This window comes from Coregonus lavaretus (assembly GCF_964263955.1).
Source record: "Coregonus lavaretus genome assembly, chromosome: 5".
NCBI lineage: Eukaryota > Metazoa > Chordata > Actinopteri > Salmoniformes > Salmonidae > Coregonus > Coregonus lavaretus.
In genome coordinates this window covers 23,783,094-23,854,076 of record NC_139992.1, presented here as the reverse complement: position 1 = coordinate 23,854,076, position 70,983 = coordinate 23,783,094, and the positions used below count along the sequence as shown (strand labels likewise).

At 44.0% G+C, this 70,983-nt stretch overlaps 4 protein-coding genes and 1 long non-coding RNA gene across 8 annotated transcripts; 3 read left to right on the top strand and 2 right to left on the bottom strand.

Annotated features, from left to right (window-relative positions):
- Positions 1–23,958: 23,958 nt before the first annotated feature.
- Positions 23,959–29,264, bottom strand: LOC311129773 (uncharacterized protein). 2 transcript variants are annotated; one of them, XM_084162213.1, is made up of 4 exons: positions 28,450–29,264; positions 27,221–27,346; positions 26,565–27,074; positions 23,959–24,908 (listed from the first exon to the last, which is right to left on the bottom strand). In XM_084162213.1, the coding sequence occupies exons 3-4, from the start codon at positions 27,009–27,011 to the stop codon at positions 24,195–24,197; spliced, it is 1,161 nt and encodes a 386-aa protein (XP_084018339.1). In that variant the 5' UTR covers positions 27,012–27,074; positions 27,221–27,346; positions 28,450–29,264; the 3' UTR covers positions 23,959–24,194. The 2 variants fall into 2 exon arrangements, with proteins under 2 accessions (XP_084018339.1, XP_084018338.1); XM_084162212.1 differs by lacking the exon at positions 28,450–29,264 and adding an exon at positions 27,456–27,545.
- LOC311129774 lies at positions 27,719–31,714 on the top strand. The gene is made up of 4 exons (XR_014613308.1): positions 27,719–27,808; positions 30,885–30,942; positions 31,069–31,228; positions 31,361–31,714. It is a non-coding gene; the product is annotated as an uncharacterized lncRNA (long non-coding RNA).
- Positions 31,715–35,532: 3,818 nt separating this feature from the next.
- sap18 (Sin3A-associated protein) lies at positions 35,533–38,962 on the bottom strand. Its single transcript, XM_084162211.1, has 4 exons — positions 38,783–38,962; positions 36,307–36,416; positions 36,056–36,178; positions 35,533–35,875 (listed from the first exon to the last, which is right to left on the bottom strand). Exons 1-4 carry the CDS (start codon positions 38,852–38,854, stop codon positions 35,719–35,721), a joined length of 462 nt encoding a protein of 153 aa, XP_084018337.1. The 5' UTR covers positions 38,855–38,962; the 3' UTR covers positions 35,533–35,718.
- Positions 38,963–39,045: 83 nt separating this feature from the next.
- Positions 39,046–42,526, top strand: LOC311129771 (uncharacterized protein). 2 transcript variants are annotated; one of them, XM_084162210.1, is made up of 3 exons: positions 39,046–39,295; positions 39,517–40,352; positions 40,486–41,650. In XM_084162210.1, the coding sequence occupies exons 1-3, from the start codon at positions 39,118–39,120 to the stop codon at positions 40,966–40,968; spliced, it is 1,497 nt and encodes a 498-aa protein (XP_084018336.1). In that variant the 5' UTR covers positions 39,046–39,117; the 3' UTR covers positions 40,969–41,650. The 2 variants fall into 2 exon arrangements, with proteins under 2 accessions (XP_084018336.1, XP_084018335.1); XM_084162209.1 differs by having other exon boundaries at positions 39,052–39,295; positions 40,483–42,526.
- A 3,720-nt stretch (positions 42,527–46,246) lies between these two features.
- On the top strand, positions 46,247–68,623 carry LOC311129128 (serine/threonine-protein kinase LATS2-like). 2 transcript variants are annotated; one of them, XM_084161419.1, is made up of 10 exons: positions 46,247–46,409; positions 46,540–46,721; positions 53,416–54,102; positions 59,897–60,029; positions 61,634–63,123; positions 63,499–63,741; positions 63,876–64,215; positions 64,315–64,497; positions 64,603–64,709; positions 64,820–68,623. In XM_084161419.1, exons 3-10 carry the CDS (start codon positions 53,746–53,748, stop codon positions 65,345–65,347), a joined length of 3,381 nt encoding a protein of 1,126 aa, XP_084017545.1. In that variant the 5' UTR covers positions 46,247–46,409; positions 46,540–46,721; positions 53,416–53,745; the 3' UTR covers positions 65,348–68,623. The 2 variants fall into 2 exon arrangements, with proteins under 2 accessions (XP_084017545.1, XP_084017546.1); XM_084161420.1 differs by having other exon boundaries at positions 46,508–46,721.
- Positions 68,624–70,983: the final 2,360 nt, after the last annotated feature.

Sequence of the window (70,983 nt, the reverse complement as noted above, 5' to 3'; positions counted from 1 at the left end):
AACTAGATCAAAGGTAGTTCAATAATAAATATTGTGTTGAACCTTTTATCAATAGCCTAACAAATGAAGAACTCTAGAAAAAATACAAAGACTTTTGATTGTCTTTATTAAGACATCCTCAATATCAAATTTCAGCCAGACCGACCAGCCAGCCCGAGTTGCCTGCACGCCCGACCCCCACCAGTCTAGTCAATAACTAAACTCTCTCCCAACACAATTTCCTTCCCAGTTCCCACCTTTAATTATTTTTAATCGCAAGGGAAAGGTCTGAAAAAAACAACATACACCTCAAATATAGATTAACACACAAACAGCAAATCATCCATATAATTAATCTCATAGGCTTAATAGTACTGTAGAGCTCTTTTTACTTGCACACAATATAGCTGGGTCGCCCCTTCCTGTCCCTAGGGGTCCACCACCCTGCAGCGCACCAACCCAACGAACCCCACTCAGCTTTAGGATCTTAGTGAAACATTCATTATTGGTTTCGGGTGTGTTAGGCCATGGCCAGAGTGACAACCCACAGGACGGCAGACACCCAGGGCCAGGACTGAGCAGCTCAACAGCTAGGGATTGCCTAAATAAGTATCTCCCCTGACGTGGGCATTTTTAGTCGTACTGTATTCCATATAAGGCATCCAGACCTTATGAAAGTTGCCCAGTATACCCTTAATCTTGTAATAAATCAAATCTAGTAATACATAACTTGACATTGTGGGAGGATAACCAACCTTCAAATTAATGGCAATGCATTTCTTAGCCGCAATAAATGCTTGGTTACACAGTTTCTTCAGATAACAGTCTCCAGTATCAACATTTACAAGCAAACAAAAACAGGGAGAAGGAAGAATCTGTAGACATACTGAGATAAAAGTACATACTCTTTGCCAGAATCCAGCCAGCCTTCACAAGACCATAACATATGCAAATATGTCCCCTTTTGTGTTTTACACCTCCAGCAGAGGAATGACATTTCTGAGTGCATGTAATTCAGTTTCACAGGCATATAGTACGTTCTATGGATGGTCTTAAACTGCAGTGATTTGAACATGACTGGGCATTCAAACATATCTGTGTCCATTCATCATCATCAATAGCTTCTACCAGATCTTCCTCACATTTTTGTTTGACATGTTTTGTGTCATCAGGAAAAGTCTCTATCAACCCCTGATACAGTTTGGAAATCAACTTTGGAGGTTTGTCAGACTGCCTTAAAATAGCATCTGGCTTGTTCAGTATTTGTTGCACAGAGAATAAAGTGTTGTTTCTGCAAAAATTAATCTCAGCTCCGTCACAGACCTTCCCTGGCTGCCTGACCCCTGTCACCATCTGATCCTCCTGCGGTCCCGACAGAGATCATTGTGGCACGGTCTGTGGGCGGGAGCGGGCGGTCAGACAGACGACTTTGGGATGAAAATATTGTATTTTTGTTGTCCCACAAATTATTAGGAAATGGTCCTCTTTCTGCTTTGCATGCGTTAGCCTACCTATTGTATTAAAAGCACATATTTTTCGCATTATTCACACACTCAGAATTGGCTGCTTCAACTTCAGTAGCCTTCCTCTCCTAGTTGGGCGTGAGAGTTCAAGTGCGCCTAGTATGTGGTCTCATTGAAATAGAGTAGGCTGCCTACATGGGCGGAGAATCACGTGGCAGTTAACTTAAATATTAAATTAACTTAAATATGATTAGACTGTAGTTTACTACAGTGTCTGTAAATAAATATTGATAATGGAAAGAAGTGGAGGGTGCTCAACCAACGTGAGTCAAAGTGCATTTAAAAAATGTAATCATCATTGAAAAGGAAAAGGCACAATGCGCACATCGGTTAGGCTACTATGGTGAGCAAGCGTTGCGCCTTTTCATTTTCAATAAGTATTGATTACCCATTTATTTGACTCTGCCTGCAAATCGTCCTCCTAAAAGGTAGGCTATATCTTATAGACCAATGCAAAATGTAGCAAGTGTCGCTGTCATCATTCATACTGCTTCAAATTCAGTAGCCATACCTGCGCGATCAGGTGCGCATGTGGTCTCAATGAAATAGAGTAGGCTATAGCCAATGCATGGGTGGAGAAGCACGGGGCAGTTATCTTTCCAAGGAAATGTACTTCCTAAATAAGCCTATGATTAGGCTATAGTTTACTACATTGCCTAGAAAGGCCTAAATATTGATCACCCATATTTCTCAATCTGAAAATCTTCCCACTTCTAAAAGGTAGGCTATAAAAATAGCTCCAGAGAAAGTGCAAGTCTTTCTAAATCTGCTCTCTTCAAACTACATCCAGCATATTGGCTGATCTAGCCCAGCAATACAGATAGTCTAATATAAGTGCCATGTGAGAATCTCTGGTGATTAAACCTATTTCTTAAGTTATTTTTGCGCATTTGATATTGCCTATAGGGAGCAAAATTGCTGGGACCATGGCTGGCAAGTGAGCTGCATCACATATGCCTAAAATAACATTGTGGGACTGCAGTTGGGTTTGGGACCAGTTCTTGCGATCGGTCCAGGGCAGAACTCTACTGTGCACCATGACAGTGAAGCCTGTAACGTTAGAGCTGTTTATTACTGTGTCAGGGTGAAAAGTAGGGAATTAGCTAGGGAAACTGACAGATCAATGTTACATTGCAATACTGACTAATAAAAACTCACATTGCTCTGAACAAATGTCACAATGTCAATCTTCAATCATTTGGCCAATGGTTCATCGTTTGATTCAGGTCTAGTGTGATTGAGGCAAAAATAATAGCTAACGTATGTCAACTTTTGGCCAGTTCGCTCTCTAACTGTACATCAACTGGCGAAAGCTAGCCAAGTTCATTTACTTTTGTTGAAACGGGACAAAACAAAGGCTACAAAACATGTCCATACAAACAACAGCTGTTAGATAGTAATAATAAACACCTCATATCGCTATTTGACAGACAGCTAAAGGCTAGAGCTGACCTGGCTGTGGTAGCTACTAGCTAACATAGCTATTCATCACCTCAGTCGAGAGGGGATGAAACATTAGCTAACGTTACACATCAGTTATAAAACTATCTCAGCACTGCGAATAAACACTAATTTAGTTAGAGTAGCCAGTTTCTGCTCTGCTTGCTTTTACAACTCGGTGAACGAGCGCAACAAATACACATTGAACTATGCTCAACTCTCCCGTGCTGGTCCAGCCAGTCTTCCAGAAGCTTTGCCTTCACACAGCCTGTCAGCCCGGTCCTAAATCCAGCCATCTGAATAGTCCAAACAGCCTACCCGACCGCTCTGAGGTGTCCGCATGATCGTAAGGCACACTGTTGCCGCTTTTTGTATCACATTGTAATGATAAACCTGGTGGGGACAAAAATGCAATTTCAGAATGTGGGGGGGACATGACCCCGCCGTCCCCAGTGAAAGTTTCACCCCTGTTCTGCCCTACTCTGACCCTGGCCACCTCATCCTGCCTCTCTCGCACCGGACACCTCTGATCCCCAGCAACATGTGCACCCCTACAGTTGACACACAAGTTTTCCCACCGAAACTACACATGTCCTCCTGCACACTTCGCACATCTTGGAATCTCCCTCCTACATACTGCTGCGACATGCCCATAAACGTGACACCTATAACACCGCAGTGTATTAGGCACAAAAGTTCTAACAGCATAACTCATATATCCTAACATTACTTTGTCAGGTAAATACTCTGAATCAAAGTTCAAAATAACAGACTGTGTCACTTCTGTTTCATCACGCTCCCCACCGGAACTGCGTCGCACCAAACGGTGGGTGTCACAAACACCAGGAATCTTTGACATCAATTGCCCCACCTCCACACTTAACACTACCCCAGAAATCACTCCCTTTAACGGTGCCCTGTACCTAAGCACAAAGCAAGATACAGGTCTTTCCCCAAGTAGCATCTCACAGAGTACCTGCTGATCTGATCTGAAGAAAAACAAACAAACATCACAAGTCCACTTCGGGTTACCTTCACCGACTCAATAGCACCCACCATCTTTTCCACCCAACCTGAAACCACCCATGAATCAGCCAGAAGACATGGTTCCACCCTCTTCATAAATCTCTGGACCAGACGTATCTTTATCATAACCATGTCCATCAATGCAAGACTCAGGCTCAAAGCTCCTCACAACACCTTCTACCCCTTCCATTTCGGCTCCAGAACTTGAACTGGCATCTGGCTCACTCTGTTTGAACTTGACATCAATCTTCCTTGACATACCCTCTCCCTTGTTATTGCTAGCTTCAACAGATTCAAACCCATCCTCTGCCTTCCTCAGTCTTTTCAACCTCCTCTCTCTTTCCTCCCTTAACCAATTACATGACTCCTTCTGAAAATATACAACTTTTCCTAGCCAACATCTATTTTTAGCCTCCTCGAGAGACATGCTAAGCCCTGTACTCCCTCCACTCCAAACTCGAGCCATCGCTAGTTCGCCCCCATGGATTGATGTTTCAGCATTGTCTCAATGAAGAGTTTGGCGTTTGACTAGCCACGTGCACGCACAGTTACAAGCCTGCTAGAGTTAGCGGCCGGCAGACAAGCAATATCCACCGTCGTAGTACGGATGAAGCCTGAGCTGGAATGTAAAGCTAACTGAAGCTGGCTAGCTTTATAAAAGCCTGAGTAGATCTAGCTTGCTTCATATTATACCACTCTGATGTTACACCCATCACTGTTGATCCACCCACTGATGTTATACCCATTGCTGTTGATCCACCCACTTCTTTTGTAACGCCCACTTTCAGACACACTCCAAGTATGCAGTTACCCATACCAAAGATTATTTATTGACAAGATAGTAGAGTGACCGCTCTAACAATGGAAATACATTTTACATTTTACATTTACGTCATTTAGCAGACGTTCTTATCCAGAGCGACTTACAAATAGGTGCATTCACCTTATGCACTCCCAGTGGGATCACCACTTTACAATGTATTTTTTTGTTTTTTTGTTTTTGGGTTGGGGTTTGGGTTGGGGTAAGGGGGGGGGGGGGGGGGTAGAATGATTACTTTATCCTATCCCAGGTATTCCTTAAAGAGGTGGGGTTTCAAATGTCTACGGAAGGTGGTGAGTGACTCTGCTGTCCTGGCGTCGTGAGGGAGCTTGTTCCACCATTGGGGTGCCAGAGCAGCGAACAGTTTTGACTGGGCTGAGCGGGAACTATGCTTCCGCAGAGGTAGGGGAGCCAGCAGGCCAGAGGTGGATGAACGCAATGCCCTCGTTTGGGTGTAGGGACTGATCAGAGCCTGAAGGTACGGAGGTGCCGTTCCCCTCACAGCTCCGTAGGCAAGCACCATGGTCTTGTAGCAGATACGAGCTTCAACTGGAAGCCAGTGGAGTGTGCGGAGGAGCGGGGTGACGTGAGAGAACTTGGGAAGGTTGAACACCAGACGGGCTGCGGCATTCTGGATGAGTTGTAGGGGTTTAATGGCACAGACAGGGAGCCCAGCCAACAGCGAGTTGCAGTAATCCAGACGGGAGATGACAAGTGCAAATTAGATTGGATTGGATTAGGACCTGTGCCGCTTCCTGTGTAAGGCAGGGTCGTACTCTCCGAATGTTGTAGAGCATGAACCTACAGGATCGGGTCACCGCCTTGATGTTAGCGGAGAACGACAGGGTGTTGTCCAGGGTCACGCCAAGGCTCTTCGCACTCTGGGAGGAGGACACAACAGAGTTGTCAACCGTGATGGCGAGATCATGGAACAGGCAGTCCTTCCCCGGGAGGAAGAGCAGCTCCGTCTTGCCAAGGTTCAGCTTGAGGTGGTGATCCGTCATCCATACTGATATGTCTGCCAGACATGCAGAGATGCGATTCGCCACCTGGTTATCAGAAGGGGGAAAGGAGAAGATTAGTTGTGTGTCGTCAGCGTAGCAATGATAGGAGAGGCCATGTGAGGATATGACAGAGCCAAGTGACTTGGTGTATAGGGAGAATAGGAGAGGGCCTAGAACTGAGCCCTGGGGGACACCAGTGGTGAGAGCACGTGGTGCGGAGACAGCTTCTCGCCACGCCACTTGGTAGGAGCGACCGGTCAGGTAGGACGCAATCCAAGAGTGAGCCGCGCCGGAGATGCCCAGCTCGGAGAGGGTGGAGAGGAGGATCTGATGGTTCACAGTATCAAAGGCAGCAGACAGGTCTAGAAGGACAAGAGCAGAGGAGAGAGAGTTAGCTTTAGCAGTGCGGAGAGCCTCCGTGACACAGAGAAGAGCAGTCTCAGTTGAATGACCAGTCTTGAAACCTGACTGGTTTGGATCAAGGAGGTCATTCTGAGAGAGATAGCAAGAGAGTTGGCTAAAGACGGCACGCCCAATAGTTTTGGAGAGAAAAGAAAGAAGGGATACTGGTCTGTAGTTGTTGACATCAGAGGGATCGAGTGTTGGTTTTTTGAGAAGGGGTGCAACTCTCGCTCTCTTGAAGACGGAAGGGACATAGCCAGCGGTCAAGGATGAGTTGATCAGCGAGGTGAGGTAAGGGAGAAGGTCACCGGAGATGGTCTGGAGAAGAGAGGAGGGGATAGGGTCAAGCGGGCAGGTTTGTTGGGCGGCCTGCCATCACAAGTCGCAAGATTTTATCTGGAGAGAGAGGGGAGAAAGAAGTCAAAGCATAGGGTAGGGTAGTGTGAGCAGGACCAGCAGTGTAATTTGACTTAACAAACGAGGATCGGATGTCGTCAACCTTCTTTTCAAAATGGTTGACGAAGTCATCCACAGAGAGGGAGGAGGGGGGGGGAGGAGGGTTCAGCAGGGAGGAGAATGTGGCAAAGAGCTTCCTAGGGTTAGAGGCAGATGCTTGGAATTTAGAGTGGTAGAAAGTGGCCTTAGCAGCAGAAACAGATGAAGAAAATGTAGAGAGGAGGGAGTGAAAAGATGCCAGGTCCGCAGGGAGTCTAGTTTTCTTCCATTTCCGCTCAGCTGCCCGGAGCTCTGTTCTGTGAGCTCGCAATGAGTCATCAAGCCACGGAGCTGGAGGGGAGGACCAAGCCGGCCGGGAGGATAGGGGACATAGAGAGTCAAAGGATGCAGAAAGGGAGGAGAGGAGGGTTGAGGAGGTAGAATCAAGAGATTGGAGGGAGAAGGATTGAGCAGAGGGAAGAGATGATAGGATGGAAGAGGAGAGAGTAGCGGGAGAGAGAGAGCGAAGGTTGCGACGGCGCATTACCATCTGTGTAGGGGCAGAGTGAGTAGTGTTGGAGGAGAGCGAGAGAGAAAAGGATACAAAGTAGTGGTCGGAGACATGGAGGGGAGTTGCAGTGAGATTAGTAGAAGAACAGCATCTAGTAAAGATGAGGTCAAGCGTATTGCCTGCCTTGTGAGTAGGGGGGGACGGTGAGAGGGTGAGGTCAAAAGAGGAGAGGAGTGGAAAGAAGGAGGCAGAGAGAAATGAGTCAAATGTAGACGTAGGGAGGTTGAAATCCCCCAGAACTGTGAGGGGTGAGCCTTCCTCAGGAAAGGAACTTATCAAGGCGTCAAGCTCATTGATGAACTCTCCAAGGGAACCTGGAGGGCGATAGATGACAAGGATATTAAGCTTAAATGGGCTAGTGACTGTGACAGCATGGAATTCAAATGAGGAGATAGACAGATGGGTCAGGGGAAAAATTTAGAATGTCCACTTGGGAGAGATGAGGATTCCTGTGCCACCACCCCGCTGACCAGATGCTCTCGGGGTATGCGAGAACACATGGTCAGACGAGGAGAGAGCAGAAGGAGTAGCAGTGTTTTCAGTGGTAATCCATGTTTCCGTCAGCGCCAAGAAGTCGAGGGACTGGAGGGTAGCATAGGCTGAGATGAACTCTGCCTTGTTGGCAGCAGAACAGCCATACATGTCCTCAAAGATGGAAGGCAGGTGGGAGAAGGCAAGATCAGGTGGGACCATTCTAGCAAATGAGAGGGCAAATACGCTTGTGAACAACAGGCACAACTCTGATATAAAGTCTTTTTTGGGGGGGCCAAAATGCCACGTGCGTCCACTTATATCAGTGCATTCGTAACAACCTAACCATTATGAAACTTCTATTAGATCAAATAAGCCTCACGTAGCAAATTAGCAATTATATTTTTCATTGACCAAATTCAACACTCTCTCACTGACCTCCATACAAAAATTCCTCACTTCGTGGTCTTATTTACGTGGACAGATTTTGGGCGGAGTAAACCCTCTTGCCTCACCTCTTCCTCTCTGCCCATACTTCAGTGGTCGTCAAATTTTCTTGTCCAGGGACCCACTCCCAGGCAAATCGGCAACCCAGGGACCCCCATCATACGTTTTTCATGTCTTGTCTTATCATAAGGTGAATGATAACGGCAAGGAGAAGTATGCCTAATCCCCCCAAAAATGTATGAATAGATTTGATAGCTAGTTTTTCATTATCTTGACCTACCCACATTATAATTAGAAAAGGAAGTGTAAACTCTAACATAGTCTATTAGCTAGAAAGGTAACTCCAAACACATTATGAAACATTCCATAACTGTAGGTGGCAGTAAATCACCAACCTTGTCTTTATATCTGTTCAAACAACACACAGTGTGCACCCTTTCAGTTTGTTTGCCAACTCATATATAAGAAGAAAATTGACTACTTCAAAATGGAGATGGCCTCAATTGCGCTGACAAACATTTGTATAACTAACCCAAGTTAGACCACAGCCTGTCGTTTCCAGTGGGAGCAAATTAATCATAGTGTGCAGAACAAGCAAAGAGGTGGGAAGAGCCAAGCACTAGCTAACAAGATCCTATTGGCATGTTCTAGCAGGTATTTGCATATTTAGCCGCACCCGGATAATAATAATATTTCCCTCAGGGAACGTCTTCTCTGTGAAGTGTGCGTGTACAATAACTCAATTTTCCCTTGCACTCCTTCTAAACAATGCCATTTTCTTTCAACTTTGCCAAAGGGTAAAGTCTACAAAACTTAGTCCACTCTGTTCGTAACAGATTATAGTTTTGGGAACTGTATTGAGATCAAATATTTCATTGATGAGAAAATTTGCAGAATGTCTCGCTCCATCTTCTCCCACTGCCGGCCACTGGCCTTCCTCTCATCACCATATTTGGTGGTGAATAGAAATGCCAACCGGATGCTTCAGGTTTATACATCCAGTGAAACATATGGCGCTGCCCTTGCTCTCACGGACGCCATAATGGGACAGATACTGATGCGATGTCTATCTAAGTCTATGGGCACAGTTGGTAAATTAGCTACCTTAGCTAGCAACAAGGTCTTAGTACCCCAATATGGGGCAAGCACTGTAGCTAACGCTAGCTACAGAGCTTGCCCCATATTGGGGTACTAAGACCTTGTTTCTTGTTGGTCTTTACATGTTGAGGTCGAGGACCCCTCTGAAATAAACATGTAATAAATCACATAATGATTAGCTAGCTACAAGCTTATTTTTGTTTGTTAAAATATACTTTTCTACCACTGGGCATGTTAACAGTTCAATAAAAAATGTCCACATGTTCATTGCAACTTTGTATGCTCTTACAAAAAAAGATTGCAGTTTTGAAAAGTACAGTAAATGCAGTCGACTGTGGTATTTTGGACGCAGTAATTGCAGAATAACTGCAGTGTACTAGATAGATAGATACTCCAATCTCCGCTGTGGAGCTTTGCAGCTCCTTCAGGGTTATCTTTGGTCTCTTTGTTGCCTCTCTGATTAATGCCCTCCTTGCCTGGTCCGTGAGTTTTGGTGGGCGGCCCTCTCTTGGCAGGTTTGGTGTGGTGCCATATTCTTTCAATTTTTTTATAATGGATTTAATGGTGCTCCGTGGGATGTTCAAAGTTTCAGATATTTTTTTATAACCCAACCCTGATCTGTACTTCTCCACAACTTTGTCCCTGACCTGTTTGGAGAGCTCCTTGGTCTTCATGGTGCCGCTTGCTTAGTGGTGCCCCTTGCTTAGTGGTGTTGCAGACTCTGGGGCCTTTCAGAACAGGTGTATTTATACTGAGATCATGTGACAGATCATGTGACACTTAGATTGCACACAGGTGGACTTTATTTAACTAATTATGTGACTTCTGAAGGTAATTGGTTGCACCAGATCTTATTTAGGGGCTTCATAGCAAAGGCGGTGAATACATATGCACGCACCAATTTTCCATGATTTATTTTTTAGAATTTATTGAAACAAATTTCTATTTTGTGTATGTCCATTACAAGAAATCCAAATAAAAACCATTTAAATTACAGGTTGTAATGCAAAAAAATAGGAAAAACGCCAAGGGGTAGGAATACAAGGCACTGTATTTTCTGTTCTTTTTGAAAGAAAAAGTAGTGTGTAGTTCCAGTAGTTAGCTACACCACTACATGGCAAAAAAAGTAATTAACTACTGAAAACACTACCAATAATTACATTTTGTTCAACTACCACCAAGCTACTGCAAAATGTAATTAAATTATTAGTTGAACTACATGTAGTTCACTACTCCCCATCACTGTATACTATATACATTTTTATTTTTATTTATAGGTGTCTAATGCCAACATTGTCTGGATGTTCTTCAGGATAATACACTATATATACAAAAGTATGTGGTCACCCTTCAAATTAGTGGATTTGGATATTTCAGCCACAACCGTTGCTGACATGTGTATAAAATCGAGCACACAGCCATGCAATATCCATAGACAAACATTGGCAGTAGAATGGCCTTACTGAAGAGCTCAGTGACTTTCAACGTGGCACCATCATAGGATGCCACCTTTCCAACAAGTCAGTTCGTAACATTTCTGCCCTGCTAGAGCTGCCCCGGTCAACTGTAAGTTCTGTTATTGTGAAGTGGAAACATCTAGGAGCAACAACGGCTCAGCCGCGAAGTGGTAGGCCACACAAGCTCACAGAACGGGGACCGCCGAGTGCTGAAGCGCGTAGCTCTTAAAAATCATCTGTCCTCGGTTGCAACACTCACTACCGAGTTCCAAACTGCCTCTGAAAGCAACATCAGCACAAGAACTGTTTGTCGGGAGCTTCATGAAATGGGATTCCATGGCTGAGCAGCCGCACACAAGCCTAAGATCACCATGCGCAATGCCAAGCATCGGCTGGAGTGGTGTAAAGCTCGCCGCCATTGGACTCTGGAGCAGTGGAAACGCTTCTCTGGAGTGATGAATCACGCTTCACCATCTGGCAGTCCGAAGGACGAATCTGGGTTTTGCGGACGCCAGGAGAATGCTACCTGCCCCAATGCATAGTGCCAACTGTAAAGTTTCAGCATGACAATGCCCCCGTGCACAAAGCGAGGTCCATACAGAAATGGTTTGTCGAGATCGGTGTGGAAGAACTTGACTGGCCTGAACAGAGCCCTGACCTCATCCCCATTGAACACCTTTGGGATAAATTGGAACATTGACTGCGAGCCAGGCCTAATCGCCCAACATCAGTGCCGACCTCACTAATGCTCTTGTGGCTGAATGGAAGCAAGTCCCCGATTCTAGTGGAAAGCCTTCCCAGAAGAGTGTAGGCTGTTATAGAAGCAAAGGGGGTACCAGCTCTATATTAATGCCCATGATTTTGGTATGAAATGTTCAATGAGCAGATGTCCATATACTCATGGTCATAGAGTGTATGTTTGTTTATGATGATGTTCCTGCTGTACCACTGGAATGGCTGTATCGATTACTTTGTCCCGATGCTGGAGGAGTTCTCTGCAGACTGCTGGGTCAGACGAGAGAACCTGATGGTGAGCCTCAGTGACATATTCAATCATATACATTTGCATATTTTGAAGAAAACACAATTTTAGGGTTGGGTCTGAAAGAGGTGCTACAAAACCGTTGTTCAGTAGTGCAGCTGTAGAAACTACAAAGACTCCTTTATTTTACAGAATGCCACCGGAGGAGAGAAGTACTCTTTTGATGTTTTCTGTGCTCTCTCCCACATTATCCACATTTCCTATGGATCCAATGATCCGCCGACAGGTTGGTGTCAAATAATTTATCCATCTTGGAATTTCCTGCAAGTTGTGCAGTATTCCTCTGACTGACATACTTATTTTGTCTCTTGATTATATAGAAATCTAGTATCTGCAGAAGTACTAATTCCAGATACAGTAGGGTTATACTGAATACTATATGCATAGACCTATGGACACCTTTTATTATTAGTTAGGTGCCAATGGTTCTTATCTGTTGATAGTGGATGTGGTGAGTTTCCTCATACAATGTAAAGCGCTTCGTGCACCAGGAGGACAAGCTCTACATCAATTCAATCAAATATTACTTTTCCTATCTGTAGACGAGGTGGAGCTGTGGATCGTCATGACCAGCATGGTGTCTGGGGCTCTAATGTACACTGTACTGGTGGCCAACGCTACTGCCATGATGACCAATGTAGATGCCCCTGCAAAGGCCTACAAGAACAAGGTGTTCACAGGAAATAGTGTAAAACAAGGCTTGGACAGAACAATGATTAATGGTTATCGAGGGTTGTTGTCATGTCCTGTCATATGTGGTATTTCACAGGTGAATCATCTGGAAGACTACATGTCCTACAGAAAGCTTCCCAAGACATTGCGGCTTAGCATCACTGACTAATACCAGGTCCACTGTGGAGGAAAATGGTTTGACGAGAAGGACATCCTCAACTTGGTGTCCAAGTGTTTGAACGAGGTAAAGTATTTTTAAAGTAAATTCTGACGCCCTCTGATGGTATTTTCTAAACAACGCATAATATTGTATACTACCCTAATAAAGTACATTTCGGTTTCAAAACTATATGTCCTACAAACGCATTTAGTACTGTTAGAAAGGTAGGAACTGTACAGTGTAGTGCCAGGACAACAACCTCTCTCTCGACGTCAGCAACACAAAGGAGCTGATCGCGGACTACAGGAAACGGAGGGCCGAGCACGCCACCATCCACATTCGACAGGGCTGTAGAGGAGCGGGTCGAGAGCTTCAAGTTCCTCGGTTGTCCACATCACTAGGGAATTAGCATGGTCCACACACACCACAACTGTAGTAAAGAAGGCACGACAATGCCTCTTCCCCCTCAGGAGGCTGAAAAGATTTGGCATGGGCCCTCAGAGCCACAAAAAGTTATACAGCTGCACCATTGAGATCATCTTGACTGGCTGCATCACTGCTTGTTATGGCAAGTGCTTGGCATACGACCGCAAGGCGCTACAGAGGGTAGTGCTACAGAGGGTAGTGCGTACGGCCCAGTACATCACTGGGGCCGAGTTCCCTGCCATCCAGGACCACCTGTTTTTCTATAACTTTGCTATTTTTCTCTCTGCATTGTAAGCATTTCTGCCTTAAGCATTTCACTGTTAGTCTACACATGTTGTTTACGAAGCATGTAACAAATTACATTCTATTTTTTGTTGTAGGATTCTGATAAAGGTGTCAGCGACAACGTGACTACTATAGAGCCTGAGATAAAGAAAGCCCCCCAAAACGTTTTTTTGTTAGTTTTTTATTCGAAGGGGGAAAGGGATGATATACATATGAGGAGAAAGCTGAAGTCTCTACCTAGCCATTGATGTAAATATATCCCCTGTCTGATTCCCAGTTCGTCCACTAGATGGCAGTAGGCAACCACATGACGTCTCCAGGCCACTTGAAACCAACTGCGTCTGGCTTGTAGTGAGTCACTGTGCCAAAATGGCTAAAGGGATTTTTAAACCTGACATCTTAAAATGACCTTAGCATTCCGGGCTTTCAATTTATGAAAAATAAAAATAAAAAAACAAGACACAGATAGGTGAGCAAACTTCTTTACCAATTCACTTTTGCTATTGAAAATGATGAGCTAGAACAACAACGCATGTGAAGGATGCATACAAGGTAATGTGGCTGGAGAAGGAAATTGCTTTACAATGACTATCAGGGTGTACCCTTACCATTAGGGATGTAACGATTCATCAATACACATCGGTCCCCAATTCAAACGTTTAAGATACAAGTGCATCGGTCCGCTGACCCCAAACCGATCCAAATGTACCATGCATCAGTCAGAAAATCGCTTCAAACCTAACAAATTGCTGGTTCACAAAAATGTTTTGCTCATTTTACATTCTACCTTCCGAATATACCTAATCTTTGTGACAACTGATGTGTCAGTGTCAAACTGCATTTAACTGTGTTGCAAGGTTATTATAGTAAACGAAAACTGAAAGTAAGTTTATATTTCCGCCTATTGTATCTGTGTGTTTACAGGTCTATATTTACAAAATGTTTTAAGATATGCTAATGTTGTTTGTTTCTTTATGTAGGGCAGACAATTGACTACTTGTATTCCAAATGTTAGCAATATCAGAGCTTGCAATACATGAGTTTACATGAGTTTATGTGGCCCCCCTCCCTCCAGCCAGCCATGCATTATTCTGCACTGTTTGAGTTAAGGGAGTGTGTCACAATATCTATAAATGTAACCACTTTTGCAGTAAAAAAAATTACACAACTATCCATTTCATATATGGAAAAACATGGTTATGTTTTATATCTCAACATTGTGGGGGCCTTGCCACTTGCCTATATGGGATTAATTTGAGTACATTGCTGGAAAGGACAAAAGCAAATGTATTGTAGTGTCAGAAGATGGCAGTGGGTGTGGAACAGAGATAAAGGGGGAAACCCAACCAACCTCAAAGTTCATCTGAACAGCACCCTCAAAGAATTTCAGGAGAAAGACAAGTTGAGACAGCTTCTATTTTATTTTTGGAATTCTGTCAGGATTTGACTACTGGTATAATATGAACACTTATAAGATGTGGAAATGTGTAGAATTGCAGAAAATGAGCTTTAAAACTGCTAATTTTTCTCTCTGCCAACAAGAACAGTTTAAATAGTTTGGGGTCGCATGGGTTGTGAGCTGGGGGTTTGTTACTACACCGATAAATGACAATATCCATCCGGACCTTTGCCACCTAGGACATTTGTGTGACCTGGCAATCTCAAATAGTGCTTGAGTACCCCTGCTATAGGCCTACAGAAAGTATTTACTTTTTCCACATTTTATTGTGTTACAGCCTGAATTTAAAATGGATCAAATTGAATTGAAATTTTTGTCACTCGCCTACAGACAATACCCCTTACAGTCGAAGTGGAATTATGTTTTTCAAAATGTTTACAAATTAATAAAAAATGAAAAGCTGAAATGTCTTGTGACAATCAGTATTGAACCCCTTTGTTATGGCAAGCCTAAATAAGTTCAGGAGTAAAAATGTGCTTAACAAGTCACATAATAAGTTGCATGGACTCACTCTGTGTGCAATAATAGTGTTTAACTTGAATGACTACCTCACCTCTGTACCCCACACATACAATGATCTGTAAGGTCCTTCAGTCTAACAGCGAATTTCAAACACAGATTCAACCACAAAGGCCAGGGAGCTTTTCCAATTCCTCGCAAAGAAGGGTACCTGTTGGTAGATGGGTAAAAATAAAAAAGCAGACATTGAATATCCCTTTAAGCATGGTGAAGTTATTAATTACACTTTGGATGGTGTATTAATACACCCAGTCACTACAAAGATACAGTCGTCCTTCATAACTCAGTTGCCGGAGAGGAAGGAAACCGCTCAAGGATTTCACTATGAGGCCAACATGCATCCTGTTTGCAACAATAGTGGTGGCTGCATAGTGGTGGCTGCATCATGTTATGGGTATGCTTGTAATTGTTAAGGACTGGAGAGTTTTTCAGGATAAAAAATTTATAGAATGGAGCTAAGCACAGGCAAAGTCGTAGATGAAAACCTGGTTCAGTCTGCTTTTCATCAGACACTGGGAGGTGAATTCACCTTTCAGAAGGACAATAACCAGAACACAAGGCCAAACCTGCACTGGAGTTGCTTACCAAGAAGACAGTGAATGTTCCTGAGTGGAGGAGTTACAGTTTTGATTTAAATCTACTTCGATATCTATGGCAAGACCTGAAAATGGTTGTCTACCAATGATCAACAACCCATTTGAGAGAGCTTGAAGGATTTTGAAAATAATAATGGGCAAATGTTTCAAAAAAATTTTTTTAGGGGGTAGATCAACTTTAATATTGCAGATAGAGTGTAGCTTCCATCAATGTAATTGTCTGCATCATTTCCAATCCCCTATATATATGTTTATATATATATATATATATATATATATATATATATATACACTACCAGTCAAGTTTGGACACACCTACTCATTCAAAGGTTTTTCTTTATTTTTACTATTTTTTACATCAAAACTTAACCAGCTATCTTCTGTATACCCCCCTACCTTGTCACAACACAACTGATTGGCTCAAACGCATTAAGAAGGAAATAAATTCCACAAATTAACTTTTAAGAAGGCACACCTGTTAATTTAAATGCATTCCAGGTGACTACCTCATGAAGCTGGTTGAGAGAATGTCAAGAGTGTGCAAAGCTTGTGCTTGTTGTGGGCCCTAAGTGAGATTTTTTTCGCTTTCTTTGGGGGGGGGTTAGGGGGGGGATTGGGGGCCATAAGCGACATAAGCGGTCGCCTGGAGCCGGGCCTGTGTATGGCAATAAAGTTCCCTTGTGTGTAACTCTGAGATTGCCTCATTCCACTCTTACTGGAGGAGATGCTGGCGGGTAACAGATCAGCCCAAAAGGAGAGTCATTCATTTTCATATTCAATGGTCAACTGTTACAATTACTAAGGAGAGAGAGAGAGAGAGAGAGAGAGAGAGAGAGAGAGAGTCTGGCAGCCACTCTCCTCCCACCACGCCGCCTCAATAAGCTGCGGCCACAGGAGCAGTGATGGAAAATTACCCTGTGACCGAAAACACAGAGTTAGACTCGACTCTTCAGCAGCCCAGGGAAGGATGGCCAGCGCGGTCGGCTGAACAGAGGAACTGTGTGCTCCTTCTGGGATGGAGAACTCCCAAACCCCTGTCGGCAGACGCACAGCCAGCACCTGTGGTTGGAGAGCTGTCTTTCTGCCTCAGCTGAACAGGCAGTCTCTATCTGTGTACGGTAGCGAGATAGCTGTGGAGAAGGAATGTATACGCCAGCTGCAGAGTGGAGTCTGGGTCATCCACCCATTCAGCCCCATAAGGTATTCTTCTCTCTAACTACTGTTCGTGCTGCCTTGGCATTTTGTCTGTCCTAGAACAACATAGCAAAGGTAGACCTTAGAGATGTCTTGGCATTTTGTTTGTCTGTCAAAGCACAACACAGCAAAGTTAGCAAAGACAGCAAAGACCTTAGGTATATGCCAAAGAAAACTCTAAAGGGTGTTTCTAACAGTGTTTCTAAGAACTGCGTGTCTGCATGTCTTCAATATGCAAACCCTTTGTTATTGTGTCTTGTAGGAGTTACTACATCATGTGTATGGTTGCCATCACATTCCTGAATTTGATTGGGATCCCCATGGAGATAGCTTTCTTAGATGGGTACAGTGGAGTGGGCTGGGAAGGTTTCAATGTCTTCTCAGACACTTTGTTTCTGATGGATGTGGCTCTGAATTTTCGCATGGGTATCATCTCTGAGGACAGTGAGGTAACGTAGCTTTGACTTTACTGTATTTTCAGACCAGTCCCAATCTGTGATAGTTTTATAATCCCCTTCCACGAGCATGCAATCCCAATCTGCCCTATCTGTATTAGTTTCAAAACACGAAAGGGGCCAGATTAACTGAACCCCTTGCGCATGTGCTAAACCTGCAGCTGTTATTTGCAAGAGGGAATTGACCAAATTTGGAAGATAAAGATTCTTAGAAGTAAATTAATTTACAGATAACTATTTATAGATTAGGTTTGCTTTTGTAATACATTCTCTCATGAAAATAACAGGCTTAAACTTTACCTAGGAGCAAGATGCTTAGAAAATATGTAGTGAAGTGTACAGATGATGAAACATAACTAAACATGGCTGTGGATCATTGTTATTTGATAAGAAGGAAATGGGCATATAAGGGGGCTGATCAAGAACCAGTTTGTGTTTTATGCTGTTTCAGTTTCAGACCAAGCTGGTGTAAAATATGAATCTTAAAGTTTGGGCAATTGACGACCCTGTCAAGTTTATATTCATGCCCTTCTCTATTAATAGCTTGTGATGTACATTCTGGATGGCATCACTGTCTCGTTTAAATTTGGCCAGAATCCCAAAACATTTAGCTTCCGTTGAATGGTTGAATTATTAATTTGTCTGAGGCATACTGCCAAGCATTAATATCAATCACCTGAACATTAACTGTCTGTTATTCAATTCCACAGGTGGCTATCCTGGATATCAAAAAGATCAGTGTGATTTACCTAAAGAGTTGGTTCATACCAGATGTGATTGCAGCATTCCCAATTGGCTACATACTATTAATTGCGGTAATGATAAATGACTCCAACTGTTCCAGCATCACGGTGTTATACAGTAGTTCCAGTCTAATGTAAGATCATGAAATTAAAATATGTATTTGTATTTGTGTATTTTTACTGTGACAGGAGTTACAATCCCACAGTGACACCTCCACCTCAGGTTCCAAAGCCAGTAGAATGGTCCGGATCCTCATGTTTGTCCGAATCATCAGCCTCGTCAGGCTCCTCAGAGTCTCCAGGCTTGTCCGCTTCTTCAATGAAGTTGAGAAGGTAAGTTTTGATATGTATGCTGCCCTCTCCCCACAAAGTCAAACCTTGTACTGCAAATACATTTGGCCAAGAAGCAATACAAACATGTACAGGGGTAGCGCTTTTGATTGACATACACATACACATCTAGAATTATCTTTGCATTCCAATCAATATTTTTAGTGGCATGTTTAATAGTGTGCCTTTGTTTCTTTCTCCATAGGTTTCAAATGCCAACTTGGAGTATGTTCAGCTGTTCTTCCGCATACTGTCTTTGTTCATGATGATGTTCCTGCTATGCCACTGGAACGGCTGTATCCAGTACTTTGTCCCAATGCTGGAGGAGTTCCCATCTGACTGCTGGGTCAGACGAGAGAAGCTGATGGTAAGCCCCACATGTATTGAGATGTAGGAGGTCTCAGCTGCATTTAAAGGGTTAGATCACCCTATATAAACAATGTGGCATTTTCCAGAATGCCACGGTCGGTGAGAAGTATTCCTTTGGAGTGTTTCGGGCTCTCTCTCATATGATCCAAATATCCTATGGATCCACGGAGTCACCAACAAGTAAGGACTGTTCATAATCTGGTGATATTCTGTTCGCACAATAGATTGTCTTTCATATGTAAACATACAGTGGGGAAAAAAAGTATTTAGTCAGCCACCAATTGTGCAAGTTCTCCCACTTAAAAAGATGAGAGAGGCCTGTAATTTTCATCATAGGTACACGTCAACTATGACAGACAAAATGAGAAAAAAAATCCAGAAAATCACATTGTTGGATTTTTTATGTATTTATTTGCAAATTATGGTGGAAAATAAGTATTTGGTCAATAACAAAAGTTTCTCAATACTTTGTTATATACCCTTTGTTGGCAATGGCACAGGTCAAACGTTTTCTGTAAGTCTTCACAAGGTTTTCACACACTGTTGCTGGTATTTTGGCCCCTTCCTCCATGCAGATCTCCTCTAGAGCAGTGATGTTTTGGAGCTGTCGCTGGGCAACACAGACTTTCAATTCCCTCCAAAGATTTTCTATGGGGTTGAGATCTGGAGACTGGCTAGGCCACTCCAGGACCTTGATATGCTTCTTACGAAGCCACTCCTTCGTTGCCCGGGCGGTGTGTTCGGGATCATTGTCATGCTGAAAGACCCAGCCACGTTTCATCTTCAATGCCCTTGCTGATGGAAGGAGGTTTTCACTCAAAATCTCACGATACATGGCCCCATTCATTCTTTCCTTTATACGGATCAGTCGTCCTGGTCCCTTTGCAGAAAAACAGCCCCAAAGCATGATGTTTCCACCTCCATGCTTCACAGTATGTATGGTGTTCTTTGGATGCAACTCAGCATTCTTTGTCCTCCAAACACGACGAGTTGAGTTTTTACCAAAAAGTTTTATTTTGGTTTCATCTGACCATATGACATTCTCCCAATCCTCTTCTGGATCATCCAAATGCACTCTAGCAAACTTCAGACGGGCCTGGACATGTACTGGCTTAAGCAGGGGGACACGTCTGGCACTGCAGGATTTGAGCCTGGCGGCGTAGTGTGTTACTGATGGTAGGCTTTGTTACTTTGGTCCCAGCTCTCTGCAGGTCATTCACTAGGTCCCCCCGTGTGGGTCTGGGATTTTTGCTCACCGTTCTTGTGATCATTTTGACCCCACGGGGTGAGATCTTGCGTGGAGCCCCAGATCGAGGGAGATTATCAGTGGTCTTGTATGTCTTCCATTTCCTAATAATTGCTCCCACAGTTGATTTCTTCAAACCAAGCTGCTTACCTATTGCAGATTCAGTCTTCCCAGCCTGGTGCAGGTCTACAATTTTGTTTCTGGTGTCCTTTGACAGCTCTTTGGTCTTGGCCATAGTGGAGTTTGGAGTGTGACTGTTTGAGGTTGTGGACAGGTGTCTTTTATACTGAGAACAAGTTCAAACAGGTGCCATTAATACAGGTAACGAGTGGAAGACAGAGGAGCCTCTTAAAGAAGAAGTTACAGGTCTGTGAGAGCCAGAAATCTTGCTTGTTTGTAGGTGACCAAATACTTATTTTCCACCATAATTTGCAAATAAATTCATTAAAAATCCTACAATGTGATTTTCTGGATTTTTTTTCTCATTTTGTCTGTCATAGTTGACGTGTACCTATGATGAAAATTACAGGCCTCTCTCATCTTTTTAAGTGGGAGAACTTGCACAATTGGTGGCTGACTAAATACTTTTTTTTCCCCACTGTATATTAGACTGATACTATTCAACTCCAAGACTGAAGTGCGTGGAGTTGAATAGCCAAGTATTACGCTCTATTTATGTGTGTACTGGGTTTTTTGCTCCCTAGATGAGGTGGAGCTGTGGGTGGTCATGACCAGTATGCTGTCTGGGGCTCTAATGTACACTGTACTGGTGGCCAACGCTACTGCCATAATAACCAACGTAGACCAAGCAGCAAAGGCCTACAAGAACAAGGTATACTAAGTGTCATGGAGATTTAATGCCTAGGCTTTAGCTCATAAAGCTAACACAGACGACTCCGGTTCAAACTCGATCACATAAGCAAGGAACTCTATTAATATGTCACTTTTGATTGTAATGGCATGTCATCCAAAGGCCATAATGTCAGATAATCCACAGATGAATCATCTAGACGACTACATGACCTTCTTGAAGCTTCCTAACGACCTTCGGCTTCGTATCAACAAGTACTACGGGGCCCGCTATGGGGGGAGATGGTTTGATGAGAAGAACTTTCTCATTTCAGTCTCCTCAGCTTTGAGAGAGGTACTTCAGTCGGTCATATTCTATTCTATTTTATACAACTTCTCAGTATTCACTGTGTCTTTAGGTCCCACTTTACATTAGGTAGACCTTATATAATAGTATACAAATGTTTAAAAAAATACACTGAACAAAAATATAAACGCAACATGTAAAGTGTCGGTCCCATGTTTCGTGAGCTGAAATAAAAGATCCCAGAAATGTTCCATATGCACAAAAAACGTATTTCTCTCAAATTGTGTGCACAAATTTGTTTACATCCCTGTTAGTGAGAATTTCTCCTTTGCCAAGATAATCTATCCACAAAACAGGTGTGGCATATCAAGAAGCTGATTAAACAGCATGATCATTACACATGTGTACCTTGTGCTGGGGACAATAAAAGACCACTCAAAAAATGTGCAGTTTTGTCACACAACACAATGCCACAGATGTCTCAAGTGTTTTAGGGAGCGTGTAATTGGCCACCAGAGCTGTTCCAAGATAATTTCATGTTAATTTCTCGACCAAAAGCCGCCTCCAACGTTGTTTTAGAGAATTTGGCAGTACGGCCAACCAGCCTCACAACCACGTGTAACCACGCCAGCCCAGGACCTCCACATCGTCTGAGACCAGCCACCTGGACAGCTGATGAAACTGTGGGTTTGCACAACCGAATAATTTCTGCACAAACTGTCAGAAACCGTCTCAGGGAAGCACATCTGCGTGCTCGTCGTCCTCACCAGGGTCTTGACCTGACTGCAGATCGGCGTCGTAAGCAACGTCAGTGGGCAAATGCTCAACTTCGATGGCCACTGACACGCTGGAGAATCCCGGTTTCAACTGTACCTGGGAAGATGTCAGACAGCGTGTATGGCAAGCGGTTTGCTGATGTCAACGTTGTGAACAGAGTGCCCCATGGTGGCTGTGGGGTTATGGTATGGACAGGCAGGCATAAGCTATGGACAACGAACACCATTGCATTTTATCAATGGCAATTTGAATGCACAGAGATAACGTGACGAGATCCTGAGGCCCATTGTCGTGCCATTCATCTGCCGCCATCACCTCATGTTTCAGCATGATAATGCACGGCCCCATGTTGCAAGGATCTGTACACAATTCCTGGAAGCTGAAAATGTCCCAGTTCTTCCATGGCCTGCATACTCACCAGACATGTCAACCATTGAGCATGTTTGAGATGCTCTGGATCGACGCGTACGACAGTGTGTTCCAGTTCCCACCAATATCCAGTAACTTCGCTCAGCCATTGAAGAGGAGTGGGACAACATTCCACAGGCCACAATCAACAGCCTGATCAACTCTATGCGAAAGAGATGTATCGTGGTCACACCAGATACTGACTGGTTTTGTGATCAACGCCCCTACCTTTTTTTTTTAAGGTAGCTGTGACCAACTGATGCATATCTGTATTCCCAGTCATGTGAAATCCATTGATTAGGGCCTAATTTATTTGCGTTTATATTTTTGTTCAGTGAAAGTATAAGTACGTAACTACATGAAGTACGTAACTACATTCTACTTACCTGTGGTTTCCTTAAGTTATTACACCTGTGTTTAATAGTGGAACCTGTCTGTCTATTTGTGGAACTTTATTATGAAACAATCTGAATAAAAGCTTTGCGTGTGTGTGTGTTATACAGGAGATTCTGATGGTGATGTGTTCGAGCCTGCTGAACAATGTACCCATGTTCCAGAACCGAGATGTCAACTTCCTGAACACCGTCCTCCTCCAGTTTCAGCACGAGGTCTTCCAGGAGGATGATGTCATCTTCCACCAGAACGCGCCCGGAGACCGCATGTTCTTCATCGAGCACGGCCAGGTCCTGGTGGAGACGGACTCATTCCCGCAGGAGCTGGCTGACGGAGACTACTTTGGAGGTCAGGCTCACATTCGAGTAGCTCATTTCAGCATCATTCATTCACTCCTTCATTCATTTGTTCAGACTATCATTCTATTCAGGCCATCACACAAGAGATTGGGTAATCTGGAAATTCTGATTGTCAAACCTCATCCTCCATCCATTTCTTGCATAATTGAAAAAGACCCAACCCCCAACACCAGTTATTCTTATTCTCCTGTTCTACATTGTTGTGCTGATTGCATCTGGGGACTATGCAGGATATGACAAGGAACAGTGGGTATATCTGATATGCATTTTAATACATTTCTAGTGTGTTGTTCTGTGCCTTACTGGTTTACAGAGACCTGCCTCATGACCAAAGGAAAGCGTTTGGCCACGGTGCGAGCTCTGACCACGTGCCAGCTCTTCTCCCTGTCCTCAGACCGCTTCCAGATGGTTCTACAGAGCTTCCCTGATATAAGGAGGGACATGGAAAAGTTTGCACAACAGGACAAGGAAGATGTGATACATCTCTAGTACAGTGTGCCCATTTATGTGACCACTTATGTATAGTGTAGCTTAGACTTGGTACTGTGTAGACTGGTCTAAAATTGTATTATACTTTATATGTATACGTGGAATTTAGCAAATCCACGTATATATGTTTAGCTGTGCATCATACAACCCATAGTCTGGATTACTAATAGTTATACTCTAGATCTGGGTGGATCCCAAACGCCACACAATATTGTTGCTTTAACTGAGAGTGCATTTCAGGACAGGCAATGATTAAAATACTTTTTTTGTTTTTCTAATCCTTTATTGTGAAGAAATGTCAGTTACATAAGACAAGGTAAATTTGGTTAAATTTGGAAACTATGAAACAGCAGAAATAAAAAGGGAAACATAGTTTCAGTTGACTGTGAACATCTGGAGTTTTTTTTAAAGTAGTGCATTCATTCTAGTGTGCCCAACCCCAGCAGATGCAGCACTGCAGCAGCTGAGCCTAAGCCCACACGACTAGCCAGCCCCCCTCTCTCTTATCCAAATACACACAAGGTGCCCGAGGCCAGCCTGTGTTTGTACTCGTACAGGTAGTAGGAGGCTTGGGGGAAGTTACACTTCATCTCCATCTTGCCCGGCACCACATGGACGGCCACCGCTGAGCCCAGACCCTCCTGCAGCTTCTTCAGCATGCGAGAGGCCAGGTAGCGTCTGGCCTTCCCCGGGTCCTCCTCGATGGCGGCGTACACCTCTGGAGGCGGGTTGGGGATCTTCCACTCCAGGTCCACGATCAGCTGGTGGATGTGGCTCTTGTCCAGCGAGGTGGGCATGTCACGGTAGCAGGCCACCACATGAGGGCATTGTGCCTCAGATGACACGGACAAGAAGTGGTTGGGCTGTAGTGTGTTCCCCAGGCCCTCCCCCCCATCCTCCTCCAAGGGCCCTAAGGCAGGGTGCACCATGACGGCCCAGCGCAGCCAGTCGTAGTTCTTCTCCAGGGTCTTTAGGATGCCGGCTGCCGCCTCCTCGGGAGCTGAACGGTTTTGCATGGCCTCCTGCAGCTGCTGACGCACGTCCTCCTCCGCCTGCTGTAGGAAGTATCCCGAACAGCGCCCCCCAGTGGTCTTCATCTTCCTGTAGAGGGCACCCATGCGCTCAGACCAGGTCTTCATCAGCAGGGCCTGATCTCGTCCTGTCAGGGAGGCCTGGGTGAAGAGGCACAGCAGACCCGTGCCCAGGACAAAGTTCACCTGCAAGGGGAGGGAAGAGAGGCTGACATAATAAAACCCAAGTTCTATGCTATGACTATATGACTCATGTTCAGTAGATTCAATAATAGTAGAGTGTTGGCCCCCTTAGATAACTGGTGGTCTACTATACTGAACAGACTGCATCTTGTAGAATCAGCATTTGGAGAGGCATAGCATAGAGCTATTTACAGTGAGCTCCAAAAGTATTGGGACAGTGACACATTTCTTTGTTGTTTTAGCTCTGTACTCCAGCACTTTGAAATGATACAACGACTATGTGGTTAAAGTGCAGACTGTCAGCTTTAAGTTGAGGGTATTTTCATCCATACCGGGTGAGCCGTTTAGAAATTACAGCACTTTTTGTACATAGTCCCCCCATTTCAGGGGACCAAAAATATTGGGACAAATTCACTTGTGTATTAAAGTAGTGAAAAGTTAAGTGTTTGGTCCCATATTCACAGCACGCAATGACTACATCAAGCTTGTGACTCCAAATTTGTTGGATGCATTTGCAGTTTGTTTTGATTGTGTTTCAGATTATTTTGTGCCCAACAGAAATGAATGGTAAATAATGTATTGTCACTTTTATTGTAAATACGAATACAATATGTTTCTAAACACTTCTACATGAATGTGGATGCTCCCACGATTACGGATCATTCTGAATGAATTCGTGAATAATGTTACAGACGCACACATATCAATATCAAAATTACAATATCAATTATAAAATTACTCTGTCACTTTCTCACTCATCATTATTCACAATAATGTTTATGATTGAAAAAATGTGATTAAACAGCAGGGGCTGGGACGATTCTTCAAGATCATACAGTGCCCAAAATAGCCAGTATTTAATCAGTCTCATACATTTTGCTGCAATGTTTGTGCCTGATAAGTTATCCAAGGTTAACATAACAATGTGTTAGTATTTCCCTCAAGGTGAAATAAGGTTGACTCTCTACATACATTTTCTGCTCACTAGTAGAGGAATACATTTTTCAGTGTGGCATACCAAGTGTTGGAAAAGATAGGGGTGAACTTTGTATATGCAACTGCATTACAATTATCACTATCTATTTTGAATAAACACACAACTTTGACTATTTTAGGGTAAAATGTTTAGGGGTACAATCATTTGTGCCAGTCTGTTTGTGCTATCATGCCAAGAAAATTGGCTTAACAATGACAGCAATTGTGTTGGCAAAAGCACAAACAGATCTGGAACCAGGCTACACTCTTAGAAAAAAAGGTGCTATCTAGAACCTAAAAGGGTTCTTTGGCTGTCCCCATAGGAGAACCCTTTGAATAACCCTTTTTGGTTCCAGGTAGAACCCTTTTGAGTTCCATGTTGAACCCTTTACACAGAGGGTTCTACATTTACATTTAGGTCATTTAGCAGACGCTCTTATCCAGAGCGACTTACAAATTACATGTAACTCAAAATAGTTATACCTGGAAGTCAGATAAGGCATGGTGCCCAGGCAAGCAATTTTGTTCTTTGAACTCCATGGATCATTTTGTTAAACTTCAGGCACTGTGTGCAAATGATTTACACATTCATTGGTTAGAGATGTTTAGAATGTAACATGATGACCTCTGTTGCCTGTTGGGCATTGTGTGCTGATGGCTGACCACTCCCTGACCCCCACTGACCTTGACACAGAACTCCCTCATCTCCCAGCGTTTGGGCTTGCGGCTCTGGACCAGCTCTTCCAGCAGGGTGGGCTGGTCTGTCAGGACCGACACCCCCATCAGCCGGCTGTGGAGTGCCGTCAGCTGCCTCTCCAGCCGGTGCTCCTGAACGTACTGGAGAAACACCTCTGTCTCCCGTTTGGTGAACTCAGGCTGGGCCCTGACGACCGCGCCCAGCTGGTAGTAGACCACGGCCAGGTCGTCCTCCAGGCGATGGACCTCCTGGTCTGTCAGCAGGCCCGACCCTGCAGCACCCAGCTCCTGGTCTATGTAGTCCAGGTTCTTCCTGGCCAGGTCTGTCGCTTCAGCTGAGGCACTGCCACCCAGGTAGGTACAGATGCCCTCCACCAGGGTCCTCATGGTCTGCATGTAGCCCACCGGCTCCAGCACCTTGCCAAACATTGCCATGGCTACAACTAAATGGTTTTACTTACTAAATATTAAGTGTGAAATAGCAGGCTGATTCTGGTGCTGAGGAATCAAGAGAAATACATCTAATTATAGGCCAATACACCACTGTAGTCGATACAGAAGGCCAATATCCACCAACCATAATCTTGTGTAAATAATTATGCTATTCAGAATAACATTTAAACTTGATATGATCCATTACTCACCTGTCAGAATGTTTCTTAGTCAGGTCTGTGGTGACCTTCACTGTTTCCTCAGTATTTATACTCTCCAGCATAATCAGCGATCTGATAAGGTTCCTCCACCTCCCAGCTCTATTAATCGTCCTCATGCTAAAAAAGGTAAAGGAAGTGAGTTTATTGCAAATTAATAGATGGATAGACATTTTTTTTGTCATGAATGTTACAAATGTTCATATTGAAGTGTGTTATGAACTATTGCCTTTGAAGTTTTCTTATTGATGATTGTCAGTCCACCACACAATTCTTCAAAAATGACCTTGCTAATTTCTGTTTTTTTACGAATCTAATCGTCAAGGACGGTAGGTGGCAGCTTTGCATTTAGCTCGAGATGATTTCTCTTCATCCGTGGGGAAAGTCCTGAATAGTAAATACTAAAACGACTTCCGGAAGTTGCGCCAAATTCCTGTGTGAACTTGTCTGAATGTAAACAGCCAGCCAGTCTGCTAACAGACTCGAAGGCACGTTTTTTCGCAAAGTTGCGAAACCTAGCAGTGAACTCGGAGACCGAAACTGCCGGTCTTCAGCAGGCACACCAGAACTACGACGAAAAAGGTATGAAACAGACTTCCACCAGAGATACAGTAGCTATATAATGACGAGATTGGTCTCCGATAAGCAGGCGGTCTACTTAACTCAGTATTCCCGAGTGGCGCAGCGGTCTAAGGCACTGCATCTCAGCGCTTGAGGCGTCACTACAGACACCCTGGTTAGAGTCCAGGCTGAATCGTAAACGGCGGTGATTGGGAGTCCCATAGGGCGGCGCACAATTGGCCCGCGCACAATTGGCCCAGCGTCGTCTGGGTTTGGCCGGTGTAGGCCGTCATTGTAAATAAGAATGTGTTCTTAACGGACATGCCAAGTTAAATAAACAATAATATTTTGACTGGAGTGGACCCTCTCACTTCGCCCCTTCTTCTGTGATATAATGGCGGTCCGCAAACAAACGTTAAAGGTGCATGCCGCCGACCTACTGTGCTGGAGTGTGTGGTCAATCACGGTTTACAACATTTCTAAATCCTCCTACCTAACTCTGTACATCTGAGAAAATAAAAAAGAGCCCTACTAACTTCTAATAGACCCTCCCCCAACCCCAATAGACCCTCCCCCAACCCCAAAATCCCTTCCAAACCTCCAACTCCGTCCAATCTCAATGACCCTACACTTCAATCTTTCCCTCTCTTCAACATACTTACAACAATATAACACATACTCCACTGTTTCATCGACACAAACCATTCACATGCTTGCCAACCAGATGTAATGACGAGTTCAATATACAATGTCCTAAGCACAATCGAGCAAACACCAGCTCTTTCTTCCTAATCGGAACTTTGAATGACTCTGATCTTACATTTGGCCTCGTCTCTAACTGGTCTACAATTTCATTCGCTTCCACACCCGAATGTGCTGGAACCCAGCAGAATCTCACTACTACACCCAGTCTCTCAATGCTCCATAATAACATTAATACCTCAAATAGTAAGTCACTCCTAGTAGATTTACCAGATGATAAACTATTCAATACAGACATAATCTGAGCATACTATAATTCTAACAGGTTGTACAGTTGAAGTCGGAAGTTTACATACACCTTAGCCAAATACATTTAAACTCAGTTTTTTCACAATTCCTGACATTTAATCCTAGTAAAAATTCCCTGTCTTAGGTCAGTTAGGATCACCACTTTATTTTAAGAATGTAAAATGTCAGAATAATAGTAGAGTGATTTATTTCAGCTTTTATTTCTTTCATCACATTCCCAGTGGGTCAGAAGTTTAAATTGTTTAACTTGGGTCAAACGTTTCGGGTAGCCTTCCACAAGCTTCCCACAATAAGTTGGGTGAATTTTGGCCCATTCCTCCTGACAGAGCTGGTGTAACTGAGTCAGGTTTGTAGGCCTCCTTGCTCGCACACGCTTTTTCAGTTCTGCCCACACATTCTCTATAGGATTGAGGTCAGGGCTTTGTGATGGCCACTCCAATACCTTGACTTTGTTGTCCTTAAGCCATTTTGCCACAACTTTGGAAGTATGCTTGGGGTCATTGTTCATTTGGAAGACCCATTTGCGACCAAGCTTTAACTTCCTGACTGATGTCTTGAGATGTTGCTTCAATATATCCACATAATTTTCCTTCCTCATGATGCCATCTATTTTGTGAAGTGCACCAGTCCCTCCTGCAGCAAAGCACCCCCACAGCATGATGCTGCCACCCCCGTGCTTCACGGTTGGGATGGTGTTCTTCGGCTTGCAAGCTCCCCCCTTTTCCTCCAAACATAACGATGGTCATTATGGCCAAACAGTTCTATTTTTGTTTCACCAAACCAGAGGACATTTCTCCAAAAAGTAAGATTTTTGTCCCCATGTGCAGTTGCAAACCGTAGTCTGGCTTTTTTATGGCGGTTTTGGAGCAGTGGCTTCTTCCTTGCTGAGTGGCCTTTCAGGTTATGTCGATATAGGACTTGTTTTACTGTGGATATAGATAATTTTGTACCTGTTTCCTCCAGCATCTTCACAAGGTCCTTTGCTGTTGTTCTGGGATTGATTTGCACTTTTCGCAACAAAGTACGTTCATCTCTAGGAGACAGAACACGTCTCCTTCCTGAGCGGTCTGACGGCTGCGTGGTCCCATGGTGTTTATACTTGCGTACCTTCAGGCGTTTGGAAATTGCTCCCAAGGATGAACCAGACTTGTGGAGGTCTACCATTTTTTTCTGAGGTCTTGGCTGATTTCTTTTGATTTTCCCATGATGTCAAGCAAAGAGGCACTGAGTTTGAAGGTAGGCCTTGAAATACATCCACAGGTACACCTCCAATTGACTCAAATGATGTCAATTAGCCTATCAGAAGCTTCTAAAGCCATGACATAATTCTCTGGAATTTTACAAGCTATTTAAAGGCACAGTCAACTTAGTGTATGTAAACTTCTGACCCACTGGAATTGTGATACAGTGAATTATAAGTGAAATAATCTGTCTGTAAACAATTGTTGGAAAAATTACTTGTGTCATGCGCAAAGTAGATGTCCTAACCAACTTGCCAAAACTATAGTTTGTTAACAAGAAATGTGTGGAGTGGTTGAAAAACGAGTTTTAATGACTTCAATCTAAGTGTATGTAAACTTCCGACTTCAACTGTATGTCCTCCACCCACTGGAGGGCAACTATTATCGCCAACATTTCGACTGAGTATAATGACAGTTCATATTTTAGTCTTCTACATATCTGCACATCAAATTCAGGAATGTAAACGCCTGCTCCTGTGCACCCACTATCTGGGTCCTTGGATCCATCTGTGAAAAGTGGTAAAAAACCATACAAACTTATACCAATGTAATTGTCAACCAGTTCCCTATATCACTGACTTCTGACCAATCTTTCCTTTTCTCTAACAAGGTTAGATCAACAACAGGATCTGGGAGTAACCATGGAGGAACATCCCTTATCACCACAGAAGAGCCAACCTCCAACTCCCTCAAACCACTTTAATCAGCAACCTTCCTCTCTGCTTCCACTCAACTGTAATTTAGGTTGACGTCGGTCCCAGGACCGAGTTTGGGGAACCCTGAGTCAGTCCACCTCTACTGTATTGTCACTGTGTTGTGTAACATTCTGTAAAATTGTGTTTCAGATCAGAGGGTGTGGTGCGAGTTCTGCATGAGCTGCACTCGGAGGTCAGGGGCCTCAAGGTAACTGTCAATGTGGCACCTGATGAGCTGCTTGCACAGTGCTGTGTAGTTAATAATAGCTATGTGATTCATTAGTATACATGTTTACAGAATGATTTACATAACTGGCTTGTTGTGCATGCCCAGGGTCAGGTGAAGGAGCAGCTGGTGCGCCAACAGGCAGAGGAGAATGAGGTGATGAGCTTCATAAAGATGTGTATGGTGCTGAAGCAGAGGACATACAAAGACTGATGAAACACTAGGAAAAATATGTCTACAAAGCACCTAAGAACACACAAACAGACAGGTAAAAGAGTATCTATTTAACACTTCACTTAGTACATCCAAAATATTCAGTATTTGGTTTGGTTTACTTTATATCTAAATGTTCCCCTCCTGAACTCGGCTGGTTTATCTAGAGATCTTGTCTCTCACACAGAGCCGAACCGCCAGGAGGCAGAAGCTTCAGAGCAAGAGGATGACACTGAGGGAGTAGAGGAGGACCAGGAGGCAGGAAAGGAGGGACACCTCCCCTCAGTGACCCCTTTGTGCTGACTGGTTCTGATGACGGGTTTGCCTTTCATCTTGCAGCTCATTTCACTGTATATGGATTTTCTATTGTGTTATTGACTGTACGTTTTGTTTATTCCATATGTAACTCTGTGTTGTTTTTAATCGCACTGCTTTGCTTTATCTTGGCCAGGTCACAGTTGTAAATTAGAACTTGTTCTCAACTGGTTAACCTGGTTAAATAAAGGTGAAATAAAAATAAATCAATAAAAAAATTCCCAGAGCAAGAAACAACCCACAGCAGTAGTTCAGCCACTTCAACTCTCCACACTGCAGCAGGGAAGCAGAACAGGTCAACTTTGATAATGCCAACACGAAAGTAGAATGTTTATTAATAACATATCCTAAAAAGAGTTACACCGTCACCAATTCCAATAGATTTACTTACTAATTACTAGTCAAACCTCTGCTCTCTTTTTGTCATTCCTCCATGGCCCAAAGGCTTCCCTCCAGGGCTCAGTCTGGCCGTGGTGTCAGAAAGTCTTCCAAGCTACCTGAGACAGATTCCTCTGTCCAGCCTCAACCAGGCCATTCAGAAGATCAACAGTGCCACAGAAATGCATCTTGTGACTCTGTTGCGACAGGTCCTGCAGGGTATCTGATGGAGGAGGCCCCCCATGTACTTCCTGTGTCTAACCAAGCTGAAGAGGCTGGAACCAGCGCCGTGTACAAAGTCCTGTCACAGACACATACCTGATCGGAATTACAATGACATTCCCTACCTTCTTAAACCTCCCAAAGGACTCAACACTACTGAGTGAGGTCCCATTTACTGACCATCCTTTGAGTAGGCCCAAAATCTTTGACAACTGTATAAATGTTTGAATCGTCTTAGTCTTTTAATTGTGTAGGTACTTTTGTTCCCAATGCATGAATAGTCAAGTTTGCAATTTTGTAGTCGTCTTCTCTCATATATACATACTACTGGTCAAAAGTTTTAGAACACCTACTCATCCAAGGGGTTCTCTTTATTTTTACTATTTTCTACATTGTAGAATAATAGGGAAGACATCAAAACTATGAAATAACACATATGGAATCATGTAACCAAAAAAGTGTTAAACAAATCAAAATATATTTTATTTGAGATTCTTCTAATCAAATGTTATTTGTCACATACACGTGTTTAGCAGATGTTATTGTAGGTGAAGCGAAATGCTTGTACTTCTAGCTCCGACAGCGCAGTAATATCTAACAATTTCACAACGTATACCCAAAACACACAAATCTAAGTAAGCAATGGAATTAAGAATATATAGATATATGGACGAGCAATGACAGAGCGGCATGGACTAAGATACAGTAGAATAGTATAGAATACAGTATATACATATGAGATGAGTAATGCAAGATATGTAAACATTATTAAAGTGACTAGTGTTCTATTTCTTAAAGTGGCCAGTGATTTCCAGTCTATGTCTATAGGCAGCAGCTTCTAATGTGCTAGTGCTGGCTATTTAACAGTCTGATGGCCTTAAGATTGAAAAACATCTTCTGTCTCTCAATCCCAGCTTTGATGCACCTCTACTGACCTCGCCTTCTGGATGATAGCGGGGTGAACAGGCAGTGGCTCGGGTGGTTGATGTCCTTGATGATCTTTTTTGCCTTCCTGTGACATCGGGTGCTGTCCCTTTGCCTTGATGACAGCTTTGCACACTCTTGTCCTTCTCTCAATCAGCATCATGAGGGTGGCTATTTAAGAATCTCAACTATATGTTGATTTGTTTAACACTTTTTTGGTTACTACATGATTCCATATGTGTCATTTTATGGTTTTGATGTCTTCACTATCATTCTACAATGTAGAAAATAGTAAAAAATAAAGAAAAACCCTTGAATGAGTAGGTGTTCTAAAACTTTTGACCAGTAGAGAGAGTGAGATATATCTTGATGACAGCTTTGCACACGCTTGGTATTCTCTCAACCAGTTGGAAGGTGAACCGTCGCCCCTGTCTGAGGTCCTGAGCAGGTTTTCATCAAGGATCTCTCTGTACTTTGCTCCGTTCATCTTTCCCTCGATCCTGACTAGTCTCCCAGTCCCTGCCGCTGAAAAACATCCCCACAGCATGATGCTGCCACCACACTTTACCGTAGGGATGGTGCCAGGTTTCCTCCAGATGTGTCGCTTGGCATTCAGACCAAGAGTTCAATCTTGGTTTCATCAGACCAGAGAATCTTGTTTCTCATGGTCTGAGAGTCTTTAGGTGCCTTTTGGCAAACTCCAAGCAGGCTGTCACCTGCCTTTTACTGAGGAGTGGCTTCCGTCTGGCCACTCTACCATAAAGGCCTGATTGGTGGAGTGCTGCAGAGATGTTTGTCCTTCTGGAAGGTTCTCCCATCTCCACAGAGGAACTCTGGAGCTCTGTCAGTGAGAATAAGGCTGTAATGTAATAAAATGTGGAATGAATACTTTCCGAATGCACTGGAGCTCTGTCAGCGTTACCATCGGGTTCTTGGTCACCTCCCTGACCAAGGCCCTTCTCCCCTGATTGCTCAGTTTGGCCGGACAGCCAGCTCTAGGAAGAGTCTTGGTGGTTTCAAACTTCTTCCATTTAAGAATGATGAAGGCCACTGTGTTCTTGGGGACCTTCAATGCTGCAGAGATTGTTTTGGTACCCTTCCCCAGATCTGTGCCTCGACACAATCCTGTCTCGGAGCTCTATGGACAATTCCTTCGACCTCATCGCTTGGTTTTTGCGCTGACATGCACTGTCAACTGTGGGACCTTATATAGACAGGTGTGTGCCTTTCCAAATCATGTCCAATCAATTGAATTTACCACAGGTGGACTCCAATCAAGTTGTAGAAACATCTCAAGGATGATCAATAGAAACAGGATGCACCTGAGCTCAATTTCGAGTCTCATAGCAAAGGTTGTAAATAAGGTATTTCAGTTCTTTATTTGTAAAAAATGTGCTAAAAATTCTAATAACCTGTTTTCGCTTTGTCATTATGAGGTATTCTAATGTGCTAGTGCTGGCTATTTAACAGTCTGATGGCCTTCAGATAGAAGCTTGATGAGAATGTTTATTTAATCAATTTTAGAATAAGGCTGTAACGTAACCAAATGTGGAAAAAGTGAAGGGGTCTGAATGCTTTCCGAATGGAATGTATATATAAAAAAGTATGTGGACACCCCTTCAAATTAGTGGATTTGGCTATTTCAGCCACACCAGTTGCTGACAGGTGTATAAAATCGAGCACACAGCCATGCAATCTCCAAACATTGGCAGTAGAATGGCCTTACTGAGGAGCTTCACAAAATATGTTTCCATGGCCGAGTAGCCACACACTAGCCTAAGATGACCATGCACAATTTCCAAGTGTCGGCTGGAGTGGTCTAATGCTCGCCACCATTGGACTCTGGAGCAGTGGAAACGCGTTCTCTGGAGTGATGAATCATGCTTCACTATCTGGCAGTCCGACGGACAAATCTGGGTTTGCCGGATGCCAGGAGAACGCTACCTGCCCCAATGCATAGTGCCAACTGTAAAGTTTGGTGGAGGAGGAATAATGGTCTGGGGCTGTTTTTCATGGTTCGGGCTAGGCCCCTTAGTTCCAGTGAAGGGAAATCTTAACGCTACAGCATACAATGACATCTTAGACGATTCTGTGCTTCCAACTTTGTGGCAACAGTTGGGGAAGGACCTTTCCTGTTTCAGCATGACAGTGCCCCCGGGCACAAAGCGAGGTCCATACAGAAATGGTTTGTCGCGATCGGTGTGGAAGAACTTGACTGGTCTGCACAGAGCCCTGACCTCAATCCCATCTAACACATTTGGGATGAATTGGAATGCCAACTGTGAGCCAGGCCTAATCACCCAACCTCACTAATGCGCTTGTGGCTGAATGGAAGCAAGTACCCGCAGCAATGTTCCAACATCTAGTGGAAAGCCTAGCTAGATAGATGTATATCTCTCCATCTATATGACCTCACTAATAAATACATAATTATGAGCATGATGGCTTAGTTTAGGATTGAGAGATCTTCGCAACAATCTAGCTGAATTACAAATCAGCATTATAAAACGCATACACCAATTGTAAATGAAACATTTTAATTCAAAACATTCCCAAAGGAGGACATGGTAGTACTATCGATTTGTACTTGAACACAATTTGATGATTAAAAAAAAAACATCAGTAGAAAGAACACTGATCTCCTACTCCTATCATACGACTTCTATACGATTGGGGGACCTTTTAAACTAGGCAGGCCCTCTGGTATCAATAGGGTCTCATGCGCCCTGGTAGAGGGGGTGCTCTGTTGGGAGGGGTGATGGCGATATCCAGGTAGTCTCCAATCCGAAATCGCTGTGACTGTAAGGTCATGGCATCATCTGGACCCTTCCGTCCAGACAATGTGTTGCCTATATCCTTTACCCTGAAACAAACCAATAGGAACCATATTAACAGTGTTTTCTGTGGCTGTTCATTGATATGAAAAATGTATGCACTCACTAACTAAGTCGCTCTGGATAAGAGCGTCTGCTAAATGACTAAAAATGTTTACAAAAAATTCAAATATTACAGGGCAGTTCTGTGAATGAAAATCATCAGTTACCTGTAACCTTGTCGCTTAGGTTCCGGGTAGACTACGGCAAAGCCAAAATGTGTGCCTTTTTTCCGAGCTTCAGGGTAGACTTCTTTCACAAGACTTGTGAGCTCTTTCAGCGTAGCGTCCAACCTGAATTAAATTAAATACAGTTTCATAAACAAAGGGGAGGGACAGCTTTTGAATGTAATTTTTGGTATTCTGACCGACACCATCTAATTTAGTGTCTACTCTGAACAGCTGGTAATTGATAGTCTTACCAGGTGTAAATCTGGAGCTCGCTGGAAGGAACGTTCCCTCTACCAAACTCATCCATCCTGTGATGTCTGCCATTGGTGGTGGTGAAAACTCGCAGTAGAAGTGGACACGTCTGTAGGCAAATTTTTACACACATTGATTCCGACACAATCATCAGAACTCCAATACATGCAAGCCTGCCGCTGAGTACAAAGCCGTAGGAATTTCTTTATGCCACCCACTGTTTGAAAAAGTAACGGGTGGCCAATCTTCCACCTAAAGAGTTACTGGGTGTGCAGGCTTTTGCTCCAGCCCTATAACACCTGATTCAACAAATCAAGGTCCTGCGAAGCAGCTGGAAAGTAGAATCAGGTACAGTGAGGGAAAAATGTATTTGATCCCCTGCTGATTTTGTACGTTTGCCCACTGACAAATAAATTATCAGTCTATAATTTTAATGGTAGGTTTATTTGAACAGTGAGAGACAGAATAACAACAACAAAAATACAGAAAGACGCATGTCAAAAATGTTATAAATTGATTTGCATTTTAAATGAGGGAAATAAGTATTTGACCCCCTCTCAATCAGAAAGATTTCTGGCTCCCAGGTGTCTTTTATACAGGTAACGAGCTGAGATTATGAGCACACTCTTAAAGGGAGTATAAAAGACACCTGTCCACAGAAGCAATCAATCAATCAGATTCCAAACTCTCCACCATGGCCAAGACCAAAGAGCTCTCCAAGGATGTCAGGGACAAGATTGTAGACCTACACAAGGCTGGAATGGGCTACAAGACCATCGCCAAGCAGCTTGGTGAGAAGGTGACAACAGTTGGTGCGATTATTCGCAAATGGAAGAAACACAAAAGACCTGTCAATCTCCCTCGGCCTGGCGCTCCACGCAAGATCTCACCTCGTGGATTGCAATGATCATGAGAACGGTGAGGAATCAGCCCAGAACTACACGGGAGGATCTTATCAATGATCTCAAGGCAGTTGGGACCATAGTCACCAAGAAAACAATTGGTAACACACTACGCCATGAAGGACTGAAATCCTGCAGCGCCCGCAAGGTCCCCCTGCTCAAGAAAGCACATATACAGGACCGTCTGAAGTTTGCCAATGAACATCTGAATGATTCAGAGGAGAACTGGGTGAAAGTGTTGTGGTCAGATGAGACCAAAATCGAGCTCTTTGGCATCAACTCAACTCACCGTGTTTGGAGGAGGAGGAATGCTGCCTATGACCCCAAGAACACCATCCCCACTGGCAAACATGGAGGTGGAAACATTATGCTTTGGGGGTGTTTTTCTGCTAATGTACCGTCAAATCTTGGGTGAGAACCTCCTTCCCTCAGCCAGGGCATTGAAAATGGGTCGTGGATGGGTATTCCAGCATGACAATGACCCAAAACACACGGCCAAGGCAACAAAGGAGTGGCTCAAGAAGAAGCACATTAAGGTCCTGGAGTGGCCTAGCCAGTCTCCAGACCTTAATCCCATAGAACATCTGTGGAAGGAGCTGAAGGTTTGAGTTGCCAAACGTCAGCCTCGAAACCTTAATGACTTGCAGAAGATCTGCAAAGAGGAGTGGAACAAAATCCCTCCTGAGATGCGTGCAATGCTGGTGGCCAACTACAATAAACGTCTGACCTCTGTGATTGCCAACAAGGGTTTTGCAGAGGGGTCAAATACGTATTTCCCTCATTAAAATGCAAATCAATTTATAACATTTTTAACATGCGTTTTTCTGGATTTTTTGTTGTTATTCTGTCCCTCACTGTTCAAATAAACCTACCATTAAAATTAGACTGATAATTTCTTTGTCAGTGGGCAAACGTACAAAATCAGCAGGGGATCAAATAGTTTTTTCCCTCATTGTATGTTATAGCATGGCTGGATCAAATGTCTGTAGGAAGGTAGCACAAGTCTTCAGTCTAGCTAACAGAACAACATGGCATGAGCGCCTCAAAACCAATGATGTATATAAACCCTGGATTGCTGATGCTATGTATTGGCCATCGAGAGGCTTGGAAGCCACCAGTTGGCCATATTGTCACTCCCCAGTAGGAGCAGTCCTCCATAGGAATTAATGGAATTCTACAGTATTTCAATTAAAATGTTTCAAGGTCACAATTACATGTATTTTGTTGTTATAGTGGGGACAGTAACATTAGTCATCAAAAACGTATACTTTAAGGAAAATGTTTATTTTTATGTTTAGCTTACAATTTTATATTATGCATTAAGGTGTCTAATATAATAAATGTGGCAAAAACGAATGTAGACATTAATAAATCAATTTCTATAGGTTCCAAAATATGTTTTACGATGGTGGGGGAGCGCCAAGATGGAGGCACGGTGGCTTCAACATAGCGCCCCCTATCGGTAATCTAGTGTATATAAACCATTGCTCAAAACCTAACTAACCAGCCAGCTAGCTGTAACTAGCGTTGCGAACTAACATGATCCAAATGCAGTTGGTTAGCTAGTAGCTACCTTCTCTCTGTCGACAGGTTTTTCAGGTTCTTTCTTAATTTCTTCTTGTGTGACTCTTGATTCCACAGCCATTCTTGACAGCGTTTGATAATTTAGCCAAATTTTAAATGGAACTTTCAACGAGTAACGTTAGACACGGTAGCAGCAGAAAATAAATACTAGTCGCGTGCTGATGACGTCGGACAAATGGGTGTAAAACGAGCCTCCTCGACCAATCACAACACTGAAAATGTACAACGAGGACACAAAAAGTCCCTTTACTCGTTTGCCAACAGCCACCATTTTGGGAGTCAGAATAGTATTGGGAATACCACCAATACCTTTTGGGCTTTATTATGGTACACACATGCGTGGTGACTGGCTGTCGGAATAGAAGAATACCTGGCACCGCATTGTCTTTTTACCGTTTCCCACGCGATCCCGACAGAAAGCAGCGTTGGATAGCTGCTGTGAACCGAGAAGGCTGGCTGCCAAAAGACGGGAGCAGGCTGTGTAGTACTCATTTCATCTCAGGTACGCAGCCAACGTTGTCAATAAAACAGTGCATGAATGAGCATTTTGCCGTTCAATTCACTTTTGAAGTTCTCTCAACCATCACCTGACCACCATATAAAACTTTACTGCTATTCTTTACTTTTTTTTACTAGAAGATATCACTGCAGCTGTATGTTGCAATGTGATTGTGTTTGTCCATGATGCCTCACGAAACTTTCTCCCTTTTTCTTCAACTCCAGGTAAACAGGTGAAGAATCCACGCTCGCCAGACTATGTTCCCTCTGTATTTACATCAGCTCCCCTATACCTGGAGTCGGAAATTAAGGAAGAGACCGCTGCCTTTGAAATCTCAGACAAGCAGGAAGCCCAGGTGGAGGCGGCCAACGCCTTGCTCTTCCTGCAGGGCCAGGGCAGGTCTCTGGTCGACCAGAGACCGAGCCAGGAGGACCATGACGTGGCCCAGAGTGCATCCTCATCCTCTACCAATGAAGATGGTGAGGAATCTGAACCAGTGTCAAGCGACAGCAAAGGCAGGGGAGGGAAGCCAGCCAAAAGGTCAGCCACCGAGCCCGACAACTATGAGGACATGCTCAAGACCTTGAAGAAGGAGAACCGGGCTCTCCGGGAGTCTGTGGATAAAATGTCACTCTCAGAGACCTCATTCCGGAACGACCCAGAGAAGGTCAGGTTTTACACTGGCTTGCCCAACTACTTTGTATTTGAGACGGTCATGTGGCTCCTCGCGCCACACATGAACGGGACCAAGAACATGGTCAAGCTCTCCAAGTTTCAGCAACTGCTGCTGACACTAATGCGCCTTCGGCTTGACCTCAGGAACCAGGATTTGGCCTACCGCTTCGGCGTGAAGGTTGGCACGGTGACCAGGACGGTGCTCAGAATGGTTAACGTCATGTCCACCACGCTGGTACCCACGGCTGTCTTCTGGCCCTCCAGGGCTGAGCTCCGCAAGAACCTCCCGGCAGCTCTCTGCTCGACCTACCCTGACTGTGCCGTGATCATAGACTGCTTCAGGGTGACCCTGGAGAAACCCGTGTCAGAAGGAAACTTGTTGTGTGTGAGTATCTGTCCTGTCTAATTTGGGATATATGATATATGCTGTGGTAAATGTATCCTGTTGTTATATGTTGTCTGCCTGTCATTATTTAAACCCAGAAAAAATTGCTCCTTGAATTGACTTGAACCAGCAGGGGGCGTCGGCAGGGAGCAACACTCTGAAATACATGATAGGCATGGCCCCGCAGGGCGTGGTCACTTTCGTCTCCAGGGGGTCGCCAGGGAGTGTCAGCGACAAGAGCCTGGCAGAGGGTTGTGGCTTCCTGGGCAAGCTCCTCCCAGGAGACGTGGTCCTGGCCGATAAGGATTTGGACATTGGTAAGTCGGTGGCGGCCCGTGGTGCCCTGCTGAAAATCACAGGCTGCCATGGCGGAGAGGGGTCTGAAGGGAGCGAAGGTGTCTCGCTGACAGACATTTCCCCAGATAGGCTGAGTGTGCGGAGGCATGTGGAGAGGGTTGTCTCCATGGTGAAGCTAAGGTACTCCATGCTGACCGGCCCAGTGGAGATCCCCTTCACGGCCGCTGAGCGGTCATCCAACATTTACACCTTTGATAAGATTGTGCAGGTTGCCTGTGCCTTAAACAACCTGTGTATATCTGCTGCTCCCCTAGAGTGACTCACACTAGTGCTGCTCTAGGGTGACTTACACTAGTGCTGCTCTAGGGTGACTTACACTAGTGCTGCTCTCTAGGGTGACTTACACTAGTGCTGCTCCATACTAGCACTAGTGTAAGTCATCCATACGAGCATTGATAACCCCTTTACTGCTTGAACACTTAAAGAATCTATATTTTGGATGTAAATGGCATGTTAGAAGTGCCCAGACACTTTTCTTGCAAAACTTACCCCAACAAGCGATAGACTTCCTCGTGCTTGTTCTGCAGTGCCAGCGCGTGAAAAAAATGAACAAAAGCTCCAACATCACCCAAATACGTCCTTTTTAGATGTTGTGTAATTTAGAACTTTATCCGCAACGTTTTATTAAATTTTGTGCGACTCGAGAGATACTTCTGCGTGTAGCCCACAATACTTTTCCGTGTGCGCATGCGAGGGCTAACATGGAGCAGCACAGATGGATAGGTTAAACCACTCGAGTCGCAACAAATGGAATATAACGTTGTGGATAAAGTTTAACATATTTGGGTGTTTTTTTGTTGTTGCTTTTATCCACACTGCCACTGCAGAACGAGCATGAGGAAGATTATCAATGGTTGGGGTAAGTTTCTCAAAAACAAGTGATATCGCAAAAAAAAGTGTCTGGGCATTTGGCCATTTGCATCCAAAATATAGATTTAGTGAAGAAGAAAAAAAAGTATACTTTTTCATTAATTGACATCCTCGCTCCATTCTACAATTGCACTCTTAGATGCTGGCGAGCGGAACTTTTTATTTTATTTCTTTTTTTACAACAGAACTTTCAGAGGGATATTTGATGGATCAATTTATCACAGGATTTTGTCGGTATTATTATTATTTTTGCCCCTCTGGATGTAACGGAGTGAGAATTTGAATTGCTGAGCTCCTCAGCGTTCACAATTTTGATATGTGGATACATTTCAGAAGGACATTCCAACAGTTAACCGGTGGTTTTGAGTGGACCTATTCCATATTCTATGATTACATAGTGTTTTTCGACCATGACTCGGTTCTCAGAGACATTTGCATTACTCACAATAGATCTTGATATCGAACAGTAGCTTACTGTTGTCCTCAGGTGCTAGTGCCTTAGTTTGGAATTCTGGTACTGCTGTAACAAAACAGAGATGTATGTTTCCATCCACAGTTTTTTTTTTTAATGCGAGTAAAGTCATACTGTATAAAATGTTTTTATCATGACCGCTGTGATGGAAACAGGAAGTTTCGGTACAATTTTATCAATGCTGACAGATAATTTGTTAGTTCGACATGGTGGGATCTTTTTGTGTCTGTAAAATTAATTATGTGAGAAATGACAGCGGAAACGCCTTTATGCGCAAATATTGATATAATAACCATCAAATTGAAGTAAACTTGGAGTCACGCGATGATATGGTGTGTGGTCCTCCCACTACGACTCCGGACACCATGCAGTTTATTAGGCTACAGATTAAGTAAATTATGAACTTCACAGGGTAGTGAAAGTGCACTGTGATCTTGATGCTCCTTTCCAATAAATATTGAGTCCTATTCTGGTGACATGATGATCGATGCTTGACTTCCGTTTGACAAATATATTTTTCTCGCTCTTATCCATAATAATCTCATCACAGCCTATACCTGCACTGTATCAGCGAGCTGTTGGCTAGAGCGGACATGCCAAGACCAGAGTAGGCACATTTGCTATTTAACGCAACAGTTTTTGTGACATAAATATTGGTAGAGTTGAAAATGGCGCATGGCGCTTGCAACGCCAGGGTTGTGGGTTCGATTCCCACGGGGGGCCAGTATGAATAAATGTATGCACTCACTTAACTGTAAGTCGCTCTGGGGAAGAGCTTCTGCTAAATGACTTAAATGTAAATGTAAGATTTTCATTCAGTACATGAAAACTTAAGCGAAAAAGTACATTTTGTGTGCACTACATCATCACGCACTGATTTTTATCTGCAAAAAGTAAATTTGGTGGAAAAGCACCACTGGGAAAATGCGCATATTTTCGCTATGTGGATTCTAGAGTATTCGCATGAAAATCTGTCGCCAATTGGATGGAAACCTAGCTACTGTTAACAAAATTCAATAACTGTCCTCAAAAAAGCACAGTAAAGTAGGCTAACACTTTTTGTCACTTATTTTGTGACTTATGCATTCTCTGAGCATTAGTTAAATGTTAGTGTATTATTTCTTATTTTTAAGGACTGTCTGTGTACGGTCTTTGGTTCTCTTGATTGAGAGGTGCTGGGAATTTAATGATGCGGTGTAGGTGCCTCTTTTTTCAAATCAATTTTTTTTTGAATCCGAGAGTGAAATACTTTTCCACTTGTCTCTAACATGTAGGCTCAGCATTCCCGAACAGTCCCATTACAAGTCAGAATGTTGAACAAACTTAATTTACATTTACTTTACCCGTGTCTGCAGTAATCTGATACAAAATACACAGGGAAGTGTTATAATCCCGACCTTCAGTACGTTGGTCTGTATATCGGTTTGTATTTTCAATACTGATGCAATTCGCATGTGACAAACACTTGCACAATATTGTGGCAAACACTTCCAGCAGATTATGAGGAAACGTGCTTCGGTCGCCTACGTTTGGTTACAGTCGGCTATTGTTTACATATTGTGCATCACATGCAATGCAAGAGATTGAAAATACTGTGACAGAACCTACCACACCTACCACACAGAACCATACCCTATCTCCACCTCCTACTGCCAAAAGGACCAACAGCATGTACAATAATTAAAGTGTAATTTTATTCAATATTCTTGCTTGTATATTATTTTTTAGGGGGACTTAGGTCAGACTGAAAATCCATGGAGTAACCATGGTAAGTCTGTTTAGGCAAGGTATCAGTAGTGGTGCACGACTCCTGGATTTTTGGTTGACTCCCAAAACACGCTGAAACGGATGCGCACATACCACCTAATTGCAGAGTCCTACTAGGAAGATTACATTTGCGTTCTAGAGGACTGACATGAGCATGATGCTGCCCATTTTCCTATAAAGTACCTATTTTGTTTGAATATATAAGGTGATGTGTAGGAACTTGAATATTTGAGTGACATTTCTGCAATGTGCAGCCTTGACGGATCCCATGGGATGATGCGGCGCACTCTACGCTGATAAGCCTACTCTTTGCCATGTCATAGCCCTATTCGAACGGGTATTACTAGAGACGTTGGTTTTGTAATTATCCAAGCATGTGCGTTATTCCATAGGACGATTTGTTTTTCCAAATTGCCCCTGTAGCTCAGTTGGTAGAGCATGGCGCTTGCAACGCCAGGGTTGTGGGTTCGTTTCCCACGGGGGCCCAGTATGAAAATGTGTGCACTCACTAACTGTAAGTCGCTCTGACGGTCTGCCTAGCGGCCGACATGCCTGGAGTGGCTCTCCATTCTCTCTCTCATGCTAGCTAGCTCGCTCTTTCTTTCTTTGCTGTGAAATATGCGAGAGCTTGTGTTCTCGAAATAGACTACGGGAAATAGTTTCCTCCGTTGCAAAAATACTGAATCTTATGAGTCGATTCCTTGTGGAATCGAAGCTTGACACCCAGAAATGGGAATCGATTATTTTGGAGTCGACTTCCTACCAAGGTGTCAGAGAGACATGCCATAGCACAACATACAGGTGCGTTCTTCTCATTGCTCAAACGCACAGCATAGGCATGTATTTCATTAATTTGCGATTCATGCATTAAAGCTCCGACACACTGGTAGGATTGTCAAACGTTTGCCTGCACAGTATTTAGCACCTCTGAATGGTGTCAGCAGTCAATCTCTTTTGTGTTCACACAGCAAAGACCTCGTCAGCCACTCAGCCTTGTTAAAATACTCCAAACCAGAAAGTAGCGTTGTTTAAAATCAAATCAAATTTTATTTGCCACATGCGCCGAATACAACAGGTGTAGACATTACAGTGAAATGCTTACAAGCCCTTAACCAACAATGCATTTTTTAAAGATTTAAAAATAAATAAAGTGTTAAGTAAAAAATAAAGCAAATATCTAAAGAGCAGCAGTAAAATAAAATAACAGTAGGGAGGCTATATACAGGGGGGTACCGGTGCAGTCAATGTGCGGGGGCACCGGCTAGTTTGGCTATTCATATCCGTGCTTATGGTCTAGCTATCTGCGCTAATGTTGTTATTTTGTGGAAAGCCCATGTTGGTATTAGCTAGATAACTAGTACATAGCAAGATGACGAAGACACAATTTAATTCACTCTCCATAATCCCCATAGCCAACTGTTTAGCTAGCTAGTTAGCTAGCAAATCCGCTAGCTAGCACAACTGAGCTAGCTAGCTAAGGACACTGGACTAACGAAAGCCCTTGTTGATACGAGCTAGTTAACTACCTAGCAAGATCACGAAAACACAATTTAATTCACTCTCCATAATCCCATAGCCAAATGTTTAACTAGCTAACCTTGGCATATTCACCAGCTAGCACAATGAGCTAGCTAGCTAAAGACACTGGACTAACTCGGCAGCTAACTAATCCATTGTGATTGAATTATGACTACTAGTTACAGTGGTTAGCTAGCTTGGAGGAATTATTTAGTGTTGTGTGCACTTAGTTAGCTAACTACACTACATTCCCATAGCCTAAATTGCATATGAAGTGTGACTGCCTCAAAATGCCCAATTTCCCCCCCGTTCGTGCTCTCTAGTTGGCTCAAAGTGAAGTTGTTGGCCACTGACAAGCATTAGACTGGGTCGGCACGCAATAGGTACAGCTTTTCTCTGGCAACAGAAGGAACGGCATCCCACTGTGATGAGGTATCCTACTGTAATGAGTACCTATCCGCTGATCGGCAATGAGATTCTCGGTATTTCATGCTTTAGAATTAATTTCAAAATATTAATTTGTTACACTTCACCTGTGCAATGTTTTTGTGTATGAAAAGCATTTGAGACCCATAGCCTGCCCTATTCCATGATGCAAATGATTGTCAGCCTCCTTTTGATGTCAAGGATTATTGGTTGTGTTCAATATTTGCCTATGAAAATAAACAAAATATTAATATTTTGAATGTTGTTCAGATTCTGCTTGTACAGAACACATTTTGTTGGTTTTGCTAAATGCAAGAATCAATGCCAAGTTTTATTATTAAATAGCTAAATGCATGTAGGAAGCCCCGCCTATAATATGTGCGGTGCTGACGTGCTTTGGTCCCTCACGTGACTCCTGGAATGTTAACAATGCAGTAAGTGTCGTCCAATTTTGTACTGAATTCTAATTCTGCCTGGAGTTGGGAGAAAATGGAGTCTTCATGATATTTACTCGGGCCTACAGTTAAGATAAAGTTCGATACATTATCGTATGTTTTGTGCAACAAATGATTGGATTTAAAGTTTTCCGAAAAGTATTTGGTTGGAATCTTTATCGGATTAAAGCTGAATGATACTTCTATCACATGGTAAGTTAAAAACTTCATATTTTGGGAAAGCCTAACTATTGTGATAAACACACAGAAATAAACGTTATTATTAGTACTGAATTTTATTTAAATTGAAGATAAAGCCTCGGATTTCTTCCAACGCGACCAGCTTTCGTCCAGAGGAAGACTGCTGGGACTGAAATTCTCCCTACATTGGAATGTCGGGCTGCTCCAGGCTGTGGAGTTCCGTTCCTTCCAGGGCTAAGTTGAGAAGGCCTCACGCTCTTTCACTCTCGAAATGTTAAAACTAATCACAACCTCGACAAGAAAACCCACGAAGTGATCAATATGGTAAGAATATTGAAACAAATCCTCTTTACAATGGTCGAGTTTTGTTTTCGCTAAAGCCTATGATGGAAAGGGGGTCACACAGGGGCGATTTTAGCATGTAAATCTTGGTGGGACAAACTCAACCAATACTTTTTTTTTTAGAAGTATGCCAGCAAAGCCACTACACAACATGTTATTATTTTATAAGTCCTATGTGGTCTGAAAAGGAAGGAAAATACAACCACGAGGATCCACTTTTATAGACAATATACGGACGCAGAGACAACGCATTGCCCAAACAAAACATCCCTCGCAATATCAACTGGAATTACATGGGTCTATTACTGAACTTTTTGATGAAATGTTATTTTTGTTTGAATCGGAAGAGACTGTCGCTGGCAAACATGGTTACAGACCAAACAACATTATATAGTATCCCCTAATCGTGAAGAAAAGCACATCAGTTTATTATAATACACAAAGTAAGCAAAACAATGAAATCATTCCAACATTGCCAAAAATGATGAATAAGATACTGAGATAGAAATATATATATATATATATATATATATATATATATATAAGCTATAAAACAATTGAGATGTACAAACTATGGCATAAAGGAACGATGAGCGGATAAGAGGCAAGCCGTAATTTTGATTATGACAATGAGCGAGTAGTAGATATAACTATTTGTTCAGCACTTTTGAACTGTACAGTGACAATTCAGAACATGGGCGGTTATTACAGTATGCTCCCTGTATTGGCCCTCCTGTAGCTCAGTTGGTAGAGCATGGCGCTTGCAACGCAAGGGTTGTGGGTTCGTTTCCCACGGGGGGCCAGTATGAAAAATGTATGCACTCACTAATTGGAAGTAGCTCTGGATAAGAGCGTCTGCTAAATAACTAAAATGTAAAAAAAATGTACACCAAGTCAGAACCGTAGGATAAATAACAGGGGCATATAAGCAGACAGTGAAAGCTCTTACGATATTCGATGATGACATTTCTCTAAAACAGGCTATAGGCTACATGTGCACCACCAAGTCAGAACAGTAGGCTAAGTTCTGAGGGGGAGATGGACAATTCTTAGGTTGAGACACATGGGCTACTAACAGCTTACTACACATCATCCACTTAGTATAACTTTATAGCTATTGACATACACTATATATACAAAAGTATGTGGACACCCCTTCAAATTAGTGGATTTGGTTATTTCAGCCACACCCGTTGCTGACAGGTGTATAAAATCGAGCACACCGCAATCTCCATAGACAAACATTGGCAGTAGAGTGGCCTTACTGAAGAGCTCCGTGACTTTCAATGTCATAGGATGCCACCTTTCCAACAAGTCAGTTCAAAACATTTCTGCCCTGCTAGAGCTGGCCCGGTCAACTATAAGTGTTGTTATTGTGAAGTGGAAATGTCTAGGAGCAACAACGGCTCAGCTGCGAAGTGGTAGGCCACACAAGCTCACAGAACGGGACCGCCGAGTGCTGATGTGCATAGCGAGTAAAAATCGTCTGTCCTCGGTTGCAACACTCACTACCGAGTTCCAAGCTGTTTCTGGAAGCAACAGCAGTACAAGAACTGTTTGTCGGGAGCTTCATGAAATAGGTTTCCATGGCCGAGCAGCCAAGTGTCGGCTGGAGTGGTGTAAAGCTTGCCGCCATTGGACTCAGGAGCAGTGGAACGCGTGTTCTCTGGAGTGATTAATCACGCTTCACCATCTGGCAGTCTGATGGACGAATCTAGGTTTGGTGGATGCCAGGAGAACGCTACCTGCCCGACTGCATAGTGCCAACTGTAAAGTTTGGTGGAAGGAGGAATAATGGTCTGGGGCTGTTTTTTCATGGTTCGGGCTAGGCCACTTAGTTCCAGTGAAGGGAAATCTTAACGCTATAGCATACAATTACATTTTAGAGGATTCGGTGCCTCCATCTTTGTGGCAACAGTTTGGGGAAGCCCCTTTCCTGTTTCAGCATGACAATGCCCCTGTGCACAAAGCGAGGTCCATACAGAAATGGTTTGTCGAGATCGGTGTGGAAGAACTTGACTGGCCTCCACAGAGCCCTGACCTCAACCCCATCGAACATCTTTGGGATGAATTGGAACGCAGACTGGGAGCCAGGCCTAAATGCCCAACTTCAGTGCCCGACCTCACTAATGCTCTTGTGGCTGAATGGAAGCAAGTCCCCGCAGCAATGTTCCAACATCATCTAGTGGAAAGTCTTCCCAGAAGAGTGGAGGCTGTTATAGCAGCAAACAGGGGACCAACTCCATATTAATGCCCTTGATTTAGGAATGAGATGTTCAACAAGCAGGTGTCCACATACACTACATGTCCAAAAGTATCTCCCTGGCATATTACATTTATGCAGCAGTATACAAGACATATTTTTGGACTCACCGTTGTTGTGCTGTGTTCACTTGAACGTGGGGCGGCGGCCCTTCTTGTGGGCAAACTCTGGATGTATGGTGCTTTCAAGACAACTGGTAACTCAGAAAAAAACAAGGTTGAATCATGATGTCAGTGATCTTATAATATAATAATAATAATATAATATGCCATTTAGCAGACGTTTTTTTCCAAAGCGATTTACAGTGATGTGTGCATACGAACCCACTACCCTGGCGTTACAAGCGCCGTGCTCTACCAATTGAGCTACCAATTGAGCTACAGAGGACCACATCTTCAGGTCGGAGCTCTAGAAAGAGGCCATTCCCGACTTGGAGTTCCGAGTTCCCAGTTGTCTTGAACACACTCAAGTAATGCTGAATTGACAGCATTGCCAATGTATTCAACCTTTTCTGGCCCACGGTGTTGTGTGTGAATGTTTATTATTTTAAGCTTGGGAAAGACACCCTTTCAGACAGATGTTTTAAATCCATAAACCCAGACTTGGACCACACACCCTCTCCACCGAATAGCAGGCAGGGGAAGCAAAATAGTGATTGCTTCGTGACACTTGCGGTTAGCCATTGATTCCTTCCAAACCACTCATTGTTGAATTTGCGATTTCAGACTTGTTGAGTAATGTTTATGGCCAATGAGCACCGATACGTTTTATCTATAATTTCTCTTCATATGACAAGGATTGAAATGGATTTGCCAGTAGATTGTTGTCGTGATTCATGAGGATGACTGCTTGCTAGCTAAGATTGTGAAAGTATGATGTTGACATGATCAGTCCAATCAAAGCTACCGTAGATATAACGTGATTTGAAGTCATTTTATCTGTGGCCAATGACCTTGAGCCTTCTTGGACAGGCACTTCTAATGTAAATCTATGACAGCACCCAAGGGGGCTTGAACTGCCTAGCTCTCCCTGTAGATTCGGTGGTGACGTAGTGTCCCCATGAGGGACACAACACTGAGCCAGTCACGGCGGAACTGGAGAAGATTACCAATGCCTATACTGTGTCTTTTCGCTGGCTGCCCCTCCACCACAGAAAGCACTGAGCTATGTTTGTATGCGGCTTTATTAACTCAAGGAAACACTTTTTTTCTCCGTTGTTTTCAAACTGATATGTGACACAAATTAATGCCAAAATAACATGCAAAACAAGCAAATAAAATTTTATTTATTGCTAAAATGGTGGGGCTCAGTTCCTCCTCACTGTTAGATTCACTATAAGTTTGCATGATGTTCGGTTGGGTCAAATGCGGTCAACAGATTGTTCCAAACAAAAATGATGCTGCTTTGCACTTTGCTTCTTAATAAAAATAATTATATTTCTTGATATATATTGCAAGTCAAATCTCAATATTTGAAAAAACTATATTTTGCCCATATCGTGCGGCCTTCTCAGGCATTGCAGACTGAGGCCCTCATTAGAAAAGACAGGCCAATAGGCACCATAGATCCTGTGTGATTAACAGTACAGTATTCTCCAATCAGTCAGATAGGCATTTTGTTAGATAAGATAATGACTTTATTATCCTGTGGGAAAAATTTGGTTGCGGCTCTGTGTATACATAAAAACACACAATCAAGCATAGAAAAGGACATACAGTGGGGAAAAAAGGATTTAGTCAGCCACCAATTGTGCATGTTCTCCCACTTAAAAAGATGAGAGAGGCCTGTAATTTTCATCATAGGTACACGTCAACTATGACAGACAAATTGAGAAAAAAATATCCATAAAATCACATTGTAGGATTTTTTATGAATTTATTTGCAAATTATGGTGGAAAATAAGTATTTGGTCACCTACAAACAAGCAAGATTTCTGGCTCTCACAGACCTGTAACTTCTTCTTTAAGAGGCTCCTCTGTCCTCCACTCGTTACCTGTATTAATGGCACCTGTTTGAACTTGTTATCAGTATAAAAGACACCTGTCCACAACCTCAAACAGTCACACTCCAAACTCCACAATGGCCAAGACCAAAGAGCTGTCAAAGGACACCAGAAACAAAATTGTAGACCTGCACCAGGCTGGGAAGACTGAATCTGCAATAGGTAAGCAGCTTGGTTTGAAGAAATCAACTGTGGGAGCAATTATTAGGAAATGGAAGACATACAAAACCACTGATAATCTCCCTCGATCTGGGGCTCCACACAAGATCTCACCCCGTGGGGTCAAAATGATCACAAGAACGGTGAGCAAAAATCCCAGAACCACACGGGGGGACCTAGTGAATGACCTGCAGAGAGCTGGGACCAAAGTAACAAAGCCTACCATCAGTAACACACTACGCCGCCAGGGACTCAAATCCTGCAGTGCCAGACCTGTCCCCCTGCTTAAGCCAGTACATGTCCAGGCCCGTCTGAAGTTTGCTAGAGTGCATTTGGATGATCCAGAAGAGGATTGGGAGAATGTCATATGGTCAGATGAAACCAAAATAACACTCGTCGTGTTTGGAGGACAAAGAATGCTGAGTTGCATCCAAAGAAAACCATACCTACTGTGAAGCATGGGGGTGGAAACATCATGTTTTGGGGCTGTTTTTCAGCAAAGGGACCAGGACGTGTAAAGGAAAGAATGAATGGGGCCATGTATCATGAGATTTTGAGTGAAAACCTCCTTCCATCAGCAAGGGCATTGAAGATGAAACGTGGCTGGGTCTTTCAGCATGACAATGATCGCAAACACACCGCCCGGGCAACGAAGGACTGGCTTCGTAAGAAGCATTTGAAGGTCCTGGAGTGGCCTAGCCAGTCTCCAGATCTCAACCCCATAGAAAATCTTTGGAGGGAGTTGAAAGTCTGTGTTGCCCAGCGACAGCCCCAAAACATCACTGCTCTAGAGGAGATCTGCATGGAGGAATGGGCCAAAATACCAGCAACAGTGTGAGAAAACCTTGTGAAGACTTACAGAAAACGTTTGACCTGTGTCATTGCCAACAAAGGGTATATAACAAAGTATTGAGAAACTTTTGTTATTGACCAAATACTTATTTTCCACCATAATTTGTAAATAAATTCATTAAAAATCCTACAATGTGTTTTTCTGGAAAAATAAATCTCATTTTGTCTGTCATAGTTGACGTGTACCTATGATGAAAATTACAGGCCTCTCTCATCTTTTTAAGTGGGAGAACTTGCACAATTGGTGGCTGACTAAATACTTTTTTCCCCCACTGTATACAGACAATAAATACAGGTAGAAAAGTGCAGTTCATGAGCGATCAATGATTCATCTGTACACTATACACATCAGTACAATGTCAACTGCAGGCCAGCCCACTGGTCCTACTAGTGGGTTTAAAACATTTAGGAGCCTTGTAAGTAGGAGACCCTGTCTCTACTCTCCTCTGTCTGTTGTTCTTCAGTGGAAATCTATTTTTCTGTCGTTTATTTTGGTCGACTCTCCCCCATGATGCAATGGTATGAGTTTTCTTGTCGTCACTTGTGGAATGGAATGCTATGGGTCAGATGTGGCGCGCAAAACATTACAAGAATGGGAGCTGAGGCTAAATATTCTGGAGATTGCGGTGGAGCTTGGCACTACCATCTCAAATATGTGTTTGTTTAGAAAAACTCTCAACACTCACAGTGAGTGCTGTGTTTGTGTCAGAAAAGGCCTCAAACACCCAAACCCCAAAAATGCCTTTTTCAACCCATGATGGGACATAGCACACAGAGAGGGAGAGAAAGAGATGGTGACAGAGGGTGGTATTGATGGTAGTATCCTGATTTAAATGGACCCAGTGGATGCTGTTGATCTCAAGCTGTTTTCTCAAGCCTATCTACCAAGTACTGGTCTGGTGGTCTCTCAGCCCTGTTCTATAGCCACTGAGTTGAAATCAAGTTAACCACCAATATTTTAATCATTGTCATAATTGAACATGTCTAAGTTACACAGGTCAAATACATTAATAAATATGTTATACACGATCATACATCAATGATAGTGTTTTACACCACACAAGCTATGTTACACGATTACTCCGCGATAAAACATTGTTGTTGCCATGTGACTATTCCACGTGTGCATAGAGAGATATGCTTCCTTCACACCTCCTATATTCTGCACCGGAGAGTAGCACTGCCACAATAGAATGTAGACAATGTTCTTGGAGATAAAACTGTAAAGGGGTGTTAATATTGGATCACACAGGATTATTTCACACACAGTTGATGAGACGTGTATAACTAATGTGACTCTACACCACCATGACCTCAACCCAACCACACACACACACATCTTGACCATACCCTTACAGTGACATTTTAGTAATGTTTTCTGCTCTGGTCTTGCTCCATAGGTGCAGAAAGGAGCCCGAGTGGTTTGGGCCAAGGGCATCCTTGTGACCGCTCACATGACTTGGAATAAGGAGGAATGTGACCCCTAAAACACACAACATGGAGAGCCAGTTGGAATCCTATCAGTAGGAGCCAGCCACACAGAGACAAAAAAAACCTAGACCAAGAGAAATAGAGGAGGAATCTCAATCTCTCTACAGATCTCTCCTACAGGAGGGCCTAATCTATTTAGGTCACAGAGTTCCAGAGCAAGTTTACGAGTGTGTGTGTCAGTTGTGGGTGTCTGTTTGGGTGTGAGTTCCTTAGGCTAGATACTAAAACAGCGGAGTGTCATGAGGCCTAAGACGTTCCCCGCTGCTCCGTACGTGGGCAACACGCGCCAGCGCCTCCAGGAGATCAAGGAGGGGCTGAAGCAGCCAGCCAAGCTGGTGAGCCAGGCCCTCCATGGGGGCAGCTCCCGGGGTGAGGTGGGCCGCGGGACCGAAAGCAAGGGCAAAGACCCCGGCAGTCGCCAGCAGCAGCTCCGGCCCCCTCAGAAGTTCAACAACTACCAGAACGCTCTGAGAGAGATCCGCAAGTCCCTCATGCCCTTTGCCAATGAGTCTGGCCCCTCCTCTGGCTCCGCCCACCCTGCTGGAGACGTCAACCGACAGATGCTGCAGGAGTTGGTCAACGCTGGCTGTGACCAGGTGAGGACTGGAGAGTGTGTGTGTGTGTGGTTTCAAGTGGGAGAAACTGCTCTCATCTGTATCAATGTCTCAACTTAAATGCTGGTTCTATAATCATGTACTGTAAGTGCCTAACATAACTCATTAATGTGGATGTAGAAAGCGCCATTCAATGTCATAATATCCAGAAATACAATACAACCTTTCTCTGCCAAGAGTACAGTACAATGGTTACATAATGTGGAATGCAGAAATGTTAAAATATCAGTCGGTTTCTTCATCCTCTTTCGGAACAAGAGTGAACATCTTCTCCACCCCAGAGCGAGATGGGGAGAGGCGATGGAAGAAGAAGAGAGAGAATGTTTCCTGCGAAAACATTGTCAGCTCACACATGCTCACCTTTCGCCTAAAGAAATAAACCCTTTACTGTATTTGATATGGAAAGCTTTATTACAGGGATACGTTTTATCAGAGTATTTCTGAATAATATGGATCAGACTGTTCAGCAGAGTTCAGTCTCTTTTTAAACACCCATAACTGGCCTAAGATCAGGTCATTTTAAAGGTCTCAGTGTGTTCAAAGCTCTTGGACTGACCAGAGACCAGTTACTATAATCAGACTCAGTACCGTGCCACTGTGGTTGAAGGCTTCAGGACAGGCCTGAGGACAGGCCCTGTGATGGCGGCACTCGGCATTTAAAGAATGCTTAACTCAAGTCTTTGCACAACACTACTGACAAACCCCTCAGACCTCAACACAGTAGAGATAGTGGGGCGAGAGGGAGAGAAGGAAGACACAAGCCAGATAGATACAACTCTTTTCCTGCCTACTGACTTTGATCTCTGTCGTCTGGCTTTTACCATCACAATGATGGGTTATAAGTAATGGTGTCTCAATGAGCGATGCGGCAGTCACTGTGTCTGTCCTAGGGCTGCCTCCTTAAGTTAACCTAGCCGGACCGAGGTATGCTTCCTGTAAGACTTTAACAACAACATTATGACAATTTAGCAACTTAATCAGTCCTCAGCCCTTTACATAAGTGCTTTAGGTTTCCTGGACCAGCCGCCAGGCGTGTCGTATGATAGATGGTCCTGGTATTTTTAGGCGACTGTGACCGAGGGGCCACTGAACGGACCATTGAGTGTGGGCCTGGGCCCTTATTTTCCTACACATTCCACAGCCGTAATGGCCGCCGTAGTGAGTGGCCCCTCTAGTCTCAACTCCCCTCCATCCCCAAAAGCCCTGTGGCCTTAGTCTTATCAGCAGCCTCTCCTCTCCTCCTCCAGCCACAAATTACACAGCGCTGCGGCAAGTTACATAATCACTGTAAAAGAGGAAATGTTTTGGTGGAGGAGCGAGGAGGGGCGGCTGGGAGGGACGGAGGGTGGAGTGTGGAGGAGCTCTTTTCCTTTCCTCCACCTTCGCTCCACTATTACTGTACGAGGGTCCGGCCGGGCGGAGTGGAGACAGGAATCTTATGCACACTTAGCATATTTAAACCTCTGACATATGAAATGATGTGATCACCGCCTTTATGTAATGATTAGGTTAACAGGATGTGACAGAAGCCTTGTGTGTGTGCGTGAGTGCTCCGCTATCTTCCCCTTCTATTAATTGCACGATCTGTTGTTCCACAGACCTATTGATGTCCCCCTCTCTCCGCCTGTCCATCCAGACTCAGCTCCATAAAGGTCTTCCATATGGCTTTCATTTCCAGGGTCCCATAGTGGAATGTCTTGCAGAATTAGGTCAAAGTGAAAGCTAATATAAAACAAACAGCCTTCCTCTCAGAACTTAGAACAGTGGCGCAGAAACTGTCATTACATCCAGGAGTGTGTATTTTGTAGTTCACTTGAGTGAGAGTTGGGTGTGTATGATTATATTTACTAACTCCCAGCCTCCTAAGGAGAGTGAGAGTGTGTGTGTGTATGTTTGTGTGTGTGTGTGTGCTATCAGTGTTTGTGTGATTATGCGTTTGGGATAACTCCTTGGCTTGTGGCTGTAACCATTATGACAAGGGTGCAAATGTGGTAGAGGTTATTTTAGGCTGGAAGCCACATGAGTCTAGTAGACAGAGAGAGAAGGAGAGTGTATGCCAGAGAGACAGAGACAGAGGAAGAGAGAGAAATGAGAGGAAAAGACACCCAAAAATACTTTACTTCCTGGCCTGTGGAAGTGAGTGTTTATATTCGTTTTCCTGTGTGTGTGTGTTATGCGTGAGGGAAAGAGTGTATTTTGGTTCAAACGTATGGGCAGGCCCACTCTCAGATGGACCCACACACACACACACACACACACACACATTGTGTAGAATATCTGTGGCTCCGGTGTTTCCTGGTTCTGAGAGCTGAATGTGCTTACAGTCGCTATGCAGCCCTGTTTTTAAACCAATACGTTTCCTCCCTGCAAATGGATGCATCCAGTCTGTCTCAGAACCTGTGGACACGCAATGGTTGCATTAGTCTCTTTAAACTAGTTTAAAGTCCACTTCAGTCCTTAAAATGTATTTAGCCCTAGTTAGGGTTGTTGCGGTGACCGTATTACCGGCAGTCATGAGTCGCTGGTCGCTGATCGCCTGTACACAGGGCTCCATTGTCCCTCTAACCACTCTGACATCAATGCCAATGCAATCGAAACACTAATCAAACACGAAACAGTATGTGCTTTTAAAACTCACCACTGTGATGAATCAATTTGAAGAAAGAAGTGAGTGGAAACATGGTTGTTGTTTCAATGCCTAATACAACGAAATAGACAGCGCGTTGTAAGGTAATGATTAATTCAAAACACCCATATGCATATTAGAACTAATGCATATTCAAAGTGCTATACAGTGCATTCGGAAATTATTCAGACCCCTAGACATTTCGTTACGTTACAGCCTTATTCTAAAATTGATTAAATCTATTTTTTTCCTCATCAATCTACACACAATACTATATAATGACAAAACAAAATTTTAGCAAATTCATTAAAAATAAAAAACGGAAATACCTTATTTACATAAATATTCAGACATTTTGCTATGAGACTCGAAATTGAGCTCATGTGCATCCTGTTTCCATTGATCATCCTTTGTTTCTACAACTTAATTTGAGTCCACCTGTGGTAAATTCAGTTGATTGGACATGGTTTGGAAAGGCACACACCTGTCTATATAAGGTCCGACAGTTGACAGCGCATGTGAGAGCGAAAACCAAGCCATGAGGTTGAAGGAATTGTCCTTAGAGCTCAGAGACAGGATTGTGTCGAGGCACAGATCTGGGGAAGGGTACCAAAACATTTCTGCAGCATTGAAGGTCCCCAAGAACACAGTGGCGTCCATCATTCTTAAATGGAAGAAGTTTGGAACCACCAAGACTCTTCCTAGAGCTGGCCGCTCGGCCAAACTGAGCAATCGGGGGAGAAGGGCCTTGGTCAGGGAGGTGACCAAGAACCCGATGGTCACTCTGACAGAGCTCTAAAGTTCCTCTGTGGAGATGGGAGAACCTTCCAGAAGGACAACCATCTCTGTAGCATTCCACCAATCAGGCCTTTATGGTAGAGTGGCCAGACGGAAGCCACTCCTCAGTAAAAGGCACAACCCGCTTGGAGTTTGCCAAAAGGCACCTAAAGAGAAACAAGATTCTCTGGTCTGATGAAACCAAGATTGAACTCTTTTGCCTGAATGCCAAGTGTCACGTCTGGAGGAAACCTGGCACCCTCCCTATAGTGAAGCATGGTGGTGGCAGCATCACGCTGTGGGGATGTTTTTCAGCGGCAGGGACTGGGAGACTAGTCAGGATCAGGGGAAAGATGAACGCTGCAAAGTACAGAGAGATCCTTGATGAAAACCTGCTCCAGAGCTCTCAGGACCTCAGACTGGGACGAACGTACACCTTCCAACAGGACAACGACCCTAAGCACACAGCCAAGACAACGCAGGAGTGGCTTCTGGACAAGTCTCTGAATGCCCTTGAGTGGCCCAGCCAGAGCCCGGACTTGAACCCGATCTAACATCTCTGGAGAGACCTGAAAGTAGCTGTGCAGCGACGCTCGCCATCCAACCTGACAGAGCTTGAGAGGATCTGCAGAGAAGAATGGGAGAAACTCCCCAAATACAGGTGTGCCAAGCTTGTAGCGTCATACCCAAGAAGACACAAGGCTGTAATCGCTGCCAAAGGTGCTTCAACAAAGTACTGAGTAAAGGGTCTGAATACTTATGTAAATGTGATATTTCTGTTTTTTATTTTTAATACATTTGCTAACATTTCTTAACCTGTTTTTGCTTTGTCACCAATTTAATCCATTTTAGAATAACGTAACAAAGTGTGGAAAAAGTCAAGGGGTCTGAATATTTTCCGATGCACTGTATGTGCATGAGTTGTGTTACCTGGTGAGGTCTGTTTGATGACCCGGACGATGACCCTGCATGATGCAACTATCCTATAGTTGCATCATGCAGCACATATCTTTTGATTTCTAAGACATTTTAAGGTTTGTATCATTCACAACTAAAGTTTCCAAATAATTCTAAATCTAGAGTATAGGACCTGTTTTTAAATGATTTACTTTTATGCTCAACATAGCCACTTCATATGTGCACTCTCGCGCCGGAATGGGAAAAATATCCTTTCTATTTTATTCCGCTAAGTTCAATTATATTCTTCTTACTACAAAATCAGATAATGTAAAATAATGGCACATGACTTATAAGCATATCTTGTCTGCTAAATGAACAAGCCTACAGCCTATGGCATGGCACATAGCCAGATAACATACAGTAGGCCAACAAATAATTAGTCCTTTCTTCATATAATGTTTCTTTAGATCTGCCAAAAATTAAATTGATTTATTGTGATGGTGTATATTCAATTGATTTATTAGTCTTTTTTTTTTAAATGCAGAAATTCCAAAGGCGTGCATCAGCGGCTTGTATGTATGGATGGCCTTGAGATGCTAAACGTGTTTATGTTAATTACCGGTCAATTACCCTGAGACCGGCAGTCTTTTGCATGACAATAACCGGCTAACATAATTTCATGACTGCCACAACCCTAGCCCTAGTTTATTTCCTGTAAAATGTTATATTCTTACACAACATCATCAAGATTAATCTTGATTCTATGTTTTAAATAACAACCTCCAGTGGCTATTTCAGATGAGCAGTAGTATTTGGTTGGAGTTCTCTAACTGACCATCGGAGGCGGTGTGGGGCTGAATGCCTGTGTTGACTGAGGGCCAAACTGAGGTTTGGGTTGAATGTCTTTTAGCGTGAGGTCATATGCCATTAAGGGGTATTTCCTCATGTAGTTGTGGGTCGCCTAGTTAAAGAACGGTCGCAGGTTGTCTCGTGTTTGTTTTCACGTCTCACTCACTGATGTTTAATGGCTGTTGTTGTTTGTACTCTGCCTATCAGCCAGTGTGAAAATAGTAGGATAACCTGCATGATCTTTATATAAATACTAAAATATGTACTACAGTATGGTGCTGAACTGTCACCATAGAGGTACTTGCCATAAAAATAGCCTGCTATTGGAATGTTGAAAGAATGTAAAAGGGCAGGTTCTATGTTCTGTGTTGTTGTGTGTGAGGCTGGCTCAGGAAATGGCTGGTGCATGACCCCAGGAGAAGAGGATGCAGGTGCAAGGCCTGCTGGGGGGCTGTTTAAATCATAATGTCCTAATGTGTGCTTGCGTGACTATAGAAGAGGCTATACACTATCTGGTACTGAAATAATGCAATCTGTTCCACAACATGAGATGGATGAGCATCATCAGTCACAGTCTCTCAATAATATATCAATGTCTATTAAACACCGTTGTTTTGCCACCAGGAAATGGCGGTGCGGGCTCTGAAGCAGACGGGCAGCAGAAACATTGAGGCTGCTCTGGAGTACATCAGTAAGATGGGATACCTGGACCCCCGCAATGAACTCATCGTCCGGGTCATCAAACAGACCTCACCAGGTAACACAATCATGCACATACAGTGCATTCGGAAAGTATTCAGACCCCTTGACTTTTTCCACATTTTGTTACGTTACAGCCTGATTCTAAAATGGATTAAATTGGTGACAAAGCAAAAACAGGTTTTTAGAAATGTTAGCAAATGTATTAAAAAAGAAAAACTGAAATATCACATTTACTTAAGTATTCAGTACTTTGTTGAAGCACCTTTGGCAGTGATTACAGCCTCAAGTCTTCTTGGGTATGACGCTACAAGCTTAGCACACCTGTATTTGGGGAGTTTCTTCCATTCTTCTCTGCAGATCCTCTTAAGCTCTGTCAGGTTGGATGGGGAGCGTCGCTGCACAGCTATTTTCAGGTCTCTCCAGAGATGTTCGATCGGGTTCAAGTCCGGGCTCTGGCTGGGCCACTCAAGGACATTCAGAGACTTGTCCCAAAGCCACTCCTGCGTTGTCTTTGCTATGTGCTTAGGGTCGCTGTCCTGTTGGAAGGTGAACCTTCGCCCCAGCCTGAGGTCCTAAGCGCTCTGGAGCAGGTTTTCATCAAGGATCTCTCTGTACTTTGCTCCGTTCATCTTTCCCTCAATCCTGACTAGTCTCCCAGTCCCTGCCGCTGAAAAACATCCCCACAGCATGATGATGCTGCGACCACCATGCTTCACCGTAGGGATGTTGCCAGGTTTCCTCCACACGTGACACTTGGCATTCAGGCCAAAGAGTTCAATCTTGGTTTCATCAGACCAGAGAATCTTGTTTCTCATGATCTGAGAGTCCTTTAGGTGCCTTTTGGCAAGCTCCAAGCAGGCTTCCGTCTGGCCACTCTACCATAAAGGCCTGATTGGTAGTGCTGAAGAGATGGTTGTCCTTCTGGAAGGTTCTTCCATCTCCACAGAGGAACTCTCGAGCTCTGTCAGAGTGACCATCGGGTTCTTGGTCACCTCCCTGATTGCTCAGTTTTGGCCGGGCGGCCAGCTCTTGGTGGTTCCAAACTTCTTCCATTTAAGAATGATGGAGGCCACTGTGTTCTTGGGGACTTTCAATGCTGCAAATGTTTTGTTACCCTTCCCCAGATCTGTGCCTCGACACGATCCTGTCTCTGAGCTCTACGGACAATTCCTTCGACCTCATGGCTTGGTTTTTTCTCTCACCTGCACTGTCAACTGTGGGACCTTATGTAGACAGGTGTGTGCCTTTCCAAATCATGTCCAATCAATTGAATTTACCACAGGTGGACTCAAATCAAGTTGTAGAAACATCTCAAGGATGATCAATGGAAACAGGATGCACCTGAGCTCAATTTCGAGTCTCATACAAAGGGTCTGAATACTTATGTAAATAAAGGATTTCTGTTTTCTATTTCTAATACATTTGCAAAAATGTCTAGAAACCTGTTTTTGCTTCGTCATTATGGGGTATTGTGTGTAGATTGATGAGGAAAATGTTTTATTTAATCAATTTTAGAATAAGGCTGTAACATAACAATGTGGAAAAAGTGAAGGGGTCTGAATACTTTCCGAATGCACTCTATATTCTAAATATATGCACAGAAAGTTTGAAATTCAATAAGTATATGAACTCACTTACCACTATGATTTCTGTCCACAGGCAAAGGGGGTATGCCAAACTCAATGGACCACAGACCACCATTAGAGGGAACAAGTGAGGGCGCCATGCCTCCCTACCACCAGATGGGGGCACCGATGTATGATGGTGCTGGTTATGGACCAGAGGGCGCCTACATGGGTGCCCCCTACATGGGTGCCCCCATGGGACGCCCTCCCAGCATGGGAGCCTACGCTCCAGCCATGGCCGCCTACCCTCCAACCAATCCAGGGAACCCCATGTACACCCCAGGCACCCCGCAGAAGGCCTACCCAGGCAGCATGGAGCAGGCCATGATGGGCTACAGCGTCCCCGGCCAGCCCCAGGCACCAGGAGGCCCCGTCCCCGGACCCCACTACGACTATGGCCATGTCCGGCCTCACATGATGGAGCCCTCAGGCTACGGCGTGCAGAGGAGTGCCTCCTTCCAGAACAAGATGCCGCCGCTGGCACCTGACAACTACGTCAACATACAGGGGAAAGGGGCCATGGGACAGAACGGGGGAGGGTACCCCCCTAACATGTACCTGCCTCCCCACCCCCAGCAGTCCAGCCCCACCTCACACCAGGTCCACATGATGTCCCGCTCACCCGGTGGGGTTGCCGCCGCCATGGGGCCAGACTTCTCTGACCTCCCTCAGGGCCTGCTCACACCCTCTAGAGCCAGCCTTAACCTGGACCTGTACGAGCAGCACCAGCACCACTGGGCCGGTCCCCAGGGTTCTGAGGGGGCCCCTCCAGCTAGGCAGCCCCAGCCTCAGGGGCCCTTCCGGGGAGAGGTGCGGGTCCCCAGCAGGACCAACTCCTTCAACAACCGTTCAGCGCCCCCGAACAACATCCGGCCCTCCCTGGTCGCTCCTGGCAAGCAGGACCCGTCCCTGGGACCACCCAACACCATCACGGCGGTGACTTCGCCCCCCATCCAGCAGCCGGTGAAGAGCATCCGGGTGATGAGGCCCGAGCCGAAGACTGCTGTGGGGCCATGTCACCCTGGCTGGTTGGCTGCCCAGGCTGCTCAGGAAGCATCTGAGCCCCTTGCCTACATGCCTGAAGAGGCCTACGCTCTGGAGCCTGCCCAGGAGCCCCGCTGTCCACCACCTCCCTACCCCAAAACCCTGCTCGTGTCTGGGGCTGCTTCAGAGGCAGGGCCCCTGGAGGGACCAGGAGGAGCTATGTGTGGAGCCCCAGACCTCAACACCCCTGCTAGACCACATGGTGGTAGTGGAGGAGGAGGAGGAGGAAAGGAGAGCCAGGTGAAAGAGAAGACCAAGTCTGGGAAAGGAGAGAAGACAGTGAAAAACAAGAAGCAGATCCAGACATCGCCGGTGCCGGTGAGGAAGAACGGGCGTGATCAGGAGAAGAGGGAGTCGCGCATTAAAAGCTACTCGCCCTTCGCCTTCAAGTTCTACATGGAGCAGCATGTGGAGAATGTGATGAAGACTCACCAGCAGAAACTGAACCGCAGGCTGCAGCTAGAGCAGGAGATGTCCAAGGTGAGACAGAGAGAGACCTAAAGGTTATGAGGACCTGTGTTGTAGACAACCCCTAGAATACCCTAAATACCTAGAATGGGAGTCAATGAGTTCATGGCTCTATTTGTAACAGCTTGTCCAAAACATTTAGAAAAACAGTTACCCGGGGTTCAGTCCTTTTGACAGAATGTTATGAAATCATACAAACAAAAAAAGTGTTTACTAGTGAAGTAATACATTACTTACTTTTGTATCTTATATTCACAGTTGATTGAGACATTCGAAACATCAAACACTTCAAGAAATATATAATATAATTGTAATAAGGCATGTATACAGTATGTTACTAAAGCAACCTATCCCCTTTTTCTTTCTTGCCCTTCCCCCTTTCTCCAGGCTGGCCTATCAGAGGCGGAGCAGGAGCAGATGAGGAAGATGCTTAACCAGAAGGAGTCCAACTATAACCGGCTGCGCCGTGCCAAGATGGACAAGGCCATGTTTATCAAGATCAAGACGCTGGGCATCGGGGCCTTCGGTGAGGTGTGCCTGACCCGCAAGGTGGACACGGGAGCCCTGTACGCCATGAAGACGCTGCGCAAGAAGGACGTGCTCAACCGCAACCAGGTGGCCCACGTCAAGGTAAAGCTTAAACCAAGTGATGATGATGAGATGCTTCTGGTGATGTTTCCATGTTATTGTGATGCCAAAGGCACATTCCAACATTTGGTATGGAATGTACAATAAAGTTTTTTCTTATTAATTCTAACCCTAAGGCTGAGCGTGACATCCTGGCAGAGGCAGACAACGAGTGGGTAGTGCGTCTGTACTACTCGTTCCAGGACCGTGACAGCCTCTACTTCGTCATGGACTACATCCCCGGAGGAGACATGATGAGCCTGCTGATCCGCATGGGCGTCTTCCCCGAACCACTGGCATGCTTCTACGTGGCTGAGCTGACCCTGGCCATCGAGAGTGTCCACAAGATGGGCTTCATCCACCGTGACATCAAGCCGGACAACATCCTCATCGACCTGGACGGACACATCAAGTTGACCGACTTTGGCCTCTGCACCGGCTTCCGCTGGACGCACAACTCCAAGTACTATCAGAAAGGTGAGCAGGGGACAAGACAAAGGACAAGTTCTTTCACTGCGTACATGCTTTTGTATAGACGGCTTCCCCTTGATATGTAACATCTTCTCCTCTCTCCAGGCAGCCACATCAGGCAGGACAGCATGGAGCCCAGTGACTTCTGGGACGACGTGTCCAACTGTCGTTGTGGTGACCGGCTGCAGACCCTAGAGCAGCGGGCGACACGGCAACATCAGCGCTGCCTGGCACACTCCCTGGTGGGCACGCCCAACTACATCGCCCCTGAGGTGCTGCTACGCAAAGGTGAGGGAAAGACCGGGCATAGTGCAGTAGTTGTATGTTTGATATATGAAATAAAGAAGCCTATTGTGATCTTGTTAGTGAGCGGTTGTGGTCTTGTCCCTGCAGGGTACACCCAGCTTTGTGACTGGTGGAGTGTGGGTGTGATCCTCTTTGAGATGCTGGTGGGACAGCCACCCTTCCTGGCCCCAACACCCACCGAGACACAGATAAAGGTTAGTAGTCAGTCGACTCACAGCTCAGTAAAACTACTGAATGTGGAAATACCATATCACTCATCAATTGCAGCTCTGAAACATATTGTATCCATCCCTTTCCTCTTCAGGTGATAAACTGGGAGAGCACGCTGCAGGTGCCCCCGCAGATCAAGCTCAGCCCCGAGGCTGTCGACATCATCGGCCGTCTCTGCTGCTCCCCAGAGGAACGTCTTGGGAGCAACGGCGCTGGCGAGATCAAAACTCATCCCTTCTTCGACCAGATGGATTTCTCCAGCAACCTGCGCACCCAGCCCGCCCCCTACCGGCCCAAGATTGCCCACCCCATGGACACTTCCAACTTCGACCCGGTGGAGGAGGAAGGGAGTCCCGGGGCATGGAGTGACAGCGGGGACAGCACCCGGGCCTGGGAGACCCTCTGCACCCCACACGGGAAACACCCGGAGCACGCCTTCTACGAGTTCACCTTCCGCAGGTTCTTTGACGACAACGGCTGCCCCTTCCGCTACCCCAAGCCCCCTGAGACCAGCCACAGTCAGGGGCCTCCCAGCAGCAGCGGAGCCAGCAGCATGGGCCCTGAGGAGGAAGAGGAGGAGGAGGAAGAGCAGGGGGAGGGTTGTGAGCCTGTGTATGTGTAGAAGAGCCCAGACTGTTGGCTTTCTAAACCATGCCCCCTCTCTCTCTCTCCACCAATCGGCACTCAGCACCTGGGGCCCTGGCTGCCAACCTCCCATCTACCACTGTTCTTCTTAGAAGTGTGAATGTGTGTTCATGTGTGTGTGTGCGTGCCTCTGTATATGTGGATTTGAGAGACTGAGAGCGAGTGAGATATTGAGAACAGGACGGCCTGACATCTGTTCAACAATTCAGGCACTACTGTGTGGAATCTACAGCGTGAGCAGAGACTACAATAAGAACCCCTGATCTGGGACAACGAAACAACTAACTGTACAAGGGCTAGGCATGGGATACTGATGCCTGAGGACTGTTATGAAAAAATACTATTCAGAACAGGAACAGATAGGTATTCTATGGTAATTAAAAGGCTCCAATGCGCTGTGGAGGTTTACAAAAGTGTTCAGATAAGAGTTTGACGCTGGGACCGTGACCTTGCGTGGTCGTAGTGCTCTATCCCATTCCTTCTGCCCTGGGTATTACAGAGATCACTTCTTCCAGGTTGACCTTACCCCAGGAAGTTAACACAAACACTTATTGTTTCACAGGTTGCTTGTCTCTTCCTTTCTGAGACGTAGGGACTAGAACCAGCGTGTGCTTCGGACACTGAGCTGGACTTTAGGTTGGACTGGACTGAATTAACTGGTGATCGAGGGGAAGAATCAAAACACAACACTTCTCACACAGCAGTGACAAAATAAGCTACCAAAATACACATACACATGCGCACATTCACACTTTGCAGGGTGGTTGTACTACACAATCTAGGAGGAAGCAATGGGGTTGTCCTCTGCAGCTAACCACCCTAAGTCCTCTAAAACCACAGGGTTATCTTAAGCATTGCTATCAATGTTGTTTGGATGTTTTTCAAAGGTAGAGGGTCTGACATGGCAGTCTAGAGATTCCCCCATGGTTAATTAGCTGTGTGTCTCCTACATTCAGCTTCACACTGTTTTTTCTCTCCATATAGGTGATGTGGGATGCCGCCATCTTGTGGTTAGAGACATTTTTAAAAGTATTTTTTTAGTGATCCAATTGACATTTTAATCACTTAGCAGACGCTCTTATCCAGAGCGACTTACAATTAGTGAGTGCATACATTTTTCATACTGGCCCCCCATGGGATACGAACCCACAACCCTTGCGTTGCAAGCGCCATGCTCTACCAACTGAGCTACAGGAGAGCCACTATGTTGTTCCCTTCCCACCCCTAAATGTCTTCAGGATTCTGTTTCGAGTATCAGACCCAGAGGAATGGTTGTGATGGGTAAATACTCATAGGAGGAACAACAAATTCCTTTGGTTGAAGTGCCAGCTGCCAGATACATGGATTACATTGTTATTTGAGTCAATCAATTCCTCTTGATATTATTATGATTAAGTTTTATTGAGCTAGTTCTGAGGAAGGTGAACTGCAAGTGTGTAATCAATGCTTTGTTGTAGATATGGATCTTGTGATTACATACACACGTGGTAAGCAGTCACACGACACATACAGTACACCTGCTCTAAGACTGTCGTATACTGTGACATTACTGATGCCAAGAGCAGTGCTTTTTTAGCCACATTGACATTTCAAAGCCCTACCAGCTGGTGCACCACTTACACACACGCAGTATTATACAGTTAACACATCTGAGTGTCCACACAGTCTCTCAGTCCATATGGAGACAGATGTGAAAACTCTATGGCAGAAACATGTGATAGTATGACTATGTGCAATACAGAAAATACAATATATCGTTTTCTAAATACTTACAATTATCCTTTTTATCTTTTAATACTGAAACACGCTATGCACAAATATATATTATATTGGTTTATATATTTTCCGTATAGTTACATGACCCCATGCTGCTTATTATTGTGATTATTATTATTTACATTATTATCATTATTTCATGTATATGTAATTTCTTTTTTGTGTAAAAAAAAAAAAAAGGTGTGGGTTTGATTGCCAGTGTGTTTGATTTGGAAAGTGACGAACTGTGTGCCTTCTAGATGAATGTTGGTGCGTATCTATCCACCACAATATGATGATGATGATGATGATGATCAGTGTTTGTGCAGAATAACAGCAGCGTTCCTGCTCTCTGCAACTGGGCTGGCCCTGTGTATATGAGAGTAGGGCGGAAGAGGGAGAAAGACAGACCGAGTGATGGAGAAAGGAAAACAGGGCAGGATTGGTTATAAAGTGTCAAATCTATGAATAAATAGCTTCCTTTATATTACAAGACCAGGTATAGGAAATGACAAAGACTTATGTATTATTGGTACATTCTAATGCATCCTAATGACCACAGGTTAATTTGACCATTAATCTTATGCTTGTGTTACAGAATTGCAGTGGAGCACTGCTCTAAACCATATGCTTATTGACAATCAGCCATCGACGCAGTCTTGTATGTCCAACTGAATAACTGTATAACAGTATTCCATATTTGATTGTCTTACTGACAGAAGGGTCAGGAAGTTGCAAGTTCTGCCATATGTCCATTTCCATACATTCTAAGTGCACCAATATGTATCTCAAAGATCAGATTTGTGACAAAATATGAGGGGAATATTTTAAACAATTACAATTGTTTAAACGTGCCAATAATGTTTTTGCTCACTTGCATGACGAAATGGACATGTTTTTTATAATGTGTCTCGTGTTCAGGATTGGGCAGCAAATTCACTTCATTTGATCATCGTTGTCAGCGCAAGTGGGATTGTCAATCCACATTCACCAGGATGGACTACTCAGTGAAAAATAGCTTTATAAAGAAACTGTGCTCACCGAGTCAGTTTTCTAGTGTGTATGAGTGTTTGTGTGTTAGGTGTGCTGTGGATGATGTGTGGGTTCCCAGTATCTGAGTTTTGAAAGTGATGACTGACAATCTTTTTGACTGATTTGAGATCTAATGTAGTGACTCATGATGGAACTTTTTTACTTATGTACCTTTTTGTATTTTTACTCTCTGGAGTTTTCATGTCTTTGATCCTCCTTAATGTATAATACAATTCTGTTACTCTTGAATATATATTTATACAGATATACATATTTTTTTGTATCTTTATTCTTTTTCATTTCCTCTGAGCTAATGTTCAAACCTTGTCTACAGTATTATAGACAATATAATTTGGACAACATATCTTTTTTTTATTTCTTTTTTTTTATACATATGTATGAATTAAGAATTTGAAAAAATGCTTTCACTGTCGTCACGTGTAAAATATATGTATAAATTAAATTAACCAGCTTCGGCTTGTGTCGTAATTCCAAACCCTCAAACAATGTTATGTCTGGATTAATAATATGATTGATTCTTGTTGGCTTTGAATATTAGGGTTAACCAATTTTATCAGAAAATTGAGAAGTCATTATTATGTCTGATTTGAGAAAGGTGAAATATATATGGTGATAAATTCAGTTAATTTATTTGGGTTTCTACAGGAATTTGTCTTGCATTCAAGAGCACTGAGTTTAGACAACATTAAATCCTCAACATTTCCAGACAACATGACATGACAACAACCACAAACAGAGCGCTACAGTGCATTCGGAAAATATTCAGACCCCTTCACTTTTTCCACATTTTGTTACGTTACAGCCTTATTCTAAAATGGATTAATAAAACAAAGAATCCACATCAATCTAAACACAATACCCCATGATGACAAAGCGAAAACAGGTTTTTAGAAATTTTTGAAAATCTATTAAAAATAAAAACAACTTATTTACATAAGTATTCAGACCCTTTGCTTTGAGACTCGAAATTGAGCTTGGGTTCATCGTGTTTCCATGGATCATACTGGAAATGTTTCTACAACTTGATTTGAGTCCACCTGTGGTAAATTCAGTTGATTGGACATGATTTGGAAAGGCACACACCTGTCTATATAAGGTCTGACAGTTGACAGCGCATGTGAGAGCGAAAACCAAGCCATGAGGTTGAAGGAATTGTCCGTAGAGCTCCGAGACTGGATTGTGTCGAGGCACAGATCTGGGGAAGGGTAGCAAAAAATGTCTGCAGCATTGAAGGTCCCAAAGAACACAGTGGCCTCCATCATTCTTAAATGGAAGAAGTTTGGAACCACCAAGACTCTTCCTAGAGCTGGACGCCTGGCCAAACTGAGCAATCGGTGGGAGAAGGGGCGTGGTCAGGGAGGTGACCAAGAACCTGATGGTCACTCTGACAGAGCTCCAGAGTTACTCTGTGGAGATGGGTGAAATTTCCAGAAGGACAACAATCTCTGCAGCACTCCACCAATCAGGCCTTTATGGTAGATTGGCCAGACGGAAGCCACTCCTCAGTAAATGGCAGATGACTGCCCGCTTGGAGTTTGCCAAAAGGCACCTAAAAGACTCTCAGATCGTGAGAAACAAAATGATCTGGTCTGATGAAACCAATATTGAACTCTTTGGCCTGAATGCCAAGTGTCACATCTGGAGGAAACCTGGCACCATCCCTACGGTGAAACATGGTGGTGGCAGCATCATGCTGTGGGGATGTTTTTCAGCGGCAGGGACTAGGAGACTAGTCAGGATTGAGGGAAAGATGAACGGAGCAAAGTACAGAGAGATCCTTGATGAAAACCTGCTACAGAGCGCTCAGGACCTCAGATTGGGGTGAAGGTTCCCCTTCCAACAGCACAATGACCCTAAGCACACAGCCAAGACAACGCAGGAGTGGCTTCGGGACAAGTCTCTGAATGTCCTTGAGTGGCCCAGCCAGAGCCCGGACTTGAACCCGATCGAACATCTCTGGAGAGACCTGAAAATAGCTGTGTAGTGACGCTCCCTATCCAACCTGACAGAGCTTGAAAGGATCTTCAGAGAAGAATGGGAGAAACTCCCCAAATACAGGTGTGCCAAGCTTGTAACGTCATACCCAAACAGACTTGAGGCTGTAATCGCTACTAAAGGTGCTTCAACAAAGTACTGAGTAAAGGGTCTGAATACTTATGTAAATGTGATATTTCCAGGGTTTAAAAAAATAATAATTTGCAAGAAAATCTAAAAACCTGTTTTAGCTTTGTCATTATGGGGTATTGTGTGTAGATTGATGAGTGGGGAAGATGGTCCCCTGAGAGTTTGAATTAGGACAGGAAAATGTACTGTATACAGTGAGCTATACAAATATCAGCATTCTGGCCATACCCAATATTATTTAGCTCTATTTTCAACTGTACTGATACAATATAATTTTCATAACGTTAATTAATTCAGATGCTATTGAAACTGTTCATTTCCAGCAGATGGAGACAGAATGTGACATACATTTTTGTATCACCATAATATTTATTTAGAAAACACAAACAATACAAGGACAGGGGTGTTCAAATATAGACCTGAACATCGTTTTATTCAGTATTCTATTGAAATGCAACAAGACACACAGAGAACACCTAGAAGGTGGTTTGACAAAATTGTAATTTTTCTCAAGTCTATCATTTCACTGTGGGGGCTACCTCTGAAGGTGTTAAAAAGGTTGAAGAATGCTTTTTGATGCACACGTGAATTGAAACATGGGTTCCGTTTAATCAATAGTAAGATGAGCAATACAGTCAAATATTCAAATGGTGGTTGATTAAAATTTAAATCTATGCAGGT

What these genes read in the sequence shown, in the direction of transcription:
- LOC311129773 (XM_084162213.1), bottom strand. Translation starts at nt 27,011, where the DNA reads ATGGCAATGTTTGGCAAGGTGCTGGAGCCGGTGGGCTACATGCAGACC. An exon ending in TGAGGGAGTTCTGTGTCAAG is followed by an intron (nt 24,909 to 26,564) that starts GTCAGTGGGGGT and finishes CTCCCCTTGCAG; the next exon opens with GTGAACTTTGTCCTGGGCAC.
- sap18 (XM_084162211.1), bottom strand. Translation starts at nt 38,854, where the DNA reads ATGGCTGTGGAATCAAGAGTCACACAAGAAGAAATTAAGAAAGAACCT. An exon ending in AACCTGTCGACAGAGAGAAG is followed by an intron (nt 36,417 to 38,782) that starts GTAGCTACTAGC and finishes ATTTGCCTACAG; the next exon opens with ACGTGTCCACTTCTACTGCG. An exon ending in GAGCTCCAGATTTACACCTG is followed by an intron (nt 36,179 to 36,306) that starts GTAAGACTATCA and finishes AATTTAATTCAG; the next exon opens with GTTGGACGCTACGCTGAAAG.
- LOC311129771 (XM_084162209.1), top strand. Translation starts at nt 39,118, where the DNA reads ATGGTACACACATGCGTGGTGACTGGCTGTCGGAATAGAAGAATACCT. An exon ending in TAGTACTCATTTCATCTCAG is followed by an intron (nt 39,296 to 39,516) that starts GTACGCAGCCAA and finishes CTTCAACTCCAG; the next exon opens with GTAAACAGGTGAAGAATCCA. An exon ending in CAGAAGGAAACTTGTTGTGT is followed by an intron (nt 40,353 to 40,482) that starts GTGAGTATCTGT and finishes GACTTGAACCAG; the next exon opens with CAGGGGGCGTCGGCAGGGAG.
- LOC311129128 (XM_084161419.1), top strand. Translation starts at nt 53,746, where the DNA reads ATGAGGCCTAAGACGTTCCCCGCTGCTCCGTACGTGGGCAACACGCGC. An exon ending in ACCAGGTGGCCCACGTCAAG is followed by an intron (nt 63,742 to 63,875) that starts GTAAAGCTTAAA and finishes TCTAACCCTAAG; the next exon opens with GCTGAGCGTGACATCCTGGC. An exon ending in CTCCAAGTACTATCAGAAAG is followed by an intron (nt 64,216 to 64,314) that starts GTGAGCAGGGGA and finishes TCCTCTCTCCAG; the next exon opens with GCAGCCACATCAGGCAGGAC.